General features: G+C 52.0%; 1 protein-coding gene across 2 annotated transcripts; it reads left to right on the top strand.

The window, feature by feature from the left end:
- Positions 1 to 4,018: 4,018 nt before the first annotated feature.
- RPS6KA1 (ribosomal protein S6 kinase A1) lies at positions 4,019 to 40,084 on the top strand. 2 transcript variants are annotated; one of them, XM_082833701.1, is made up of 22 exons: positions 4,019 to 4,169; positions 10,234 to 10,278; positions 18,510 to 18,626; positions 18,897 to 18,978; positions 20,865 to 20,945; positions 21,127 to 21,206; positions 22,581 to 22,687; positions 23,414 to 23,451; positions 23,799 to 23,941; positions 24,295 to 24,365; positions 24,680 to 24,768; positions 25,728 to 25,792; positions 26,048 to 26,150; positions 27,594 to 27,724; positions 29,066 to 29,191; positions 29,413 to 29,502; positions 29,882 to 30,040; positions 36,901 to 37,062; positions 37,303 to 37,379; positions 37,661 to 37,778; positions 38,686 to 38,823; positions 39,160 to 40,084. In XM_082833701.1, the coding sequence occupies exons 1-22, from the start codon at positions 4,107 to 4,109 to the stop codon at positions 39,280 to 39,282; spliced, it is 2,208 nt and encodes a 735-aa protein (XP_082689827.1). In that variant the 5' UTR covers positions 4,019 to 4,106; the 3' UTR covers positions 39,283 to 40,084. The 2 variants fall into 2 exon arrangements, with proteins under 2 accessions (XP_082689827.1, XP_082689826.1); XM_082833700.1 differs by lacking the exons at positions 4,019 to 4,169; positions 10,234 to 10,278 and adding an exon at positions 17,385 to 17,662.
- The last annotated feature ends 18,592 nt before the right edge of the window (positions 40,085 to 58,676 follow it).

Here is a 58,676-nt window from a genome sequence, read left to right as displayed (position 1 = left end):
TACTAGCTGTTGGACCATGGGCAATCGCATCACTCCTGAGCCTCAGTTTTCTCATCTGGAAAATGGGGACAATAATTTCTGTCTCATGGTGTTGTTGGGGTGACTGGATGAGCTCTTGCCTCTAAAACACTCACAGTGCCAGGCAGGTCACATAGTTCTCTCTCAGTCAGCTGTCATAGTTGATGATGATGATTACTATTTAAATGCTGAGCCAAGTTCTGGCATTTTGTAATCACTTGTTAAAGGGAACTACCATTATGATCGTTCCCCTTACGCTGTTCCACCTGCTGCCAGGAGACACGTGTGCCAAGACCCTCCTCTACTGAATGGGCAAGAAAGAATAATGACAGACTCTCTTCCTGTGGGGCAGGGCCCCTCCAGAACCTGTGCTCTTGAACATTATAGCAAGCACATGCCCAGGTTGCGGAAGAAGGACCTAAAACCCAGCGCTCAGCCTGTCAGCTCAGCCCCCTGCTTCAAGCCAGAATAACCTCTTCCACAAGGTACAGAATAAGAACCTCACTGTGTCCAGCAGAGCCCTTTCACACTTATGAGTCATTCACTTAACAAACACCGCAAGTGACTTCCCCGAACAGCCTGTTCTCACCCCATTATGAATAATAATAATAGCTATCATTCATCCACGACTCAGAGTGTAGCATTTCAGAGCAGGAGTCCTAGATGTACTGTACTGTAGCTAGATGATGTTGTACATATCACTTAGCCTCTTTGAGCATCTATGTGCCAGGTAGTGTGTCAGGTGCCAGGAAGACAAGAGCCTAGAAGACCCGATTACTGCCCTCTCACAGCTTCCTGTCTAATTGGAGAGCTAGATGTTAATCAGGTAATCACAAAAACAAATGTAAAAGTACACCTTGAGGAGCACTAAGGAGAAGTATCCATTGCTATGAGTGTATATAACAGGCAGGTAAGGGAAGATGTCCTGGAGGAAGTGATTGTGGAGATAAACTGGCTTGAGGAAGACAGACAGTTTCAAGAACAAGGAGCAAGGCCCTGGGGCAGCAGAACTGAAGGAAAGTCAGTGTGGCTGCAGCCTAGAGAGAAACAGAGAAAACTGTGAGCTGAGGCTGCAGCAGGATCAGCACATTGTAGGCTATGGATTGGTCTCCATAGCTCTCTGCTGAGTGACTGTGACATCCCTTCAACAATCATGGGCAAGCTGACCTGCCCAAGCTCCCAGGCAGGGCCCAGGTGTCCTCTGGGCACCCCCCTTTTCCAGCATAACCCAATACTCTTGGGAGAGAGGACACAGGAAGTGAAACATTCATAGGAAAGCACAGTCACTACTGGGTCCTTAAATTGAGATGATGCACTTGATATGGAATCCTTTCCTGTAAAAAGGGGAAGGAAGAGGCCAGGAGCCCCAGGAAGGGGGCAGATTGAAGGTAGAATCACTCCAGTTTTCCCCTCACCCATGCCCCTCCCACGCATCCACCTCATTTTCCTCGCCCAGCAGTCCTTTGCCCTCATTCTCTAGATCTCAATGTCTCTTCCCAAGTTTAACTTAAACCGGCTTGCAGCCAGATATTTGGCACCTGTGTGCAATCTGTTCCGAGCCCTGAGTAGGATGACTAGATTTAGCAAATCAACAGGACACCCAGTTAAATTTGAATTCAGATAAACAACAAGCATTTTTTCAATTTTGAGTCTAAACATTACAGCGCTAGCCCTGAGCAGCAGGGGTTGGGGCATCGGAAACTGGCTCCAGGCAACTGATACTAACACTGATGTCTATAACAGCTGCCAACTTTGGCCCAGGTTGCCTCCAGTTTAGCCCTCATTAAGGAGGTAATAGAGTGAGTGAACAAAAGAATGAACTCTAGGGACTTCCCTGGTGGTGCACTGGTTAAGAATCCACCTGCCAGTGCAGGGGACACAGGTTCGATCCCTGGCCTGGGAAGATCTCACATGCCATGGAGCAACCACGTGCCGTGGAGCAACTAAGCCCATGTGCCACAACTACTGAACCTGTGCTCTAGAGCCCGTGCACCACAACTACTGAAGCCCGTGCACTGCAACTACTGAGCCCTGCAAGTACTGAAGCCTGCACACCTAGAGCCCGTGCTCCACAAGAGAAGCCACCGCAATGAGAAGCCGGCACATCGCAATGAAGAGTAGCTCCCACTCGCCACAACTAGAGAAAGCCCGTGCGCAAAGCCCGTGCGCAGCAATGAAGACCCAACGCAGCCAAAAATAAAAAATAAAAGGAATGAACACTGGGCCTAGACTACCAGGGTTGTCTTTCAGCTCTGCCATTTTCCAGCTGTGTGACCTTGGAGGGACCCAGAAAATGAAACGCTTAACTTCTCTGTCCTTGGTTTCCTCATCTATACACTGGAGATAATAACAGCACCTAACTCATAAGGTTGTTGTGAGGATTAAATGAGTTTACAGGTAAAGTGCTTAGAATAGTGCCTGGTCCATAGTAAGTGCTATGTTAATGTTAGCTCTAATAATTTATCTAATCACACCAGACCGAATGTAAACTCCATGAGAACAGGGACTTTCTTTTGTTTATTGCTATATCCACAGGAATGAGGAGCAGGGCTGGTTTATAATGCATGCTCAAGAAGAGGGCCTGGCTTGTAATATATAGCCATAAATATTTATTGAATTAAATCTAGTCCTCAGGATCTACCTGAAAGATTGGAATTATATTAATGATTCCCCTTTCACAGATAAGGAAACAGGTTTAGAGGCATGAAATGAGTTTTCCAATGTTAAGGAGGTGGCAGAGCTAGGATTCAAATCCAGATTTGTTCGGTTCCAAAGTCTTTTCCACTCAAAACTCAATTCACTTTAACGGCTGAGGTGCTACCCTTGGAAAGTGATGGAATAACAGGAGCATCTGGATTTAGGAGAAATCCTCATGGACTTTGATTTTTTAAAGTCCTAAGCTGTTCCCCATCTGCTGTGTAACCTTGGGTAAGTCACCTCATCTTTTTGAGGCTGTTTTATGATGTGTAAACTAGGTGGTGGTGAGGATCCAAGGAGATCATATATTGGTGAAGCCTGACTGGAAGAAGGCTTCTGATGAACAATCCTGCTTTAGAACGGCTTTGCAAATGGACATTCTTCCCCACCCATGAAACCCGCAAGCCCATCTCTCCACTCCCCCACGTGTGAATAAATCTCATCACACCTGAACCCCGAACACCTCTTTAGACGGAGGCTGAATCTCTCCGGGGCAAATCTCTCTCCCTGGCCTCCCTGCACCCCAAGCACAGCCCAAGTGTCGGTCAATCCTGGAACGTGGTCCCTGCTCTCCTCAGAGGGGGCACAAGCCCAAATGAGCCCAGAGCTGGGCCTGCAGTTGGGAGAGATTCGGGGAGACGGCTTGAAAAGAGCAAAACATGCGTATTAAGACATCACTTTGGAGGCACTGTGGGTCCTGATGGTGGTGAAAGACTTGTACCCTACCTGGAGCCAGGGCGCAGGAGATTCCAGTGTCGCCTTCCGGGGCGGGGTTAGGGGGTCCTAGGGCCTTGTAATGGGGGGAATAGGGCCCAGGCTCCTTTCTAGCCTTTGCCGGGGTCAGGCCCAGGACATTCAGAGTGTGTGTGGGGGGGGGCAGGGGGAAACAGCCCCCGCTGGGGGGGGAGAAAGAACATCTGGGGAGCTATTCCAAACGAGGTGAGTGGGGGAGATGGGTAGCCCTGGCATGGTCCCCTCCGGGGACCAGGTTTGGGAGGGAGGAGCCAGGAGGGCCTCTTCTGGGCTGAGCAGAGCGCGGGCCCAGGGCTCGCGGTGAAGGCGGGGCCCGCACTCTCTTCGCGGCGGGGGCTGGGGGTCTGTGCTGGGAATGCCGCGCCGCGGGGGCCGGGGCGGGGCTTAATTGGCCCCGCCCTTCGCGCAGGTAGCCAATGGGCGCGGCGGCGCCGGGTGACGGAGGGAGCCGAAGTGCGAGTGCCGCGGCGGCGGCGGCGCGGACGGCCCAGCGAGAGCGAGAGGGTCTCGGCGGGCGCGAGGGGGTTAGGGGGCGCGGGGACGAGGGGACGCGGGAGCGCGGAGCCTGGGACCTCAGGACCTGGGAGGCGAGGCGGCCCGGACCGCCGGTGGAGCGCGGGCCGCCCAGCGGCGGCGCGATGCCGCTCGCCCAGCTCAAGGAGCCCTGGCCGCTCATGGAGCTGGTGCCGCTGGACCCGGAGGTGAGTGAGCTGGGCGGGGGACGGGCGCTGGCGGCCGGCGAGCCCGAGTCCCCACAGGGGCGGGGCGGCCCGCAGCGCCTCTGTAGCCTGGCGGGCGCCCGCGCGGACGCGAGTGCCCTCCGATCTCTTGCCCCCTCTCCGGCTCCACCCCCTTCTGCCCCGGGTGTGTGTGCGCGAGGGACAGTTCCGCCACAGCGCCGAGAAACCCCTTAGCCCGGAGAGGGTATGCCGTGGTGCGCTGAGATCTGACCCCCGCCTCACCCCACACACCTAGGACCTGCACCGGGAGCTGTCGGAGTTTCCTTCGTTAGGGCAGACGGCCAGGGCTGGGGTGTCAGATGTCTCGGATTCTACAAGAGACAAGGATCATGGGACCCCCCCTCACTTCTCCTTGATGTCTCCCAGCGCCCTACCCCAAGAGCTCCCGCTACTCGGCTGCTGACCCTAGAAGGATTGTCCCTCTTGACCCTAGCAGTTGTGGAATTTGGGGTGACACCGCCCGTCTGGGGCTGAAACTCTTGGTTTTCTTTGCCCCAGCCTAGGGTCAGAGGACACCTGTGTCACCTGCTCCAGGCTGGGGGGAAGAGAATGGGGAAAAGCCCTTAGACATTGTGAAAATTATTCCTGGAGATGAGGAGAACGTTGGTTCCTGCCCCCTCCCATAGGAAGGACTGGGCCCCTGGGGAGTTTGGCCTCTGCCTGCCTAGCCTCTCCCAGAAGCACCTCCTGCCCTCTGAGGATTCTATGGTGCTAGGCCCTAAGCTTGCAGAAGGCCAGCTCTTCCTGTGCCCTTTGACCCCCAGGGTCAAGGTCAAGCCCATCTGCCAGCAGATGGAGAAAAAAAACTTTTCCCTTAGCCTCATTCTGGGAAGGAGGTAGGTGATACTGCCTTTCCAGAGGGGATGTGGGGATATGCAGGGAGGGTATGGAAAGCTCAGTGAGCTTGGGAGCCAAGGTGATATTCTTCTGGCTTGGGCTCAGAGCCCCTGCTTAGATCCCCTCCTCTGCCCTCTCTTAACTGGGGCAACCACCAAGTGCCCTGCCTCTCAGGGTCACAGGTTGAGATCAGAGTGAGGATCCCTGGTCCCCAGAACCCAGAGTGTGCTGCTCCTTTAAAGGGATGGTCATGGCTGACACTGGCTATTGGAGGGTGGGCGCATGGCAGGATTAGGTAGCCAACCTGAAGGCGCAATTTGGAGTAAATTGCTTTGGGATCCCTGCCATGGGGTTTTTACGGGCCCTGCTCAGTTCAGAAGTTCTCTCGCTGACTCACCCTCTGAGGTGAGGAACACTGCCCTCTGCAGCCCCTATCCACCACAGCCCACCCCCCAAGGACTGGGGCACAGGGGGTTGGGGAGGTGTTCAGAGGTGGATTCCTTTGCCTTGGCATACCGTTGAGACCTAGGCCTCCCTAGAGGAAGGTGGACTGGGAGGGGCCAGGGAGAGACTTAATCTGAGGACTTACCATGGGTTATACCAGTAGGGAAGAAAGACACCCAGGAGCTCAATTCCCGGTCCAGGGCACTACTTCCTGTTTCTCTTTGGGGAATCCTGGGGCAGGGGCCAGGTTTAAACAGGAAACTCAACTCAGTTTTAGTACTGCTGTAGCTGAACTCTGAGAGGAAGAGACTGGCTTATTTCCTAGGATTAAGGGGGCTGTGATTTCTCTAGGAGCTTCACCTTGGAAACACTGTGTGACCCCCAATCAGTCTTTAGCCTCTCTGGGCCTCTGTTTCTCCAATGGCCAGGGCTGGGTTCTGGCCTCTGCTTTCTGGGCCTGAGAGGGTACAGAGTCCCGAGTACCACTGCCCATTTTCCTCCTCCCCACTCCATGGAGGTGCCAGGCGACTGGGTGTTATTGTTTGGGTAACAGGAGCCATGGGGCAGCCAGGGCGCGGGTTGGGCTGTTTTCACTGGAGAACAGGGCCTCGCTGTTCTTAGCCCAGGTGACATGTAAGTGATACAGCAGCCTGACCTGCAGGTATAGGCGCTGCTGCTGGCTCCTGGCCAGGAAGGAGGCAGGCAGAGGGGCTGGTGGGGGCATTTGGCAGAGGCCTGGGATCTGGACTGCCCTGCCCTCCCTATGACGCTGCGAAAATGGGCTGCTGGGAGGCGGGGCCTTGTCTGGGGTGTGGCCCAGGTGGAGTAAACCCATTGGAAGTGTGGTTGACGATTCTGCCTGGGCCTTCCCTGGCCTTACTGAAAGCAGTAACCTTGACCCCAGGCCCAGCCTCGCTGTGTACAGAGCTTCATTATGTGCCACCCACCCCACTTCACCACTGTTACCTTATTAAAATAAAACAACTCTCAAAACAACTTCTCAAGGTAGGGATTATTACCCCCATTTTCATATGGAACAGCTGAACTCAGAGAGGAGAACTGGCCTGTGAATTAATGTCAGAGTCAGAATTGGAACCCAGATCTCTTGTTGTCTCCAGCCTAGTTGGGGGAGGCTTAAGGACAGGGAAGAGCTGGGATCAAACTGGCCCAGGTGGAAGGTACTCCAAGAGAGACTCCGGATGTTGGCAGACTCTCCTGTCCAGCCTTTGCTGAGGACTGGTGGTACCAGCCGGCCCTGGCACCTGGCCCCCAGCTTCCAGCAGCGCACAGGGCTGCCAGTGCTGGGCTCTGAACCCAACTCCTGGGGCTGCTTCCTGCCTGTGGGGCACGTGCTGTCTTTGTCCATCTGCTGCCCGGCCTCTCCAGACGCTGCCCTGGCCCCTCTTCCCGAGACAGAGCTGGTTGGGTGGGAAGGAAGGATGCTTGGTGAAACCCATCTCTGACCTCTGGGGAGGGGGGACAGTGGTCTGGAGGCCCTCCGCAGCTGTCCCCATGAGTAGTGCTCTCTGAGGAAGAGGGAGGAGAGTGGGTCTCCATCCTCCAAGAGGCCAAAAGCCCTTTCCTATACCAGACTTTTTAGACAAGGTCTTCCATTCAGTATTTTGCAAGGTCAGTATCATTGTCCTCCTTCGTTCATTCATTCGTTCATTCAGCAAATATTTATTGAGCACTTATCATGTGACAAGTACTAACCCAAGCAGCAGGGTACAGCTGTGAACAAGATGGACCTGCCCTCGTAGTACAGATGAGGAAACCGAGGCTCAGAGAAGTAATGTGACAGGCACAAGGTCAGAATGAGAGGCTGGCAGAGCTAGCATTAGCGGCTGTATCTTTGTGGCTGCAAACCTGTGTTCTTTCCACCATCTGTGCAGCAGTCAGACCAGAGGGGCAAATGAGCCCTGTCTTCCCAGGACCCTGGCTCTAAGGGGGGAAGCTCACCTGTGGTCCTCTTTGCACTTACAGTTCTTTCTCCAGGGCTGCCCACTCCCCTCTAGAGACCTTGTGCAACAGCTCTTACAGGCATGGGGCTCCATGAGGATGGCATCCAAGCTAGAGACCCCAGGACTGGAGGCAACCAAATAGGGCCTGTGGAGCCCCCTGAATCCTCCAAGATACTGCTCTGTAAGCACACACCTCTGGGTACACCCACCACCTCCTCCCCTCCCTCATCAGGGATTCAGGCTTGCAGCCACGTGACTCTGGGTCATGGCCCGATGTCTTAGGGACCACAGGTAAGTCCCTCAACTCTCTGAACCTTGTCTGAAAACTGGGAGTAATAGAAGTTTCTCTGGGGAATTCCCTGGCGGTCCAGTGGTTAGGACTCTGCACTTCCACTGCCGGGCGCATGGGTTTGATCCCTGGTCGGGGAACTAAGATACCGCATGCCGCATGGCATGGCAAACAAACAAACAAACAAACAGAACTTGCTCTGGCCTCCTTGCTCTCTTTGCTGGGTTGAGCTTTCATTTGACAGGCTACATGCTGGACCCTGCTCTGGGTGCCAAGGAGATGATGCTGGACAAGTCATGGCTCCTTCCTGAGTTAATCTGCAGTTTGCTCGGTGCTTTGAGGCCCAGAGGAGGGAGGAAAGGGCTTGAGACTGTGTGGACAGAGGAGATGACATTAGAACTGAGTCCTGAAAGAAGACCAGGGGTTTGCCAAAGTGACCAGGCAGGAAAGGTTTTCTTGGTAGGAGGAGCCACCGTGCAGATGCATGGGGATGTGAAACAAGCTGGTCTGTTCAGGGTCTCAGGTTGTTCAGTTTAGCTCCGTAATAGGGCCTGATAGTAATAATGGGGACTGTTTGTGGACCAGTTACGTGCCAGGCATATGTACTTTACAGACACTATTTTGCTTGCTTCTTACAGCCACCCAATGAGGTACATTACTTTTATCCCCATTTCACAGATGAGGAAACTGAGACCTTGAGAAATGAAGTAACCTCAGGGTCATGCAGGTGGTAGAAGCCAGAATTTGAACCCACATGGTCAGGTTCCAGAACCCACATTAATCACCTGTGTTGGGCAGTTGGTGATGACGGCTTTGAACGCCATGCCAAGGAGCTGGGACTTTATCCTGCAGGCAGTGGGAAGCCATGGAACTGTTTGGGGCCTGGTACGTAGGAGGTTCTCAATAAGGAGTGAGTGAGTGACCAAGGGAGTCGATCACTCAAGTGTAACGATTACAGTTGAGTTTTAGGAAGGGTGAGGATTTGGAATGGGGGAGGCTGGTGTATAGGCCATTGTTACCATCTGGGGGAATTATGTCAAGAGTCTAGAATGCTGGGTGAAGTGGAACTCCATCTACAAATGCACCGTGCCTCCCCCTCCCCCCAGCCCTGGTCGACCTGGTCCTTCTCCCCAGGCTTCTGAGAGATGACAGGTATGTGTATGCGTGCGTGGTGGGGCCTGTAGAACACTGGCCCCTGGGGAGGATTAGGGGCATTAAAGGGGCTCAGGGGGCAGGATGTCCGGGGAGCAACAAGGGGAGGGCTGCTCCAGGGGCAGGGAGATTATGTAATGGGCAGAGCACAGCTATGCCTGCTGCGGCCGGGCAAAGCCGCAGCTGCCCTGTGGACCCGGCCCCTGGCTCCAAAGTCCTGGGTCTTCCTGGCCTCTGCACACTCTCGCTGTGCGGGAGGGGTGGGGACAGCTTCTTTCAGCTTCCCAAGGCCCAGATGGGGTAGGTTACTCACCTAATATCACACAGGAAAGGGACGGTGTACCCCAGGGTGAGTAGCACCCACCTGAGGGTGAGGTCTGGGGGCTGGAGGACTGCCCAGGGGCGGGCTCCAGTGCCTGCCTCTCTGCAGGTAGTTCCCCTAGCTGGGCAGTGGGCTGCTTTTCCTCAGTCCTCTTTTGGGCACCTCCTGGTGTCAGAGACCAGATTTTGAATCCCCACTTACCAGCGGTGTAACCTTATGCGCCATCACTAGGCCCCTCTGCGCCTCAGTTTCTTCCTTTGCCAAGTGGGACCAGGGCCTGCCTCCCAGGTCAGGAGGGTTTAATGGTGCCACAGGTGTGAGGCACTGAGTCCAGTGCCGGGCATGTGGCAGGGGCTCGGAAGAGAAAAGCTGTTAGCACCAAGCCCTAATCTCTGCCCTCCCAGGGCTCCCCGTTTTTTAGGAGGGGCAGGCCCGTGTGTAAATAGTCCCTGCGTTGTGATAAGTGGTAAAATGAAGGATCGCAGGACCGTAGTGGAGCAGCAGTGATTCTGCAAGGATAGGGAGGGGTCCCAGAGCTGGCAGGGCCAGGGTAGCCACCATCACTGGGCTGGACACTCTTCCAGACTTTGTTGCCTTCAGCCCTTGCATCAACCCTGGGAGGTGATGTAAATACCCTCCTGCTACAGATCAGGAAACTGAGGCCTCTTGAGTTGGTTAGTTGGCATGCACAGTTTGTCTGTGGCAGAGCTGGGAGTCCTTTCCTTCTCACTGGGAGAAGGTGACATTTGAGCTGAGCCTTCAAAGATGAGGTATTTGCCAGGCAGAGAGCCCGAGGGAGAGATGCCGGGAAATGGTCCGCCTGAGTTGTGAGGGGCTGTTGCAGGAGCCTTGATGCCTGTGGAGGTAGAGAGGACACAGCCAGAACTCCCACCCTCACCTCCATGGCCCCCTAGCTACTGGGAGCAGCCGAGGGTGGGGGTGCCCCATGGGGTCTATCTTTGCTTTGTGCCACTCTGGTAAGTTTTGACAGTGTTCCCTCATCTCCCTTCTCTTTTCCAGAATGGACAAGCCTCAGGGGAAGAAGCTGGACTTCAGCCGTCCAAGGTAAGGACCAGGGCTAGCACCAGAGCTAGGGACTGTCAGGGGTGGGGGGACCGTTTGCATGGAGTGGAAGAGGAGGGAGGCCTGTCCTCGTCCCCCCCGGGCGTGAGGCCCTTTGGCCCAGCTCAGCCTTCCTTCTCTGGTCCCACCTAATCCTCGAGGCAGCCCTGCGTGTCAGGATTACTTGCTCCAACCTTCCTATTTCTCAGGTGAGGGGACTGTGGCCCAGACAGGGTCAGAATCCAGGCTAGAACTCTGGTTACCCATCACCCAGACCAGGACACTTCCTCAGTTTATTTACTCGTGGCAGCTTGGCCGACTGTATTGAGAGGGTGAAGGGGTGCTGAGAGAGGCTCAGGTCTGCTGGGCCTGACGTGGGCCTGGAGTCATCTGGCACCTGGCGCTGGAGGGAACCTGGTGGCCTCATATCTAACCAGGGCCCAGTGCCTGGCATGTGGTGCACAGGCCATTTCTCAGGGACCCCACCTCCCAGTCCCAGGCTGGCGCCCTCTCCTCTGCTCTCTCTGCTTCCCCTGGGTTCCTCCCTTCAGCCCCTCAGCTCCTGTTGCTCGTTTTGTGTGTTGACAGAAGTGCCAGGGCTGGGTGACAGTTGTGTGACCTTGGGTGGGTCGTTTGTTTCCTCTGGGCCTGGGCTTTCTCATCTCCACGTTGAGCTCCTCCAATTCTCGAGGAGCTGCGAGGTCACAGAGCTGCTGGCTGTGGGGGGGCTTTGGAAGCCGCCAGGCAGGACAAAGTATGGGTTCTGGCAGTAGAGCCAACCTGAGTTCGAGTCCTGGCTCCACCATCACCATTTGACCAGAAGCTTCTCCAAAGTTTCCTCAGCTGTACCTTGGGAATAATAGTAACCTACTTCTCAGGAGTGACGTGAAGGACAGGTGAGGTAGCAACCGCCTGCCACACAGTGCCTTCAGCAGCAGCAGCGTGGACGCCCTGCTGTATTGCTCAGCGCCACTGCCTGTTAGTGGCCACACCCGCCTGGCCTGGGTCTGCCTGGGCACCAGACCATGAGCTCGACCTTTGAGATAGACCCAGAGCTGGTCCTGATGTTTGCCTTGACTCAGCCTCCTAGGATAAGGGAGCCGAGCTACCCGGGGTGGGGCAGGCTGACAGAAGCAGGCTCCCACCCCCTCCTGTTTTTGGTACTGTGGCAACCTTGGACCACCAAAAGCAGTCCACGTGGTGTGGACTGGGCCCCTTGGCTTATCTCAGCCTCATGTCTAGAGAATCTCTTCCCACAAAGGAGCTGCCCCTGGTTGCCTAGTAACAGAATGAAGGGGCTGTAGGTCTCCAGTGAAGACCCAGAATGTTCAGATCTTGGGGCTGTGGTTCTGGGAGTTGCAGAAGTGCTTGCAGCTTTGAGGGAGCTGGTGGTGAGTGCAGCTTCTCACCTCAGTGCTGGAGAGGCTGGTTGGGAAAGGGCAGGAACTTACCCAGGCGGGCGACCTACATTTGATCCCAAGCCTGGGACTCCTTCTTGCTCTAGAGCAGATCCTGGGCTGGGAAGGGAGATGTGGCTGGACACGATGGGTCAGGGAGGACCTCCAATGCCACGTTAAGGGAGAGAAAGCGCCATATCAGGAGCTTTGCATTTGGTTCTCATAACACCCCTGGAGGTTAACTCTCCCCATTTTACAGATGAGAAAATTGAGGCCCAAGGTCAAATAGCTGGTGGGCGATAGGGTCAGGTCTTGCTTGACCAGAGAGCCCACCCTCCTCCCAGCCCAGGAAACACACTGAGTGCTGAAGAGGAGGAGCATTGGGTCCCCGTGACCCCAAGTTCCATCATTCCTCGGCACCTGCTCATTCACCTTCTCCATTGCTCCAGAACCTCCTAGCATCCCCAGTGCCCACTTCTGGGCTCACCACACCAGGGAGCGCTCAGCCTGTGGTCAGGACTTCATCCCTTTGTTTAGTGGAACAAGCTGGCAGCAAGCTGGTTTATGTTTTGCAACAGCAGACTTTCAGTGCACCCTGCTGTAGCACTGGGGTCATTTGGGGACCCCAAAATGAATTCAACACCCACCCTCGGGGAGTTCCCAGTGTTGGGGGAACGGTGGTAACAGGAAAGCTGTGTGGAGGGCGCTGTGATGGGGAAGAACAGGCTGTGGGCACCTAAGACCTCCATTCTGCGCCAGGCCTCATAGTGGGCAGTGAAATATACCACCTTCCTACATGTCTCTTGGGGGCATGATGAGATGAGCGCATCCCGGGAAACCCAGCCAGTGGCATCTGAACTCAGGGCTGAGCGTGGACCAGAAGGACAGTCACTGCTGTGTGTGGCAGAAGAGGAAGAGTTGGGATGGACCGTGGGGCACCAGGTCACCTTCCCTGCAGAGCTGGCATTTGGCTGGGCCTCGAAAGGCAGGATTTGGGCAGCTGGAGAGAAAAGTGGGCCTTCCAGGTGGAGGAGAGGCCTGACTTGGAGGGGGACTTGGGAGGCAGGGGCTCTGAGTTCAGAATCCTGCCCCTCTTTCTTGTTTGCTGTGTAACCTTGGGCAAGTGATTTGCCCCTCTGAGGCTCAGATGTCTTTTCTGTAAAAGAATAGGGTCCACCCCACAGGGCCACCCAGAGGAGGGAATATGATGTGTACAAAGTGAAGAATCCAACAGGGTTTGAGGCATACTATTGGTGTTTAATGCTTGTTTATTTTATCCATTTCAGGCAGAAGGGGAGATTGGGGTTTTAGCAGCTATAGTGAGGACTGCAGTCTAGGGTGAGAGCTTCTGGAGTGCACCTGGTGCCCTCAGGCATGCTGGGGCTCCATTCACCCTCCCTCCCTTCCTGGGGGTGGACTGGGTGCCCCAGGCCCCCTCCCCCGGCTATCTCCGGAGCTGGACCCCTTTGAAGCTCCTGCAGGTCTATTTTGAGAGCTGAGCGTCTCCCCCCTCCCCTCCTCTCTTCCTGTTTATGAAACCCTGATCCCTCCCGGATCCCTCATGCTCCCCCTGGCTGGAGCTCAGGCAGGATGTGACTGTGGACTTCGGGGAGCCTTGGGAGCTTCAGGTGTTGAGGGGAACTTCCCTGGGACTAGCCAGGGCAGGCTAGCCCACCTTCCCAGCACCTGAGACCTGCTGGGCTCTGTCCCTTCAGCCTGCCCAGAGGAGACCCTGCGGCAGTAAGAGTGCCCGTGTAATCCAGGGAGTTCTGTTTACCACATCCCTTTGTTTCTGTGGCCCATTTTGCTTCTAGAAACAACCTTTTGGGGGTGGAACAATCTAGTTTTGACCTCTGTTTTATAGTAGAAGAAACTGAGGCTCAGACAGGGAAAGAGATTTGCCTGGGAACACTCAGCTAGTGAGTAGACGGTTCTTAACTTCCCACGCTGTACTCCTGGCCTCAAGCCTCTTTTCCACGCTGGTCTCTTCCTACACGGAGTGTCTAAATTTTTCCTCCTTTCTGCCTGGCCAACTTCTGTTCATCTTCAGGGTCCAGCTGGACTGCCCTGTCTTCCTGGACCTCACCCCAGGCAGGTAGTTAGAGCCTCTGGGCACCTACAGCACCTTGACTGCACTGTGTCCCAGGATAGTTGTGTTTTGTTATTGTGTATTTTGGGGACAGGTCTGCCTTAACATGTGCGCCTCCTAGTGTCTGGTTCCTGGCCTGAGGACAGAGCAGCGCGCCAGTAGCTGTGAGTGATTTCCAGAGGGGAGGCAGGCTGGCAGGGCTTGCAAGGAAGGTGATAATGAAATGCTTAGAGTGTAGGCTTTGGAAGTAAACAGGTTGATTTTGCCCTGAGCTCTCCCCCTTTCTGGCCATGTGGCCTTGGGCAAGTCACTTTCTATCTGAGTCTAGTTTTCTCCTTTCTGAAATGGGATCAGTACTTCCTTGGAGCTAGGACACAGGGCCTGGCAGAATCCACACCAACAAAAGTTGAGGGAAAGAATGACTTCATGCAATAAATGTTCAATTAATAGGCACAATTCTCATTGTCATTCCATGCCAGTCCTGGCCTCGGGCCCAAAGCCACCTCCCCTATCAAGGATGCCTGGGAAATGTAGATCCCTCCTCACCTGCCCAGAGGCATGCTGGGAGAGGCGTCTGGGGACATCTGTCCCACCAGAGGGGGCAGTCCTGGGAGGCCCTGCAGATGATGCCAGCTGGGGGAGGGGCTCTTGGTGTCCATTAGGGCCAGAGATTAGCAGGTGGGCTTGGGTTGCAGCTGCTGGAGGGAGGCCCAGTGTGGGGACCCTACGGGCCAGGGATCAGGTGGGGGGGATCTGGGCTTCTCTCCAGCTGCCTTGTGGGAGGAAGTAAATAAGAGGAAGTATCTCTAGGGGGAATGGGGCAGGGACCAGGGGGTGGGGTCTGGTGCTGTCCTCCCTACTCCTGCCACCAGCGGCCTCACAGGCCCTGCACATTCCCTTCAGTGAAGGCAGTTCCGAGACCGTTTCCTTCCTGTTGCCCCTTCCCGTACCCTGCTAGCCGTGGAGAGTCTTCCTTTGCTTCCGAGGGACGCAAGGGTTGGGGGGCCCCAGCCGGCACTGGACCAGAGAGCTTTGGGGCTCTCAGGACTGCCCCAGCCTCCAGACCCCAGACGCTCCAGAAGAAGCTGGAGTACAATGAGAGGCCTCGGTCTAAGGAAGCATCTTTCACAACACCCAGCAGGCCGTCATCAGGCAGTTATCGGAGGCCCTGTGGGGACTGGAAGGGGAAGTTCGGTGTACGTGGGAGCGTTTCCACATAGGGGATGTCTGTGGACATGGTTTCCGATCATCGGACTGTGTGCATTTGCGTGTGTCACTTTCTGTGGGTGTACTGGTGTCAGGGATGTGGTGAGGCCATGTGGCAAAGGGCTGGGCCTGGCCAACCCCTGCCCCATGGCCACCTGCTCCTCCTCTCAGGCCTCTGTGAGGTCCATGCTCGGGCCTTCTGCCCCCTTGCCCGTCCCAGGGCCCTGGGCTGGCAGGCTTCTTAGGGCAGGGTGGTGTCCGCTCTGTAGGCTGCCATTTTGGGCGGGCCCAGCCATGGGAAGGTCACTACGGGGGAAGGATTTCCCGTGCTCCGGACCGGGACAGTCAGAGATGGTGGCCTTGGTGCCCTCTGCCCCCCATTCTCTCCAGGGGATGTTTGCAGGTGTGGGGTACCCACTGTGTCACTGCCTCATCTCCTTGTAACTTCTGTCTGTGTTCTAGTCTCCTTTCCGTAGGATCAGAGGAGATGAGGGGTGTCTCTCTGGGCCCACCCTGGAGCCCTGGGTTTGGGGTCTGCATTGTCCCCTCCTTAGCAGGGGAGCCTAAGCCGTCTTCTGTCCCTCCTCCCTGCAGAGGGGGAAGTGAGAGGGAGGGGGTCAGGGACCCTGCCTGCTCGGCCAGGAAAGCTGAAAAAGCAGAAGTAAGGGGAGTAACTGGGCCCTCTGACCGCCAGCTTGGGCCCCACCATGCAGACCCCGGCAGATTTCCCCAGAGTTGAGAGAGACTCACTCCCCTGTCCCAGAAAGGTGAGCAGAGGGTTGGCCTGCCTCCAGCGGGGTCTGTCATGACTCTGGGCAAGGAATGGGTTTGGGGGTGGCTGTGTCCCCTGGGGTTTCCGGGTGACTGCCTGTGTCCCCAGGGAGTGTTCTCAGTCAGAGGCAGACAGACAGGTGGAGATTCAGACCTCAGGATGGGGTGGGTAGGGGTTGCTGTGTGGTCTTGGCCCTCCCCAGCCCCTCTCTGAGCTGGGCTTTCTGCCTGTCCCACCCACTGGGTTACACTCAGGGGCCTGATTAGCCTGCAGCTTTCGTGGCTGTTCAGGATCCCCTGAAGATGGGGCTGTGTCTCTGAGGGTCAGCATCTAGAATGGGAAGTCCCCAGACTGTCCTGGTGCTAAGGGAGGGGGCAGGATTGGAAAGGCAGGACGTGGCTCTGGCTGACCTACCTGCCCACGCTTTCCTGGTACTTGAGGTCTGCTGACCCCAGGCCAGGCAGTAACCAGGGGAAGAACTCGGGTTTGAGCTGGCTCTGCCACCTGTGCACATTGAGCCTGGGTGAGTCACTGTCCTGTGGGCCTCAGTTTCTTGTTCCTGAAGTGGGGGATGACAGCTTTGGGATATTTGGATCAGAGCCATCAGTTTGCACTCAGGAGACATCCATCTCGGTCTCCAGTGTCTTGATCCTGGGCCCCTCAGGCCATAGCATGGGAAGGAAACTCCAGAGAAATGGAATTCCTCAGAGATGAGTCTGCCACGAATACCAGACTGCTCTCCCAAGCGCTGGGAGTTTGCAGGTGATGTCCCATCGCTTTCCTGCCCCCAGGCAGACCAGCAGGAACCTGGAGGTCTTCCCTTAAGTCCAGAGTCTGACTCTCGGGGTGTCTTTGTGTCTTTCCTGCCTGTATGTGTGCCCTGGGTATCTGTCAGTCTCTTTGGGCCTCACTGATGCTGACTGCTGCCCACCTGCCTCTGTTGTTGAGCTCCTGTCTCTGTCTCCACTTCATGAGTGTCTGTCTTCACCTGTTGGGTACATGTCACGTACTGGGTGCCTGTTGGGTCGTGTCCCCTTCTGTCTCTGCCTGTTAAGTACATGTCCCCATCTGTCTCCACCTGTTGGGTGCAGGCCCCCATCTGCCTCTGCCTGTTGGATCCCCATCTGTCTCTGCCTGTTGGGTACATGTCCCCATCTATCTTTGCCTGTTGGATATGTGTCCCCATCTGCCTCTGTGTGTTAGGTATGAGTCTCTGTCCACTTCTGCCTATTAGGTATGAGTCCCTTCCTGCCTCCGCTTGTTGGGTACATGTCCCCATCTGTCTCTGCCTATTGGATGTGTGTTCTTCCTACGTCTGCCTGTTGGGCACGTGCCCCTATCCATCCCTGCCTGTTGAGCATGTGGACTCTCCTACCCATCTGTTGGATGCCCACCTTCATCTGTCTTCACCTGTAGGATGCCTGCCTCTGCCTGTTGGGTGTCCCTGTTTATTTGCCTCTACATGTTAGTTGCCTGTCTCTCCCTGTTGGGTACCTATCTACTCCTCAGTAGCTGGGTTGGCATGGGGCTTTCCCTTTGAAGGCCCACAGGGAGGATGGGGAGGAGGGCCCGAGGGCAGCCCTCAGGCAATGGGGAGGGGGAAGAGAGAGGAAGGGAGCGTGGTAAGGGAGCTGGGAAACCACAGGCCCTGAGTGATTGGCAGTCCTGGGCTGGGCCCAGCCCCCGCCTTCACCCTGCACATCCGCCTTGGGCCTGGCCACCTCCGCAGCAGCCCCGGACGCTGCCTGCTCCTGCCATGGTGCCTCTGCCCAGCCCAGGCGGATGGAGCGGGATCCCAAGCTGCCCCGTCTGCGGCTCTGGGCCCTGCTCCCCTGGCTGCCCAGGAAGCAGCGGCCCAGGATCAGCCAGACTTCTCTGCCTGCCCCTGGCCCTGGCCCTGGCCCTGGCCCCAGGCAGGATTCGGTGAGTGTGCCCAGATGTCTGGGCCTGGCCTGACTGTGGCCCTTGGAGCAGGTGCCTTGGAAGCCAGTTTAGCCTCAGCTGGCTGTGGCCTCTCCTTGCCCACGCCTGTCCCTGCTGGGTGATTGGACCCTGCCCAGAGTTGCTTCCTGGGGAAGTGAGCAGGCACTTCAGGGCTCCAGGGCCATATGGACAGATTGGAGGGAGGGCAGAGGGGTCCTAGAACAACTGGGACGTGGCAAGGGCTTTCTAGTAGACTTGTATGAAGGAAGTTTCAGAGGGTGGAGCATAGAGTCTCTGGCCTTAGCTCCTACCCACCCCAGACTGGCACTTACCCGGTTGGTGGGGGAGTCTGAGGTGACTCTTGGGTTCTTGTGTATCTCAGCCCTGTCCTTCTAGCCAGAGACAGCCCATCTTCCATCTTGACCAGGAACAAAAGCCCAGTTGTGCCTTCCCAATATGAGAACAAACCCTACTTCCTATTGTGGCAAAACCAAAACCTTTGCAGCAGGGGGAGGGGAGCCGCACAGGGAGGACCTGGGGCAGGTTCGTGGGCCTCAGCCAGAGCCTGGGCTTGCCTCCACCTGGCCGTGCCTGGGCATCCCTCTGGGCCTGAACAGGCTGGAGCAGCAGGAGGTACAGGAGCTCACCTGACCCGGCACCTTGGTAATTTTCCCCTCCCCGGCTTTTGCTGTTGATGAACTGGGAGGCCCTGTCAGGGTAGCTGGCTGGTTGGGCCTGTAGGACCCTGTCTGCTGAGATCCGGTGGGAGTAGACTTGGATGGGGGGACATGCCCTGTGCTGACCTGAATGGGGCCCACCGTGCTCACCAGCTCTGTTCCTCCATCAGGATGAAGACGTCCTCAAGGAGATCTCCATCACGCACCATGTCAAGGCTGGCTCTGAGAAGGCCGACCCATCCCACTTTGAGCTCCTCAAGGTTCTGGGCCAGGGGTCCTTTGGCAAAGTGAGTCCTGAGCCCACAGCTGGAAGGGCAGCGCTGGTCATATCAGAGGGCAGGTGGGAGGGTCACCTGGGAGCTTAAAAGATCAGAGGGCAAAGGTTGATGGGTCTAAGAGGAGGAGGAGAGAGGTCACCGTGGTACCCAGTGGGGACACAAGGTCAACTTGGTGCTTAGGGAAGTTGGAGGTCAGCCTGGGACCTGGAGCGTGTGGGAGCTGATGTGTTCGACCCCTGCCCAGCTCCTCCCCTGGTTTCCCCCCCGCTGCCTTCTCAGGTCTTCCTGGTGCGGAAGGTCACCCGGCCTGACAGTGGGCACCTGTATGCCATGAAGGTACTAAAGAAGGCGACACTGAAAGGTGAGTGGGGGGTACCTCCCCGTGCGGAGCCCAGGCTGGACACAGATGGAAGGAGACAGCCCAGCTCTCAAGGGCCTTGGGTCTGATGCAGGAGATAGCTCTGTCACCAGGAGTACCTGGTCTGAAGGTAGAGAAACAGGCCTATTCTCAGCCGCTCCTTATCCCCCACCTCAGCTGATAGCAAAGACAGGGTCCATTCAGAAGCACAGACTTCCGGGGATTAACCCCACCCCTTCCTGCTCCCCTTAAGCCAAGTGCTGACTGTGGCTGAAGGTGCCTGGAAGGAGGCAGGGGGTGAGTGCACTGTGTTTGCGGGGGGGCCTTGTGCTGTCAGCAGAGCTGCTTTGCAATGTTAGGAGAGTCAGCGGGAGACGTCTCGGGGTGGAGAAGGGCGTGAGAGGAGAGGAGGGAACCCGGGAAAGGAGGCAGCTGGGTGGGTAGGAGAGGGTGGGTCAAGGCAAGGCCGCAGAGATGGATGGGCTCAGAGAAGGGAGCTGAGCCCAGGTCTAGAATCCCTGGACCTGCAGAGGGCGTGAGGGTGGTTGGAAGTGGGCTTTGGGCCCGGTAGTGTCTCTTTGACCAGCCTGGGAACCAGTGTGGCCACTGACCAAGTGAAGCGGGGCCCATCTGGGCTGGGGGGCGGCGGATAATAGGAGGTATTGGCCTTGGGGTCATGGAGCCACAAAGGGCTGTCTGTGGGGTGATGCAGCTGTGGTGCCCCAAGGCCATCCTGGTAGGGATGGGAGTCCTTCCCTAGGAGGGATGGTGGGAGGAGGAGAATGCTGCAAAGGGCTCCCAGGCTGGGGCAGGAGAGGCTGAGCAGACTATGCAGCGCGGTGCAGTTGGTACTGTGACCAGGGAGCCCGGGAGAGCGTGGGTTGTAGCCTCAAAGGGTGTGGGCTCACATGGGAGTAGCCTTTTTTTTTTTTTAATTTATTTATTTTATTTATTTATTTTTCGCTGTGTTGGGTCTTTGTTGCTCGCGCGGGCTTTCTCTAGTTGCGGCGAGCGGGGGCTGCTCTTCATTGTGGTGCACGGGCTTCTCATTGCAGTGGCTTCTCTTGTTGCAGAGCACGGGCTCTAGGCGCGTGGGCTTCAGTAGTTGCGACGTGTGGACTCAGTAGTTGTGGCTTGAGGACTCTAGAGCACAGGCTCAGTAGTTGTGGTGCACGGGCTTAGTTGTTCCATGGCATGTGGGATCTTCCCGGACCAGGGCTTGAACCCGTGCCCCCTGCATTGGCAGGCGGATTCTTAACCACTGGAACGCCAGGGAAGTCCCGGGACTTTTACTCCTTAAAAAAAAAAAGGGGGGCTTCCCTGGTGGCGCAGTGGTTGAGAGTCCACCTGCCGATGCAGGGGACACGGGTTCGTGCCCCGGTCCGGGAGGATCCCACATGCCGCGGCGCGGCTGGGCCCGTGAGCCATGGCCGCTGAGCCTGCGCATTGGAGTCTGTGCTCCACAATGGGAGAGGCCACAACAGTGAGAGGCCCACGGACCGCAAAAAAAAAAAAAAAAAAAAGTGTTTGTGGGATGTCTGCTGAGACCCATGAGTCTGAATTTCAGGCCCAGAGAATCTGCCCTAGACTGGAATTAGGGACTTTTATGCCAGATGGAGAGGGGGCTGATGAAGGCATCCCAGGGGGAGCCACGGGGGCAGAGGCCAAGGGCACACAAGGAACAGGATGCTTAGACTGGCTGGATTGAATGGCCTCCTTGGGGCATGGCAAGAGACAGGGCTAGAGAGATGGGCAGGGCCAAGGGCCAGCCCTGGGCACTGCCGAGAGATGTGAGGAACAAGTAGAAAAGAGAGTCCTTCTTAGCCAGGGCTGGGCGTCGCTGTGTTGGGTGGCCAGACCCTTGGTAACCGCCTTCTTCCTCTGACCAGTGCGTGACCGCGTTCGGACCAAGATGGAGAGAGACATCCTGGCTGATGTAAACCATCCGTTTGTGGTGAAGCTGCACTATGGTGAGACCGCAGACCCTACTTGAGCTCCTACCCTACCTGCCAGCCTTTGCCCTTGCTGGTGGGCTGTTGCCTTCCCTGTATGTTGCCCTGTCTGCCACCCAGCAGGCTAAGGAAGCTGGGATCAGAGGGGCAGGGCCCAGGGCCCAGCTGGTTCCACCATGGCCTTTTCCCGTCTCCCCAGCCTTCCAGACTGAGGGCAAGCTCTACCTTATTCTGGACTTCCTGCGTGGCGGAGACCTCTTCACACGGCTCTCTAAAGAGGTGAGCTGACACCCCACTGCCAGGGCACCAGGATGGAGCTGGCACGGCAGTGAGACCTCAACCTGAGACTCCCCAGACCTGCCCAGCAGTCCCCGACCCACCCTGGGACAGAGCCCATTCCCTGGCAAAGCCTCTGAGAGTTTCCCCCAAGATGGTCTGAGGAGAATCAGGCTCTGGATCTGATGCTGCCCTGATTCCAGAAGCTAAGGGTGGCTCTCACCTCTTTCACCTCCATTCTTTCAGGGCTTCTCTGCGCAGGGCTATGAAGGATGCAGAGAAGCCCAAATCCACCTAGAAAGCTAGATGCTTTAACATTATGTCCCGTTAACCAAAAGGATTTTGAACTCACATAAAAGAATTTGAGGACTTCCCTGGTGGCGCAGTGGTTAAAAATCCGCCTGCCAATGCAGGGGACACGGGTTTGAGCGCTGGTCTGGGAAGATCCCACATGCCATGGAGCAACTAAGCCTGGGCGCCACAACTACTGAACCTGTGCTCTAGAGCCCGCGAGCCACAACTACTGAGCCCACATGCCACAACTATTGAAGCCCGTGCGCCTAGAGCCCGTGCTCTGTGACAAGAGAAGCCACCGCAATAAGCCCATGCAATGCAACGAAGAGTAGCCCCCGCTCGCCACATTTAGAGAAAGCCTGCATGCAGCAACAAAGACCCAACGCAGCCAAAAATAAATAAATAAATTTATTTGGGAAAAAAAAAAGAATTTGAGCCAAATATAAAAACGGGGCCATTAATACAACTTAAACTTTAGAAGAGAACCAAACTTTTTAAATTTTTAAAATGTTATTTTAACGTTTAAATAGATAATACATGATTGAAAAGAAAAATATTCATTGAGAAGTCTTCCTCCCACTCCAGCCCCCTCTACCACCCCCCCACAGATAAACATTTTATTGGTTTTTATCTAAGCTTCCCACATTTCTTTGGAAATACAAACCAATTCGTTGTGTGTTCTGAATCCTGATTCCTGCTTTCTTACATACAAAGTACTGTTCTGTAGGTACCGTTCTTTATCTTGCTCTTTTCACAACAGTGTATCTTGGAGATGGACCATATCAGAGCATGGAGGAATCCTCGTTCTAGTTTATGGCTGCACAGCACTCCGTTATGTGGGGGAGAGAGTTTATTCTAGTCCACTGCTTGACCCTTGGGTTGTTTCCAGCCTTTCGCTGTTTGCATTTCAGTGCTACCGTGAGTGACTTGGACGCTAGTCATTTTATTCTTCGGACCCCTTCATACAGAGAAGGGTGTATGGCACTGGAATCTCTACGAGGACTGGGAAGCTACTGACTGCCCAGTGACCCAGCTCCTGAGGAAGAAGTGATCCCAGCTGAAGCCCTCTCCCGCCTGTTGCAGGTTATGTTCACGGAGGAGGATGTGAAATTCTACCTGGCCGAGCTGGCTTTGGGCCTGGACCACCTGCACAGCCTGGGCATCATCTACAGAGACCTGAAGCCTGAGAAGTGAGTGAAGGCCCAGCCGCGCCCGGCCTCCCTAGGGTGTACAGAGGCAGGCCCTGGGGCCTCTTCTAGGACAGAACCAGCCTGCTGGGGTACGGAGCCAGCCTGATGGGCTGCCCCATGAATGGGTGGGTGGAGCAGAGTGGTGGAGGCAGCAGGCTCACCCGAGAGGCTGCCTGATCTCTAGTAATGCCATTACCAAGGGCCAGGTACCTCTGTGCCTGGGTGTTGCCTACTTTTTTTGCTAATCCAGTGTGACATCTGAGATGCCACCATTGAAGGTCATTCCTTGATATGGCCCTTTCTAGAATTTTCCTTAACATCTGAATATCCTCAAGTGGTAACTTGGGAGCCAGGGGCAGGTGCTGAGGTGGAATGAGATGTGGCTTTAGAGTCAGGCAGACCCGAATTCAAATCTTGTCTCTACCACCTACTAGCTCTGTAACCGGGGGAGTTATTTAACCTCCCTGAGCCTTAGCTTCCCCATTGTTAAAATGGGGCCATAAAAATACCTGCCTCACACAGTTGTTTCAAGAATTAGCAAGAAGGTAGGCAACACACCTACAGGGCACCACCGACACCCACTCCACCTGCCCATTCATCAGATGAGCGGCCCTGGGTGGATCACCTTCTCTGGGCTGGACCCGATCCCCGCAGGCCCCATGGTGTCCCCTGAACCCACCGAGGGCCCACAGCTGGGGCGCCCTGACTCCCATCTCTCCATTGCAGCATCCTTCTGGATGAGGAAGGCCACATCAAACTCACTGGTGAGTGGAGGGCACCTGACCTCTTCTGTTTCAGGGGAGGGCAGGATGGGCTCTTGACGGGCCTGGGCTGAGTGCCAGGGGATCCGCTTTTTCTGAGAGGCTGTGCCAGGCGCTTGGAAGCGGTCAAAAGCCCAGGCCCCAGACCTGGAAGGGCCTGGGTTTGAATCCCAGCTCCCCACTGTGTAACCTTGTACAGGTCACCTAACCTCCCTGGGCCTCAGCTTCCTCCTGAGTGTGATGGGGGTGATGCCCTCAGGCCTCTGGGCAGGAGGGATAGGTGTGCAGGGAATGGCAGCGAGGAAGGCAGGGGGTCCTGAAGATGTGTCTTCTTGCCCTCCTTGCCACAGACTTCGGCTTGAGCAAGGAGGCCATTGACCACGAGAAGAAGGCCTATTCCTTCTGTGGGACAGTGGAGTACATGGCCCCCGAGGTCGTCAACCGCCAGGGCCACACCCACAGTGCAGACTGGTGGTCCTATGGGGTGCTGATGGTGAGTGCCCAGGCCCTGGGCCTCAGTTTCCCCATCTGTGTAAGGGGGTGGTTGATGGTCTCTAAGGCTCTCCTCTTGTCGTCTCACAGCTAAGCTGGCCTCACCCTCCACCCAGCTGCAGTTTCCTTCCTTGGAAGGATTCCAGGCTCAGCCCCCAGCCCTGTGCTGGGCGTCTCCCCAGCTTTGGACCCCTAGCACTGTTCCTCGTGGTCTGACTGACAGAGTGGGGAGGGGCAGATGCAGTTCTTGATCCAGGCGGAACTCCTAGGCCTGGAGCTGAGTGGCTGGGGTGGGAGGAGGTGGGGGGCATGGGAGATGGGACCAGAGCCTGAACAGACCCTTGTCCTCTGCAGTTTGAGATGCTGACGGGCTCCCTGCCCTTCCAGGGGAAGGACCGGAAGGAGACCATGACCCTGATTCTGAAGTAAGCTTCAGCCCCTCTCTGACACCTCAGGGTCTCCTCCATGCCTGGCCCCAGTTTGGGGGCCAGAGTAACACCCTGCACCTGCCTCAGATTCCCCATTAATGAGACGCTCCTCTGGGTTGAGCATTGTGCTTTCTAGGGTTCCCTTTTCATCCACAGGGGCCTGTGGGAGGGGAATCCCTGAGTCATTGGGAGGGGAGTTTGAGGATGGCTTGTCTGGACTGAGCAGGAAACTAGACGTGGACAGAGGTGGGAGGTGAGACGGGGCCTCTGGGGCAGAGCTCAGCCCTGACGAGACCCGGGGGCCATTTCAGGGCAAAGCTAGGCATGCCCCAGTTTCTGAGCACGGAAGCCCAGAGCCTCCTGCGGTCCCTGTTCAAGCGGAATCCTGCCAACCGGCTCGGTAAGCAGCCCCAGCTCAGGGGAGGGGAGCGGGGTACAGCTGCGGCCTAGGCCACGGGGCCACATCTGGGGCTGAAAGGGGCCGTTGTCCTTTGTGTGGGGAGACAATGCCTCTGGCCACCCTGCTTTCTGGCTCCATGTGTGGCGTTTGGGGCAGTGGGGTGACCTGTGTGTAGGGGGAAGGCAGGAACTGAGTCATCTGTACTCCCCCTGGGGATGAGGACAGAGGCCCCGCACGCAAGGAGCACGAGCTCAGGCGTCAGAGGCTCAGGCCCCAGTCCCAGCCCCATGACGGGACCCCACTGCCTCGGTACACAGTGGTCCCTCCACAAATATTTGTTGATCGAGTGAGTACCATTTGTGAGCGAAGTGACCCAAGGCAGTTGACTTCTCCCCCCAGAGCCCTAGGTCCTCGTCTCCATGGAGGACAATGATCTCAAGCTCTGTTGATTAAGTGAAGTCAGCGAATGTGTCTGTAGCAGCTGCTCAGTATGTGTTGACTCCTTGGCTCCTGGGTTCACCTGGATCATGACCAGCTTTGTAAGGTCCCGTCCAGGTCCCTGGGCTTGAATGGAGTGAGAGCCTGTCTGGTGGCTGACGAGGGCAATGGGATAAGAGCAGCAGAGATGAGGCCTGAGCTGGGAGGGAGGTGGGGGCCCCCTGCAGATCTGGGAGCAGGTTCGGCCTGTCCTGACTTTGGCCTTGGGCGCGTTGCCTGGCCTCTCCTCTCTGGGCTTTCCTTCTCCCGTCAGTACATTGGAGCCTGTTCATAGAGGGGCTCCAGACAGTGGAAAGTGCTGAGTGGGCAGGAGGCCTCGGGGTGATGGCTGGATGGATTTGGGGTGGCGTGAGCCCAGCCACTGGTCCCAGGCCGCAGTGAGGCGAGGCTGCTCGGAGGACAGGGCGGGGGTCTGCGGGTTGGAGCGTCCCAAGGCAGACCTCTCGTCTGGGCTCTTTCAGGCTCCGGCCCTGATGGGGCAGAGGAAATCAAGCGGCATGTCTTCTACTCCACCATTGACTGGAATGTGAGTGTGTCTGTCCACCCCAGAGCCCCAGTCAGGGATTCAGCTGTGGTCGGAGGGGGCTTCTACTGCCTAGGGCCTCCCATAAGAAGCAGAGGTGACACCATGGCCTTGGAGGCATGGGCTCGCCTCCCAAGGGCAAGCGGTCATGCCCTGTCTGCATAGCCTGTGCTCTGTCCAGGCCATTGACTCCTGCACGGGGCCGCTGGCAGGCTGTGGAGGTGCCAAGGTGACCACTGTGCCCGCCCCGCCTTGCAGAAGCTGTACCGGCGCGAGATCAAGCCACCCTTCAAGCCGGCTGTGGCACAACCCGATGACACCTTCTACTTTGACACTGAGTTCACATCCCGCACGCCCAAGGGTGCGCCCTTTGTCCGGTTTGTCTTGGACTGGTACAGGAGGGAAGCAGGGAGTCAGGGGCCTCTTGGGGCACAGGGGTGTTCAGGGCTGCGGCAGGCCCAGGTGTGTGGGCAGACAGGTGGATGTCTCCATCTCATTCTGCCTGGTCGTCCCACTCCGGGATTCTGTGGGCCTCTTTGTGCCTGGGTGAGGTGGTGGGGGTGGCCTTCAGGCCACAATAGAGAAGTCGGGACTCCTGCCCCAGGCATCTTCAGCCCACTGGGAAGACCAGACGCATCAGGCTCACACTCACGTCAGGGCTGAAGTATCTGACCCGGCAAACACGTGAGGTGGAGACGGTCTGGCAACAGAGGTGACAGTGCCCACAGGTCAGGGGCAAGCGTGGGAATCGGCTTTGGCTACTCTGACCACTGGGCTTCAGTGACTCATCTGAAACGTGGGCTCAGCCATAGACCCTCTCAGTCTCTGGGGTTACTGCTAGAAGCCAAGTAGGGAGCTTCTGGGAGGGAACTTGGTAAATCCTAACATTTTGGCTAGATATTGGGGAAGAGTGTTCGTTCTGGAAGGTCTCCTGGAGGGGCAGGTTTAGCAGAGGGGGTGCTTTTCTCACTGTGGCTTGCACATCTCTGATGTCAGGGAGCTTAGCACTTCTCCAAGCAGTCTGTCCCATCTTTATTTGTTGATCTGACAAATACGTACCAAGTCCCTACTGTGTGCCAGCCATGGGAGCATTGATGGTGAACAGGACAGACCCAGGCCCTGCCTTCATATGGCTCAGGCTGTAGTGGGGGAAGAGACATGAGGACAGCTCTGGGCAGCACGACAAGTGCAGCTTAATGAGGCGAGGGCCTGGAGGAGCGGCATGAGGCCAGGTTTCTCAGAGGACAGTGTGTAAGCTGAGCCTCAAAGGACGGACGAGGAGTGGATTGTAGTTAGCAGGAACAGCATGTGCAGGGGCTCGGAGTCTTCCTTAAGGACCTGAGAAGCTTGGCGTGGCTGAGCTGTGGAATCGGGAGAGAGGAGGCTAAGCTCACAAGCACCTTATTGCCAGGCTGAGGAGCTGGGCTTTCCTGAGGGCAGAGGGGAGCATTTGAAGGGTACAGGCAGGGGGTAGACTTGTGGTTGGAACTATCCCTCTGGCTGCTGCGCAGAAGATGGACCTGAAGGGGCAGATCAGAGGCAGGGAGGCCTCCAGAAAGGGATAAAGTGCCTTGGCCTGGGCGGGTGGCGGAGGTGAGGGTCTTTCTGTTCCTTGTGTGTAAGGGCTGGGCTGGTCTAAACACACATGGGCAGATGGGCTGAGGCCGGGGATGAGGGGCCCTGCCCAGGCTGCCACAACGACCAGCTGCTGAGGCAGGCCTGGAAGCCCCTGTGGCCCACTTTGCTGGGCTGCCTCAGGTCAAGGGTACCTCCTCTGGCTCACATCCCTCTCCTGCCCCTGCAGACTCCCCAGGCATCCCCCCCAGCGCTGGTGCCCATCAGCTGTTCCGTGGCTTCAGCTTCGTGGCCACTGGCCTGATGGAGGACGACGGCAAGCCTCGGGCCACGCAGGCGCCCCTGCACTCGGTGGTACAGGTGAGGGGCAGGAGGCTGCTGCTCGGTTGTCCTTTTCCACCTAGAAGCCACAAGGCAGACGGCTGAGAACACAGGCTCTGGACTTGGATAGGTTTGGGTTCAAACCCTGACGCCACTGTGGAGCCCATTGGGCCTCCAGCCTCCTTGAGCCTCAGTTTCCCCATTTGTAAAACAGGGGTAACAGCACGGTTATGAGGTTCCTGACACAGCCAGGACATTGCAGGGCCTGGGTAAATGCCAGGGAGTGCCCAGGGTGGTGCTGCTGGGGAGTGGCTGGTCCTGACGGGGGTGGGTGGCGTGGCACTCGGGTCTCCTTCCACTTGTCCCCCATTTGCACACTTTCCCGGCTCTGTAGGAAATGTAGAGTCGAGAGGCAAGAAGGTGGACTTCGGGAACTTCCCTGGTGGTCCAGGGGTTGAGACTCCATGCTTCCACTGCAGGGGTTTGTGGGTTCAATCCCTGGTCGGGGAACTAGAATCCTGCGTGCTGCACCGTGTGGCCGCAAAACGACAGCGACAACAACAACAACAAACAAACAAAATTTAAAAAAATGTAGACTTTGGAGCTCCCTGCCTGGGTCAGAGCTTCCAAGGTCAGGGACTGTGGAGGGGGCATTCACCTTCCCAGTGCCTCAGTTTCCTCATCTGTAAATGGGGTTGATGATAAAACCTTTCTCCAAGGATTGTTTCGAGGATTATGTGAGTTGACGTGTGTAAAGTTAAGGTGACTATGTGATTTATTATCCACCTGGGATATCTTGGTCGCGGACAAACGTTAAACCAGACTGGATGTGAGGACAACAGACATGAACCAGGGCCGTCCACGGGCCGTGGGTCACCTGGTGAAAAGTGCTCGGAATAGTGCCTGCCACACTCTCAGCACCATAGCAGCATCTGATACTGTTAGTGTCTCAGAGCCTCGAGACACCCTTGAGGGTGGGCTGTGTCACCCAGAAAGGGGTGGCAGCTCACTGAAGGCCACGTAAGTGGCAGAGCTGGGACCTGGCCCAGGACTCCTTCATCCCTCTCAGCCCTGCCTGGGCTTCTCAGAGCTTCAAACCGCTCCATGTGTCTCGTGGCCTATTGCCTGCCCCCTCCAGCACCCACTAACCACAGACTGCAGCCAGGCACCCTGGAGAGAGTGAGTGTGCCCATCATATAGTGTAGAAAACAGGCCCAGACAGGGGCAGGTTCTTGCCTGAGGTCACACAGCCAACATTCTACCCCGGGCCTCCAGCCTCTTGCCCAGTGCCATCTCCACGGTGCCAAGGCCTCGGGTTCTGGGGGGATGACCTCTGCATCCTAGAGCTCGGGGTCAGTCCTACCTGTTGGTCTCCTGCAGCAACTACATGGAAAGAACCTGGTTTTTAGCGACGGCTATGTGGTAAAAGAGACGATCGGTGTGGGCTCCTACTCCGAGTGCAAGCGCTGTGTCCACAAGGCTACCACCATGGAGTATGCTGTCAAGGTAGGCCTCTCGACCTTGTCTCGGCCGAGGCCGCTCGGCGGGGTGGAGGTGGGGGGCCACGTAGCCCTGGCCCGTTGGTGGGGGAGAGTTGGTGCCTGAGGCTCTGTGGATGGGTGAAAGGTGTGCGGCTGAGACTCCACGCCCTGCAGCGTGGGCTCTGTGGCGGGAAGCGAGTCTGGGGTCGGTCCCTCGGACACCACCACACGCACCCCTCTCCTCAGGTCATCGACAAGAGCAAGCGAGATCCCTCGGAAGAGATTGAGATTCTTCTGCGGTACGGGCAGCACCCCAACATCATCACTCTGAAAGATGTAAGTGGGGGTCCTCGAGAGTGGGCTGGGGACGGGGCCCTCGACTCTAGGACCGTCTCGGGGCTGCCATTCCTTGGGCTTCTGATCCTCCTGTGCTTACGGATGGGGAGGCCCCTTAGTGCTGCTGATCTGGCTGCACCCAAGTGCCCTCCACTTCAGACCCAGGCAGTCTCTGAGAGCTTTCCTGCCCCTCAGGACAGAGCCAGCACCCTGTCCAGGGGCCCAGATAGGTGAAGGCCCTGCCAGGGTGACTGAAGCACAGAGCAGAACACACGCCCAAGCCTCATGTCATTCCTTCCTTCCTGTCCTGGTGAGCTGGTGGCCAAGGGGCCCAGGCCTGGCATCAAGGGGAGGGGCCTGATGGTGAGGTCTCTGGCAGGTGTACGATGATGGCAAACACGTGTACCTGGTGACAGAGCTGATGCGGGGAGGGGAGCTGCTGGATAAGATCCTACGGCAGAAATTCTTCTCAGAGCGTGAGGCCAGCTTCGTCCTGCATACCATCGGCAAGACCGTGGAGTATCTGCACTCCCAGGGGGTAAGTCTTGGGTCGGGGGCACCAAGTGGGCGTGGGGGGCGGCCAAGGGTCGTACCGTAAACGTGTATGAACCATGACTGGCCCAGGCAGTCTTCAACCAGCCAGACAGAGGGGAGACTTGGGATGAGTGAGGGGGCGAGTGGATGGACATAAGGAAGGGAGGGAGGGAGAGATGAGGCCAAATTGTGAAAATGAACATTTGTTCAGGACCTAGGCAGGCGTCAGGTTGACTTCTTTCCTTACATTATCTCAATTGATTTTCACAACAACCCTGTTAGGTAGGTGCTGTTATTGGCCTCACTTTACAGGTAAGAAGGCTGAGGCTCAGAGATGTGAGCTCACTGGCCCAGGGTCACACAGTCCAGGAAGAATGGAGCCAGAATGTCTGACTGAGGAATTTGGGTGGAGAGCTACAGATGGGGAGTGAGGCTTTAAGTTAGGAACGAGCAGGATCACTGTGGGAGCTGCAAGGCTTCAGGGTGGTGAATCCGGCCGTGGGTTCGGCTGTTAGGACAGAGGAAGTGGATGCAAGAGGAAATGCTGCTGGAAACACAGCAGGTGCTACAGAAGAGTGTGCGTCCGAACCGTAGGACTTGTCCTTATCATTGCACAAGGCAGAGCTAGAAAAGGTCCTTATAGGGTATCAAAGCTGAAAACAGAGTCAGCGTGAGTTTCTCTCTGGACGAGATGATGTTTTAGGGTGCTTCTGGTCAGGCAGTATGGGGGTTAAGGACGCAGGCTCTGGAATGAGACTGGCTGTGTCCAGTTCTGCGTGTTAGGTTGGGAAAACCTCCCACCTCTCTGAGCCATTTCCTCATCTGCAAACTCATGACAGTAAGAGCTGCCCCTTCACAGGTTGGATGAGGCATGAAGTGAGGTGCTGTGCCAGGGAAGCACCATGGTCCAGCGCAGGCCCCTGGAAAAGGCCACATAAACATTATGGGGAAATAGGACCAGATCATTGCTATGCCTTTTTTTTTTTTAACATTAACTTTTTATTATTTTTATTTATTTATTTATTTGTTTGTTTGTTTGTTTGTTTATTTTGCGGTACGCGGGCCTCTCACTGTTGTGGCCTCTCCCGTTGCGGAGCACAGGCTCCAGACGTGCAGGCTCAGTGGCCATGGCTCACGGGCCCAGCCGCTCTGCGGCATGTGGGATCTTCCTAGACTGGGGCACGAACCCATGTCCCCTGCATCGGCAGGCGGACTCTCAACCACTGCGCCACCAGGGAAGCCCAACATTAACTTTTTAGTATGAAAAATTTCAAACATATACAAATTGTACAAGAATAGAATAACGAACCCCCTGTAACCAGATTCAAGAATTGTCAAGATTTTTACCCCACTCCCTCCCTCTTTTCTTCCTTCCCTCTCCTTCTCCCTCCTTCTCCCTCTTTCAATTTCTTACTTTCTTTTTTGTTGTTGCTGGAGTATTTTCCCCCACTTTTTATTGAGGAAAAAGTTCAAACCTATATAAAAGTTAAAAGAATAGTACAAGGGATGTACACAGCACTATATTGAAAATGGATAACCAACAAGGACCTACTGTATAGCACAGGGAACTCTGCTCAATATAATGTAAAAACCTAAATGGGAAAAGAATTTGAAAAAGAATAGATACATGTATATGTATAACTGAATCACTTTGCTGAACACCCAAAGCTAACACACTGTTAATCAACTATACGCCAATATGAAATAAAAAGTTTTTAAAAAAAGAAGAGAATAGTACAAGGAAAAACATTTCCCTTTAAGAGTCACCAAATCTTTTTTGGGTTTTTTTTTTGGCCGAGCCACACAGCATGCGGGATCTTAGTTCCCTGGCCAGGGATTGAACCTGCGCCCCCTGCAGTGGAAGCGCGGAGTCTTAACCACTGGACTGCAAGGGAAGTCCCAAGATTCACCAAATCTTTTTTGATTTTTTTTTTGGCTGTGCCGCATGGCATGCGGGATCTCAGTTCCCCGACAAGGGATCGAAACTGGGCCCTTGCCAGTGAGAGCGTGGAGTCCTAATTACTGGACCGCCAGGGAATTCCCTATCCCACATTCTGAATGTGTCTGTTTGCTTCCTCATGGCATCATTTTAATTGTTTCTCTATTGCCTATATTTCCTGTAAACTGCAAGGTGCTCCAAAGTCTTAATTAGGTTTAGCTTCAACTTCTTTTTGGGATCAAGGAGTCAATAAACACTCCATGGGAGGCACAGTGTACCTCACAAAGCATCACGTCCCTGAGCCAACATCTCGTTGCCCCCGTTAGTCATCAGTCGTGTCGGTGGTCACAGTCTGGGGATGCGTGAATGGGTGGCGGGCAGTGGGTGGGCCTGAGGTGTATCATAAAGGTCCTCACCAACCCTTCATGCAATGGTTTCACCCTTTCGGGACCTTGGCCTGAATCAATCCTTTCATTAGGGTTTGTAAAAATAAAGTAAAAGTTTTGTGAAAAAGATCTTTACCTCCTAACCAGAGCTTCAGTTTGCTTACCACGTGTACTGTTAATGGTCACGTTTGAAGTGGTTTAGTTTTTTGAAAAGGCCAGTGCAAGCAGACTGATATGGAAACGTGTCAGGTCAGACAGTAACTGTGCTTCCTTTTCCTGTTTTGTTCTCACGTGAGTACTAGCTCATGTTACCCACAGAAGGCTTAGAAGACAGAGCTGAAGCAGTGCGTTTCCAGTGGGCCCCCTGAACTCAGAGCAGGGGAGGGCTTTGTAGAGTGGGAGCTGCCTCCAAAAGGAGTGAGCCCCTCCAGGAGGGGCGGTGAGCTCCAGGACAGACAGCTGCTCGGTGGGGTGTCATGGGAGAATATTGTTTCTTGCCCAGAGAAAATCTTTGGGATTTTGGAATCTATGGGCTTCTAAAGTTTCTGGCCCTTTCCAAATACCAGGGGTAGATGATGAGGAAATGGGAAGCTCTCCTGGAGGTATTTGGAGGGAGATTCTCGGGGCTGATTATACTTTGGCAGCATCTGTGGTCTAGAAGCTGGGAATCTCATAACAGCCGAGGAATGGGAAGGGGCTGACCAGGAGCAGGGTCCACTGGGACCTCCTGTTTGTTTTAACGTTACCTTCCTATTGAAATATCACATAAACAAATCATCATGTATAATTCAATAAATCTTCAAAAAGTGAATACACCCATGTAACTGAGCACCCAGATCAAGAACTGAAGGATTTCCAGTTCCCCCCAACCCCCTCGAGCCCCTTCCAGTCCCTGCACCCTCCCCAAGGATAACCATTCTAAGTGAACTTCTAATTTGTGTGTGTGTGTGTGTGGTACGCGGGCCTCTCACTGTCGTGGCCTCTCCCGTTGCGGAGCGCAGGCTCGGGACGCGCAGGCCCAGCCGCTCCGTGGCACGTGGGATCCTCCCAGACCGGGGCACGAACCCGTGTCCCCTGCATCGGCAGGCAGACCCTCAACCACTGCGCCAGCAGGGAAGCCCGTGAACTTCTAATTTTATATAAACGTACTCTTTCATATCTCACTTCTGTCACTCAGCACTCTCAGATTCATCTGCGATGTTGTGTGACTGCAGTTCACTCCTCGTTGCCGTGTGGTTTCTACTGTATGAATAGACCACAATTTAACTGTTCTTTCTACCGTTAATGGACATGGAGTTGTTACCAGTTTTTTGACTGTGACAAATAATGCTGCCGTGACATTCCTACCCTTGTCTTCCGTGAACACTTGCCCATTTTAACGCTGGGTGTAAACCTAACTGGAATTGCTGGGTCATAGTGCAGTGTATATTCATCATTAGTAGATGTTGCCAGTTTTTCAAAGTTGTTTTACCTACTGACACTCCTCCCAGAAGCGTGTGAGAGTTCTGGTACTCTCCAACACTTGGTATTTTCCATCTTTTTAATCACAGCCATCCTAGGAGATGAGGAATGGTATCTCATAGTGGTTTTAATTTGCATTTTCCTGATGACTGAGGAAGTTGAGCACCTCTTCGTGGGGTTATTGCCGTTTGGACAGCCTCTTTTATGGAATGTCTGTTCAAGTCTTTTGTCCGTTTGAAGAAATTGGGTTGTCTGCCTTTTTCATCTATTTGGCAAGAGTTCTTTGTTTAATACGTGGGCCCTTTCGGGTCTCTTGCTTCCCTCATATCGTTTCTGTAAGGGCCCCAGCATGCCGGGGACAGCTTGTCTGAGAACTCAGCAGGGCTTCACACTTTGGCTTCTCTGTTTAGCCAGATGATTCATGTAGAAGAACTTCACCCTTTTGTGTGTGTGTGGCTGGTCACAGGCGCCCTAATGCACATCCTCCGATGGTACTGGTGATGACAGAGGTGCCGCCGCTTCACATAGCGCTTTCCACAGGCCAGACAGGTTCTAAGCACTTTGCACATCAGCTCATTTAACTGTTCCAACGAACCTATGAAGAAAGTATTAGTATTATTCTGCCCGTTTTATAAGTGAGGGAGCTGAGGCTCTGGGAGCTTAAGTAAAGGCCTCATCGCTAAGCTGTCCCCAGAGTCTGTGCCCCTAACTTGTGTGTGATCGGATGCTGCTTTGGACAGCCTCTGCCCCTTCATTTTCCTCCCCTTCTTGTCTTCTGATTTTTAAGGGCTTCTTAACAAGCACTCACTGCATCTTAATGACCAGCATGATGGTGGGGCTCAGCCCCAGGGAGTGCTGGCGTTACTATGGCAGCAGCTGCCACTGTGCTAAATACTCCTGGTACATAACTCATATGCTCCTTCCCGTAACCCTGGGGGCCGAGCACTCTCATCAGCCCCATTTTACAGGTGAGAAAACCAAGGACTAAAGAGGTTAAGTGACACATCAAGACCACACAGCTACTGCTGGTAAAGCCAGGATTCACACTCTGGCCCATCTGCCTCCTGACTGAAATCACAACTCTGCCCGAGCCACAGCCTGTTGACTCAGTGGCTGCATTTGGCCTCCACAGGGCGGGTGTTTTCTTGTTTGGGATTTGGTTTGGTTTGGTAATTTGGCCGCTTTTGAAACCTGGGCCCGAGTTGCTGTATGGTGCCTGTCAGCTGGAGTGCGCAGCAGCTGCCCCTTGAGCCTGTTGGCCTGGCTCTACGGGGAATGTGCAAGGACCATCTCGTGAAGCCAACTAACCTGCGAGACTCAGCTGATCTAACCTGCAAGGTCTCTGTGTGTTTCAGAGGGGTGATTCATTCATTCATTGCACAGCGTTCACGTAGCACTTGCTCTGTGCGAGTCCCTGTGCTCGGTGCTGGGGGTGAGCCGGCGTTCCACAGAGAGATACGGCTACTTATGGCTGGAGGAACCCCCACTGGCCTGAGCTCAGGGCACTTGAGGGATGTGGTGGACAAAGGCTGGAACGGACAGCTGAGCCTTCCACACCAGGATGGGGACTTCAGGCTTTATCTTGCAAGTAGTAGGGAGCCATTGAAGGTCTTTGACGGTGCTCAAGGCGGTACCATGAGCTCATGGGAGGAGGAGAGGGAGGGTGAGAATGAGTTTAGTCTGGGATGTGATGGGATTGAGGGCCTATGGGACATTCAGTGGTTGCCGTCTGGTAAGCAGCCATATGAGCCTGGACTCAGGAAAGCTCTGGGTTAGTGTCAGAGATCTGAGAGTTGTCGATAATTAGGTAATAGTTAGAGGAATGACTATGAATAGAACCATGCCAAGGGAGAGGGGGTGGTTGAAAAGTAAGTGGAGTGGTTCAGCCCCCTCAGGTTACAGATGAGCAAATGGGGCCAGAGGAAAGTCATTTGCTTAAGGCCTCACTAGTTAAGTGTCATCCATCCATTCATTCAGCAGTTATTTATTGAATACCTACCTTGTGCTGGGAACTATTCAAATGCTGGGATGCAGCAGTGAGCAAAACACCCGTGGAGCTTACATTCCAGTGGGTGGGTTCAGAAGACAATTAAGTAAATATCCAATGGTGGTAAATGCTGTGGATAAAGATAAAGCAGGGTGAGGAGACTAAGGAGTACAGGTCCGTGATTGCTATTTTATATGGAATGGTCTAGGGAAGGCCTCACTGATAAGGTGACATTTGAGCTGAAACCTGAAAGAAATGAGAATGAGCCAGGCCGATGCTTAAGGGAAGAGTATTCCAGAAAGAGGGAACAGCAAGTGCGAAGGCTCTGAGGCAGGAGTGTGCTTGGCATGTTGAAGGAAGAGCAAAGAGGCTGGTGTGGCCAAAGCCAACTGAGCAAGGAGGAGAGTGCTAGAGGACCAGAGAGCGCAAGCAACGTGGGTAGGGGGCAGGGGAGAGATGAGGTGGGGCCATCAGGCCATCGTAAAGACGTTTCCTCTTGAGAGCAGAACCCTTGGAGAGGACACGATCTGGCTTACATTTAATAGGATCGCTCTGGCTGCTCTGTTTAGAACAGGCTGTAGGGGGTGAGGTCAGAAGCAGGAAGACCAGTGAGGAGGTTGCTGCCGTAACCCCGGGGGAGGGATGATAGTGGCTGGGATCAGCGTGCTGCCAGGAGAGGGGCTGAGAAGTGCTTGGGCTCTGGGTGTGTTTTAATGGTAGAGCCAGCAGAGTTTGCTAATGGATTGATTGAGGAATACGAGAAAAAAAGAGGAATTGAGAATGACTCTTAAGATTTCAATCCAAGCAATGGGAAGGATGGAGTTGCCATTAGGTAAGATTGTGTGATGGCGGATTTGAGGAGTTCCGTGTGGACAGTCAAGTTAGAGCTGCCTCACAGACGTTGACCTAGAAGTTTCAAGTCGGCAATACCAGCAGCACTAAGGCCCCTTTGTAGCCCCTTCCCCTCTCAGATTCTGGGTCCTTCTGCCCCCTCTCTGGGCCCGTCTTCTAACTCTCCCATCCCTGGCAGTGGACCTGGGCCACCGGCAGCCTGCCCACATGGAGAACTGACCCGGGCCCTCTTCCCCCAGGTTGTGCACAGGGACCTCAAGCCCAGCAACATCCTGTATGTGGACGAGTCTGGGAACCCTGAGTGCCTGCGCATCTGCGACTTTGGCTTTGCCAAGCAGCTGCGGGCTGAGAACGGGCTTCTCATGACACCTTGCTACACCGCCAACTTCGTGGCACCGGAGGTGGGTGGCCTGGCCTCCTCAGCTGCAAGAGTGAGGGGACCTGGCACGGGGAGCCTCGTGTCCCTTCCAGAGGCCCCACGCTGTCCAGAGCCCGTCTCTGCGGCCTTGGCCCGGGTACCAAGGGAGGATCAGCCCAGGCCTGGGACCCTTGTCCTACCCTTTGGGGAGGAGCAGGCAAGCATATGGGGCCACTCGTCATTGCCCCTCAGACAGACCCTCCCCTGCCTCCCTTCCTGCCAGGTACTGAAGCGCCAGGGCTATGACGAGGGCTGTGACATCTGGAGCCTGGGCATTCTGCTGTACACCATGCTGGCGGGGTGAGTACCCCACTGGCCTGCCTCCCTCAGCCCCCCACCCCTTCCTCCAGCCCTAGTGTAGCTGGGGTGGTGCTTGTCTGATGGGAGAGACTCAGCCCTGCCTCAGGAAGGCCTGAAGACAGGGACATGGCCCTGCCTTTGGGAGCTCCACCTGGAGGAGGAAGTCCCACCCTTGGGAGCACCCCATCTGAAGGGGGAGACACAGTCCCCCACCCCTCCCCACCCCTGGCCCCAGGATGGAGGCCAGAGGCTATATCCAGACTGGGTGGACTTTTCCCCAGATACACTCCATTTGCCAATGGACCCAGTGACACACCAGAGGAAATCCTGACCCGGATCGGCAGTGGGAAGTTCACCCTCAGCGGGGGAAATTGGAACACGGTTTCAGACACAGCCAAGGTCAGTCTGTAAGGCCTGGACCCTGCTCATTTGTTGGGGGGGAGGCAGGGTCCCATCCCAGGGCTTTTCAGCATTTCACGAACAGGTGACCTGCAGCCTCATTTCTCCAAGTGGAATGTCCCACAAATCTCTGTTGCCCTATTTCTCCAAGTGAAAGATTCCCAGGCAGACTGCCCCCCACACCTTGTTTGAAAACAACTTGGTGATCATTTACTGGCCCTCCCCGTGTTCTGGGCCCTGTAGGGGAACAGAGGGCTGCATCATCACAGCCCCTGCCGTGGGAAAACTTAGTGTGAGGTGAGAGACAGGCTTGCACACAAGGAACAGAGATGCCAGGTGCGGAGAGGCAGGTCCTCCTGGTCAGGGGTACAGGCAGTGGAGACACGAGCAGAGCCCCGGGCTACCGGGCAGAGAGGCCTTCTCAGAGGAGGGGACGTTTGAGCTTTCACTGTTAGCAATGGGTTCCAGTCATGGGAACCTCTGTGTCAGACAGAGGTTGAGCCCTTAATGAACAGTGCCACCTTGCATTAACCTTATGAGTCAGGTATTTTTGTTATCCCGTTTCTCAGAGGCGAAACTGGGGCTCAGAGAGTTAAAGTAACTTGCCCAGGAGATGCAGTTGATGAGCAGGGGAGTCAGGTTTTGAAGCTGCCCAACCCCAGCCTTAGGTTCTTCCCACCTTCCTGCATGGCTTCTAGAAGGTGAAAGAGAAAGGAAACGGCCGTCCAGGAAGAAGTCCTGAAGAAGGGCATGTGCTTGGGGAGGCCGTGGAGCGGTGTGGAGAGTGGATCGAAGGGGCCACTGCAAGGGTCCAGGCGGGAGATGGCAGGAGATGGCTGCCTTACAGACACAGCTGTGTGCGCCCCTGCTAGCCCTTCCCACCAGCCCCTTCCTGCTGTTCCCCCAGGACCTGGTATCCAAGATGCTGCATGTGGACCCGCACCAGCGCCTCACAGCTAAGCAGGTCCTGCAGCACCCGTGGATCACCCAGAAAGACAAGCTCCCCCAGAGCCAGCTATCCCACCAGGACCTGCAGACTGTGAAGGTACAGACACCCAGGCTGCCAGGTCAAGGTTCCATGGGCAGGGACTTGGGGTGGCAGAGCCAGGAGATGCCATGTGTGTCTCTTCCCAGGGAGCCCCATTCTGACATGCAGGGGTGTCTACAGTGCACTCGTGGCCCCCCTGGTCCTCTAGGGGGCCCAGCCCCTGAGCTCTGAAGCCTCCAGTCTGAGGGATGAGGCAGGACTGATGACCATGAAGAACCACCAAGGCGGGATTAACAGGGGCCTGTGGGGGCTGTGGAACACTGGGAGGGGCTGGCCTGGCCCTGGAGCACATGCGCCTCCCACCTGGGAACTGACTCCCACCTCCTCCCCCAGGGAGCCATGGCAGCTACATACTCTGCGCTCAACAGCTCCAAGCCCACCCCTCAGCTGAAGCCCATCGAGTCGTCTATCCTGGCCCAGCGTCGGGTGAGGAAGCTGCCATCGACCACCCTGTGAGGGACCAGAGCGTCCGGGCCGCAGGGCAGTGCTAGCTCGACGCAGGCAGCGTACTTCCCAGAGGGAGCGGGCCTGAGTCACAGGGCCAGAGGGAGCGGAGCCCCGAGGGAGCCCAGATCACCCCGGGGAGGGCGTGAGAAGTGCCTTCTCCTCCCCCAGGACGCACTCTTCTCGGTTCAGGCTCTGCTGGTTGAAATCGATTCACTGTACAAACTCTTGTCTTCTTTTAAGAAAGAAATGGCACCAACCACCATGGGTTTTTACAAGATCCATTTGCCTTTCTGGGAGCAGAAGTAGCCAGTGCAGCCCCAGGAGGGGCACTGAGTCGCACTAGGGCTGTCTGTAGCTGAGACTCCTTAGAGCAGCTTTGGGGTCCCCCTGGGGGGACCCCTACAACTGGCCATGTGTAGCCGTCTGCACCCACCTCCAAGGCGGCCCAGCGCCGCCTTCCAGAGCCCTTGGCTCTTCGGCAGAACTTGCTCTATCCCCATCGGCTCCTTTTCTCTTCTGTTCTGTTGGGGCTTCTGGAACCACTTTCTGCTAGAGGAGAGGACCAAGGCCCCGTGGCTCCCAGCTCCAGGCACCAGCATCCACATTGGCCGTACCACTGGGTCCTCTGCAGTCAGGTCGGGCAGCCCCTGAAGGAGCATCTGGAAAGCACTTTTTGGCTGACTTCTGTTGGAGTCTGCCACAGGACAGAGTCCACAGGAGGCCTGTGGGGCAGGCCAAGAGGGGCAGGGGCTTTTTTCATTCCTTCCTCAGCTGGTAACTCAGGGTTCATCTGTCCACGGCCTTTCTAATAAACTTAACAGTTGAGTTGAAGCTCGCTTGTCTCCGCTTGTCATCCCTGGATTTGCCCTCCCTCTGCTATTGGGTGTTGAGGACTTTGGCAGTGACAAGTAGTGGGCCAGGGCCAATTGGCCCAGCTGCTTGGAGCTCAGTTGGGGAGCATGTGGGAGTCCCGCTGGCTCTGCCCACACATTCCTGTCAGGGATTCCAATATGGTATTGATCGTAGTAATGGGATTACTAGCCACTAGTGACCAAGTGCCAGGGCCTTACACGTATTTCTCACTTAATCTTAACAACCCTGTGAGGAAGATGCTATTATATTATTATCCCTGTTTAATAGATGGGGAAACTGAGGCCCAGAGGGGGAATGACATTTCCTAATACAATTTTTTTCTGAGTACCTATGCTGGCCCTGTTCCAGATGCTGGTGAACCAAGTGGAAAACAAGGTCATTGTTTTCCTGGGTCTTACTTCCAGTGGGGAAGCAGACAAGTAAACAAAGGTCAGCTACTGATGAGACATGCAGAGTTAAATTGGGATGAGAGATGGGGTGATCAGGGAAGGCCTCTCAGGGGAGGTGACCCACAAGCTGAGATCTGAATGATGAGAAGGGCCCAGCCAGGACCAGGAAGCAGAGGGCAGAGTCAGGACAAAGGCTCCAAGGAGGAAACAGGCTGGCCAGGCTCAGGGACTGGAGAGAAGCTGACAGGGCTGTGGTGTCAGGGCCAGGGCCAGGCATGCTGGGCTATGTAGGCCAGAGTAAGGAGTTAGGATTTAATTCTAGATGAGATGCTAGCTCCTAAAAGAATTTAATTAAGCAGGAGAGTGACATGATTTGATTTATATTTTAAAAAGACGACTCTAACGTGTAGAGAAATGATGCGGGGAGAGGGCAGGCAAGAAGCAGGGCGGCCAGGTCAGTGGCTTCTGCAGTAGCTCACACGAGAGAGGAGGTCGCCTGGACTAGGGTGGTGGGAGTGGAGATGGGGAGGGAGTAGACAGGGTCCGGATATGCTTCAGAGGTAAAGTAGACCGCACTTGCTTGCTGTCAGTTTGGATGTAGAGGCTAAGAGAAAAAGGAGACGCACAGATATCTCGTAGGTTTTTGACTTGAGCAGTTGAGTACTGAAGGAGAAGTTGGGGGGAAGCAGGTTTGAGAACTCTGGGAGATGCCTTAAAATATCCAAATGGAGGTGTCAACCAAGAGTTGTAATTAGAAGTCGGAGTTCTGGAGAGAGGTCTGGATTGGAAGTATAAATTTGGGAGTCATTAGTTTGGAGAAAGTTTGTAGAGCCAGGAAGCTGGACTTTCATAGTGTGGTCCATGGACCGGCAGCATCCGCATCACCTGGGAGCTTGTTAGAAGTGCAGAATCTCAGGCCCATCCCCAGACCTGCTCAGTCAGAGTCTAATTTCAATGAGATCTGCATGTGATTTGTGTGCACGTTAGAGTTGAGAAGTGCTATTGTAGGGACTGAGCAGAGGAGGAGACTGATTGAGCCCTAGCACATGCTAGCATTTAGAGGTGACCTGGAGTGGGGAGAACCAGCAAAAGAAACTGTGAGATAACAGTCAGTGAGTGGGGACCTGCCAGTCTGGCAAGATTCAAAGCTTTATGAACCAGGGTCTTTTGCTTCTGGTATTTCTCAACCTCCTCACTTATAGATTAGAAAGTAAGGGCCCAAGAGGTTAAGTCCTGTTATGATGGAAGGAGATTGTGACACTAGCAGCTCAGCTTCTGAGCTGGCCTCAGCTTGCAGGTTCTGAGCTAGCAGCCTCCCCACAGGAGCAGGGAAGGCTGCACTGGAGCTCTGGTGAACACCACTGACACACATAGTACTGAGTCCCTGACCTGGGTGTGTTCCACTTCTCTGTGCAGTGAAACCAACATTTTCTGTCCCACCCACCACCCTAGGTTGTCCACCCTGGACCCCATCATCACAGCTGGAATCCTGAGCACCATCCCTGACCCCTTGCCCCACTTCCTACATCCAGTCTTCCTCCTGGTCCCATCAATATCGTTCCCTAAATATTTGTGGGATCCATCCCATCCTCTCCATTCTCCCTGTTTACTGCATTTTTTGTTCTTTGCCACAGGCTACTAATTCCCTTCAGTCTTTTTTTTTTTTTTAATTATTTAGTTTTGGCCGCGTTGGGTCTTTGTTGCTGCGCGCGGGCTTTCTCTAGTTGCGGTGAGCGGGGGCCACTCTTCGTTGCGGTGCGCGGGCTTCTCATTGCGGTGGCTTCTCTTGTTGCAGAGTACGGGCTCTAGGTGCGCAGGCTTCAGTAGTTGTGCGCGCAGGCTCAGTAGTTGTGGCGCATGGGCTTAGTTGCTCCGTGGCATGTGGGATCTTCCTGGACCAGGGATTGAACCCATGTCCCCTGCATTGGCAGGTGGATTCTTAACCACTGCGCCACCAGGGAAGTCCCCCATTCAGTCTTTTGTGTCCGCAGCATACTCCATTATAATCACAAATCTGACCCAGCATCTATCCTGGAGTGGCTCCTCTCTGCCCACAGAGAGAGCCCAGACATCCTAGCCTGACAGGCAGTGTCCTGTGTGATCTGGTCCCCGCTGAGCCCCAGCATCAGCTCTTATAACTTATCCCCATACTGCTCACAAGACCTGAACATGTTCCTGCCTCCACTGGATTCTGCCCGGCTAACTTCTACTCATCCTTTAGGAAAATTCAAATGACACCTCCAGGAAGCCAACAAGGACATCCCAGACAGGGTTTGGCAGTCGTCCTTTGGGATCCCCAGACGCTCTCACTCCATCTCTTATCACACAGCTTTGGAATTAGCTGATGATGTGTTTTCTCCCTACCCAGTCTGTGAACTCGAAGGTGTGGGCTGTGTTTTGTTCATTTCTGTATCCCAAGCACCTAGCACCAGGCCTGGCACACAGTATATTGGTCCTCAGCTAGTGTTTGTTGAATGGGTGAGCAAGAGAGAATGCAGGAACAGTGGACTTGGTAGTGCTGGAGGAAGTATAGAAACTTCACCCACAGAGTTGCAGGAGCCTGGAAAGGCATCTAGGGAGGAGGAAAGGAAGCTGATGCTCTGAGACACCAAGCAGTGTCTTGCCCCAGGCACCAGAGGGAAGATTCAAGAACTAGGAAATGGTGATGGGTAGAGTGGGAGTCCACAACTGCTTTCTCAGCAGCTAAACCCCAAAACTCAAATATTACTTCCCTTCTCTGAGGCCCAGTTTTCTCACTTGCTAAATGAGGATCTAAAATGAGGATCTGTGCTCATCTCACAGCATAACCTGAAGATCAAATGAGCAACTGAGTCTGAACATGTTTTGGAAGGTAAAAAGTGTGGCTTGTACAGTTAAGCTTGTTCTAACTTTCATAAGGTCGGGACGGCCCCCCAGGAACTCGGTGGACTCCAGAAACACAGTTCCAAGCCACCAACATCTCAACCAGGAACTATCCCGAGTGCTGACTCTTTGGGCAAAACCCACTAATAGAAATTACCTGGCTTGGGGAAACAAATTGTCAGTCCAGATGTCCCCAAGTTCCAGAGTCACTCTTCCCTTCAACACTTGAATAAGAATGCCTGAGCTCCCACCCTGTAGGATGCCCCTTCCCATGAAATATCCGCTCCAGTCTATTTTTTTTAATATATATATTTTTTAATTAATTTATTTTTGGCTACATTGGGTCTTCATTGCTGCGCCTGGGCTTTTTCTAGTTGTGGGGACCGGGGGTGGCTCTTCATTGAGGTGCACAGGCTTCTCACTGCGGTGGCTCCTCTTGTTGCAGAGCACGGGCTCTAGGCGTGCGGGCTTCAGTAGTTCTGGCACACGGGCTCAGTAGTTGTGGCTCGCGGGCTCTAGAGCACAGACTCAGTAACTGTGGCACACGGGCTTAGTTGCTCCGCGGCATGTGGCATCTTCCCGGACCAAGGCTCGAACCCATGTCCCCTGCATTGGCAGGCAGATTCTTAACCACTGTGCCACCAGGAAGTCCCCGTTCCAGTCTGTTAAACAAATACTATGTGGAGATGCTGGATGCCGGGTGTTTTCCAGGCTTTATTTCATTTGATCCTCATGTGAAGGAGATATGCTTTTTTTTTTTTGGCTCACCGCGTGGCTTGCAGGATCTTAATTCCCCGACCAGGGATCGAACCCATGCCCCCTTCAGTGGAAGAGCAGAGTCCTAACCACTGTATCACCAGGAATTCCCAGAGATATGATTAATTCCATTCCACACATGAGAAAGTTGAGGCTAAGAGGTTAAGTGATTTGCCCAAGGACACAGCTAAGTGGCAGAGCAGAACTCAAATCGAGGTTTGTGTGGTTCTGAAACTCACCCTTTTTTTTTTTAAGTTTATTTAATCTATTTATTTTGGCTGTGCCAGGTCTTAGTTGCAGAATGCGGGATCTTTAGTTGTGGCATGCAGACTCAGTTGCGGCATGCATGCAGGATATAGTTCCCTGACCAGGGATCAAACCTGGGCCCCCTGCATTGGGAGCACGGAGTGTTAACCACTGGACAGACTACCAGGGAAGTCCCTGAAACTCACTCTTAACAGGGTGTTGTCCCACCTCTCTGCTTCCAAGATGCCCAAGATCTACTTACATGTTCCACAGACCTGTCTGGTTATCACTTTTCCCCTCAGCCAGCCATGTGGTCATAAAGGTTCCTATAATATTGGGGTCTGGTCTCAATTAGAAGATGTAGTTGTTAGAAAATTACATTTACCAGCTGGCAAATAGCAGGAAACACCTTAGGGAATTTGAGGAGTTTCCTATGGACAGTCTCAGAAGGTAGTGAGTTCCCCATCACATGGGCTGCACATGCAGAGAACTAATGGGACCTGTCAAGGTCTTAGAGAATATTCCTGTTCCCAGTCGGGGACTCTTTAGATGATTTTACACACCCCGTCGGAGTCAGAGATGCCAATTCTCAGTTGTTGGCACAGGCATTGAAGTCCCTAGTTGTTTCCTGTTTTCACCCACTTACATTTTGTGTTTTTCATGATTATTTCTGAGACAGGCACCCTCAGAGAAAAATCTAGTTTCCCCCAAATGTTATGCATCCAAACATCTGGTACTTTGGTTAACACATGGCTTTAATCCTTGATTTGGCCATTCATTTAATGGCTATGATAGTAGGCATGATGGAGTTCCCACTTTTTACGGGGCACAATATATACATCACCCCTAATACTCAAAGCAATCTCATGAGGTAGGTATGATCATTTCCATCTTATAACAAGGAGACTGAAGCTAAGAGAGGAAGCTTGCCCACGGGTCTCCAGCAACACACGAGGTGGCTGAGCCAGGTTTTGAGCCCACGTCTAATTTGGCCCCAAAGCTCATACTAAGCCACCTTGCTGCATGGGCTAAATTTCACCTTACAGTGACTCATAAAATCTCACAGAAGGGTTCTAAAGGCCTAGACCCAGTCTCTGCCCATGACAGGAATCTCCCATAGATGGTTATCCGGTTTCTGCTCAAATACCGCCAACCACTACAGAGACCCCACCACATCACAAGGCAGTCCCCCGTACGGCTGGAAAGTTCCTCCACTTTGAACTGAGGTCTTCTGAGTAGCTTCCATTTCTTGGGGGGGGGGGGTTCCCGCTAACTCCAAGGACTCGAGGGAGAAATGACTCAGCAGTAGCAGGAGGGAAATCTAAATGACACTCCCACCCCCACCCCCAGTGAAGGCAGCTGCAGCCACAGGCAAAGGGTTGCCTTTAAGGCTGTGCTGTCAAGAGAGAAAGACGTGGAGGTGAGCAGGCGGGCTTTGTGGGCCATCCCCGTCCCTCGGGCTGTGCAGTGGACCCCACCAACTCGCTCCTGCCCAGCTCTCTGTGAAGGCAGGAGTGGTGGTGGGAACAGTGCTGGACCTGCAGTCAGGCGGACCTGCAATCACACCCCAGCCCCAGCGCTGACCTGCTGTGTGAACTTGGGAGAGTCATTTCACTGCCCTGAGGTTTCCCCAACTGTCAAATGGGGCTGCTGTGAGCATCAAAGGAGAGGGTATGTCTACAGAGCCATTTGGTTATAAGCAAATTGCAACCAGGACATAGGAAGAAGTCTAGAGCTGTGGTTAGGCACAGACTGTGGGGTCAGGGCTGTCCTGGTTTTGCTGTTTAACTTTTTTCTTGAAGTATAAGCATTTCTGGGTTAGAATCCAATTTGGACCCCTTGTCTGTGTGACCTTGGGCAAGTCACTTAAACTTTCTGCCTCAATTTCCCTATCTTAAAAATGGGAATTAACTGAAGAACCTAGGGGCAGGACAGGAATAAAGACGCAGATGTAGAGAATGGACTTGAGGACACGGGGAGGGGGAAGGGTAAGCTGAGACGAAGTGAGAGAGCGGCACGGACATATATACACTACCAAACGTAAAACAGATAGCTGGTGGGAAGCAGCCGCATAGCACAGCGAGATCAGCTCGGTGCTTTGTGACCACCTAGAGGGGTGGGATAGGGAGGGTGGGAGGGAGACGCAGGAGGGAGGAGATATGCGGATATATTTATATGTATATGTATAGCTGATTCACTTTGTTATAAAGCAGAAACTAACACACCATTGTAAAGTAATTATACTCCATTAAAGATGTTAAATAAATAAATAAATAAAATGGGGATTAATAGTAGTATCTACTCTTTGGTGAAGGTAAACTAGGCACTGTGTCAGAAGCACACGGCACAGGGCCTGACACATAGGAAATGCTTAACACGTGTTGGCTACTACCCACTCCCTCCTCCCCAAGCACAGACTCCACCCTCTCAGTTTATCTCTTTCTCTCTCCAGAGCAGAGATACTGGTCAACTCATCTAAGCATCTTTGTCCCACGAGGAGAAGGAGCCGTCTCGTAAGGACCATCTCTCTTTTCCTCTCCTACCTCAGAGCCTCTCTCTGAGTTATAACTCATGTTTATGACTCAGTCTGAAACTTCTTTTTATAAGTAATTTCCTCTGTTTCTCTTCCCTTCTTCCGCTCCATACCCACTCCCCGGGCTGTGGGCTGAATTGAGAAATAAAGCGGCAGATGACACATGTTTGAGCTGGGCCTGAGGCCTGCACCTGGGATGGGCCTGGAGTCACTCACCCATTGCAGAATCTTCTTACCAGAGGACTGGATTGGGGCAGTCATTCCTGCTGTTACTACAGAGCTTTATAGTTCCCAGACCCTTGGCATGAGCTTCAGAGAGCATCTGAATGGGTCTAAATTCTCACCTGGAGGAATGAGCAGAGGGTTAGAATCAGAAGGCATGAGAATGAAGTCAAATCTCAACATCAGCCATGACTAGCTGTGTGATCTTGGGCAAGTTACTTGGCCTCTCTGAATTTCATTTTCCTTATCTGTAAACCATCCTCAGAGGGTTATAAGAGTAGAGGCTCTGGCAGAGATTAAGTGCAGAACAAATTGTAGCTGTGTTGCAAAAATGCTTGATAGAACCTTCAGAGCTGAAAGAGACACTCCAGAACCAAGGATCTTAACTCAAGGTCCATGGGCTTCCCAGGAATGTGGAAATGATATGTAAAATGGTATACACATGTGTAGTTTTCTGCAGGGAGAGGGTTCGGGGTTTTCATCAGATTCTCAGAAGGGTTTGTGATCCCCTAAAATGTTAAGAAGCATGTGTCCAGGGTAGCAGATAATTAGACTTTTACTTTACAAGTACGTAGAAGAGCCTTCCTGTCCCAGCACTGCGCAGTAGTTCATTCAGTAGACATGTATGTTCCAGGCACTGAAGATGCAAAGATGAATGCTACTTGCCTTTCTGGAGCATTAGGCTTCAGAGCGGATAAGTGATTTAGCCAAGGTCACAGACTTCTGAGATTAGAAGAAAACCTACTGCTGGGATTGGAACCCCAAATCTCTGACTGCAAAGCTGGCCACTTTTGTCTCAGTAGAGGGGTTCCCCAGGTCTGTGGCTTGCCCAAGTTCCCTCTGGTTAACCAAGACCAGCAGGATCAACATTCCATAAGAAAGGCCCTGGGGTCACAATGAGGGAGCTGAGGTGCAGGCACACCTCCTAGGGGTGCTGATGAGCTGCCTGCAGGTGGCAAATCCTTGACTATGACCAGCCCTATTCTGAGCTGATTCATGGAGGGGGGTTCCCTTCCTAAACTCCAACACAGGCTGACAGACCATGAAGCAATTCCACATGTATATTTATATCAATGTTGAGGTTTCAGTGTTTCTTTTTGTTTGTTTTTTTGCGGTACGTGGGCCTCTCACCGCTGTGGCCTCTCCCGTTGTGGAGCACAAGCTCCGGACGCGCAGGCCCAGCAGCCATGGCTCACGGGCCCAGCTGCTCCGCGGCATGTGGGATCTTCCCGGACCGGGGCACGAACCCGTGTCCCCTGCATTGGCAGGCAGACTCTCAACCACTGCGCCACCAGGGAAGCCCCAATCTTGAGGTTTAATTCATAGAAAATAAAATGCATAGATTTTAAGTGTACAATTGGATGTTTTGACAAATGTGTACACCTGTGAAACCCATACCACTCTCAAGACACAGAATGTTTTTATTACCCAGAGAATTTCCCTGTGTCCCTTCTCAATCTCCCCCAAGGTCAGAGGCAACCACCTTTCTGATTTTTTGTCGCCATAAATTAGTGTTGCCTGTTCTAGAACTTGTATAAATGGAATCATACAGGGTGTGCTCTTCTGTATCTGACTTCCTTTGTTCAACATAATGTCTGTGAAGACTCGTGGATGTTGTTGCCTGTGTCCGGAGTTCATTCCCTTTTGTTGCTGAGTAGCATTCCGTGGAGTGAATGTGCCACAATTTGTTTAATCCATTCATCTGCTGTTGGACATTTTTTCCCATTTTGGCTCATATGAATATTCATGTAGGATCTTTGTGTGGACATATGTTTTTATTTCTCTTAGGTAAACATATAGAAGTGGCATTGCTGCATCCCCAGGTAGGTGTATGGGTTTTTTGGGGTTTTTTTTTGTGTTTTTGTTTTTTGCTGTACGCGGGCTTCTCACTGTTGTGGCCGCTCCCGTTGTGGAGCTCCGGATGCGCAGGCTCAGCGGCCATGGCTCACGGGCCCAGCCGCTCCGCGGCATGTGGGATCTTCCCGGACTGGGGCACGAACCCATGTCCCCTGCATCGGCAGGCGGACTCTCAACCACTGCGCCACCAGGGAAGCCCCCCAGGTATATGTTTAATTATATAACTAAGCTGTTTTCCAAAGTACATTTTACACCCTGACTAGCAATGTATGAAAGTTCCTGTTGCTTCATACCCTTGCCAATCTTTGGTATTATTAGTCTTTTTAACTTTAGTCATTCTAGTGGGTGTGAATTGGTTTCCCTTTGTGGTTTTAATTTACATTTCTCTAATGACTATTGATGCTGAATATCTTTTCATGTATTTACTGGTTATTCCTATATATCTTTTGTCTGTTCAAAACTTTTGCCCCATTTAAAAAATTGGGTTATTTATAGTATAGATTGTAAATAATTCTTTGCATATTCTGGATACAAGATCTTTGATCATATATATATACTGTGAATATTTTCTTGCAATCTGTGACTTGCCATTTCATTTGAAGAAGTTTTTCATTTTGATGAAATACAATTTATTTCTCAAATTTCAACTTAGTTTCACTTTTTTTCCTATTTCATATTTTTACCTATCGAATGGTCACAAAGATTTTCTTTTAAGGGAAATCTGTAATTTGAATCCATGATTATACTTAACAACCACTGAGCCTTTGTCACCAAGCACTATGCTAAATCATCAGTGTTACCTCCATGAGGTAAATTATTATCTCTACTTAAAAGATGAGGAAATCTGGGTGGTCCAGTGGTTAAGACTCTGCACTCCCAATGCAGGGGGCCCAGGTTCGATCCCTGGTCAGGGAACTAGATCCCGCATACTGCAGCTAAGACCCGGCGTGCCAAATTAATAAATAAATATTAAAAAAAAGAAAGATGAGGAAAACTAAGCAGTGAGAAGTTACTTACTCAATAACTTACTCAAGGACACACAGCTAGTAAGAGATAGAGTTGGGATTAAATTCAGGTCTATCTAACTTGGCACTCCCTGCTCCTAACCTTTGCTTCTTTACTGCCTCTCTCTATTTTTTTTTAAAATTTTGTTTTATTTTTGTCTGCCTTGGGTTTTCGTTGCTGCACACGGGTTTTCTCTAGTTGCGGTGAGCTGGGGCCACCCATGGTTGCAGTGCACCGGCTTCTTATTGCAGTGGCTTCTCCCGTTGTGGAGCATGGGCTCTAGGCTCATGGGCTTCAGTAGTTGCAGCACTCGGGCTCAGCAGTCGTGGTGCATGGGCCCAGCCGCTCGGCGGCATGTGGGATCCTCCCGGACCAGGGCTTCAACCCCTGTCCCCTGCATTGGCAGGCGGATTCTTAAGCACTGCACCACCAGGGAGGTCCCACGCCTCTATAATTTTAAACCCAAATGATGGTTAATCTGGGAATTTTAAAGGTCTAGGAAGTTTTTATTGTGATTGCATTGGATCTATAGCTTAATTTGAGGAGAATTAACACTTTAACAATTTTGAGTCTTCCAATTCAAGAATGCAGTATATCTTCACCTTTTTAGGTTTTCGTTAATTTCCCTCAGCAATGTTTTGTAGACTTCAGTGTCCAGGTCTTCCATATCTTTTGCTGACTTTATCCTTAAGAATTTGATATTTTAAAAAATAATATTGTTTCTTGCTTATTGCATTGGCTAGAATCTCTAGTACAATATTAAATTTAAAAACATCCTTGCCTTGTTCTCAAGGATGAGGAAAGCACTCAGTCCTTTATCATTAAGTGATGTTATCTGTGGGTTTTTCCTAGATGTCCTTTATCAGGATGAAGAAGTTCCCTTCTCTTCCTAGTTTGCTGAGAGTTTTTATCATAAATGAATGTTACATTTTGTCAAATGCTTTTCTGTACTTATTGAGATGATCATGTTTTATTTGTTTGTTTGTTTTCATTGTTGTTGTTTTCGTCTGTTAAGGTGGTGAGTTACATAGACCAAATTCAGATGTTAAACCAGCATTGCATTCCTGATATAGATGGCTATTCAGATTATCTATTTCTTCCTGAATGAACTTTGGTAGTTTGTGTCTTTCAAGGAATTTGTCCATTTCATCTAAATTGTTGACATCTAATTTACGGGTGTAAAGTTATTCAGAATATTCCCTTATTATCTTTTAATGTCTGTGGTGTCTATAATAATGTTTCCTCTCTCATTCCAGATATCAGTAATTGTGTCTTTTCTCTTTTTTATCCTGATCTGTCCGGTTAGGGTTTATCAATTCTATTGATACTCTCAAAGAATTAGCTTTCACCTTAATCAGTTTTTTGTATTGTTTTTCTGTCATCTATTTCATTGATTTCTACTCTTAAAATCTGCAAGGTTTATCCTGGCTCCTCCCATGGAAGCTGACTAAAATACCAACTCTGTCATGCCTCTTTCTCATGAGTTGCTAGTAGAGGTGCCTGATCTTTCTGGAGGGCAATGTGGCAATAACAAAAGGTTTAAAAGGTGTGTAAAATACACATACTTCTTGCTTCCGAAATACTACTTTGAGGAACTTATACAGTAGCATGCTGGAAAATGTTTAACAACTCATAGGGGCAGGGAGAGGGGTCCCCAGTTTGTAGCCTTTACTGATTTTGTGATGTAAACACTCCCATAATAGCCAGTTTCAAGCACTAACACAGACATGCAGTTGGGAAGAGATGGGCACAATTGGCTCTCATGAGCTGGGACAGATGGGCTCCGGGACACCACTAAATTTATGTCAAAGAGAGAATTGAAGATGAATATAAAAATTATGCACAAATGTACTCTCAGTGTTGTTTTATTCGTGGGAAATTAGTGAAACTTAAATATACACCAATGAGATAACAAGTGCATATATGGTACAGCTATATGGTGATATATGACATGAATAAAATCTTGTTTGGGAAAATTATTAAGAACATGGGGAAATATTCATGACATAATGTGTTTAAAAAAGCAAGTGTAAGTACAGTATAAGATAGATTTATTTTCTTAATGTTATATGAATAGAAAAAAAAAGATAAACAACAAAACATTAACAATGATTCTTTTTTGTGCTTTTTAAATACTTGACAAACTTCCTAAAATGAATATGATTTCAGAAAAAAAAAGTCACAAACTCATACATTGAAAAAGTATGTGCATGGACTTCACTGGCAGTCCAGTGGTTAAGACTTCACCTTCCAATGCAGGAGGTGCGGGTTCAATCCCTGGTGGGGGAGCTAGGATCCCACATGCCTCGTGGCCAAAAAACAAAAACATGAAACAGAAGCAATATTGCAACAAATTCAATAAAGACTTTAAAAAAATGGTCTACATCAAAATAAATGAATAAAAACAATCCGCCTGCCAATGCAAGAGACGAGGGTTAGAGCCCTGGTCTGGGAAGATCCCACATACCACGGAGCAACTAAGCCCATGCGCCACAACTACTGAGCCTGCACTCTAGAGCCCATGAGTCATAACTACTGAGCCCACATGCCACAACTGCTGAAGCTGGCGTGCCTAGAGCCCATGCTCCACAACAAAAGAAGGAAGCCACCACAATGAGAAGCCTGTGCACCTCAACGAAGAGTAGCCCCCACTCACTGCAACTAGAGAAAGCCCATGCACAACAACAAAGACCCAACACAGACAAAATTAAATAAATAAATTATTTAATTAATTTTTTTAAAAATGTGCATGCATGTGTGTTTTCAGAACCCAGTCCTTTCCTAAGCATATGTGCTGAGAATCAAACAGGTGGGGAGATTCAGAAGTAGCTGGCTGAACATCTTCTCAATGGTGAAAAACTGATACCATTTAAGATCAGGAACAAGACAATGTTGCCCACTGTCACCAGTATTATTCAACAGAGTTTTGGAAGTTTTAGCTACAGTAATCAAAGAAGAAAAAGAAAATAAAGGAATCCAAATTGGAAAAGAAGAAGTAAAACTGTCATTGTCTGTAGATGACATGATACTATACATAGAGAATCCTCAAGATGCTACCAGAAAACTACTAGAGCTAATCAATAAATTTGGCAGGGTAGCAGGATACAAAATTAATGCACAGAAATCTCTTGCATTCCTATACACTAAAGATGAAAAATCTGAAAGAGAAATTAAGGAAACACTCCCATTTACCATTGCAACAAAAAGAATAAAATACCTAGGAATAAACCTACCTAAGGAGACAAAAGACCTGTATGCAGAAAACTATAAGACACTGATGAAAGAAATCAAGGATGATACAAACAGATGGAGAGATATACCATGTTCTTGGATTGGAAGAATCAACATTGTGAAAATGACTATACTACCCAAAGCAATCTACAGATTCAATGCAATCCCTATCAAACTGCCAATGGCATCTTTCACAGAACTAGAACAAAAAATTGCACAATTTGTATGGAAACACAAAAGACCCCGAATAGCCAAAACAATCTTGAGAAAGAAAAACAGAGCTGGAGGAATCAGGCTCCCAGACTTCAGACTATACTACAAAGCTACAGTAATCAAGACAGTATGGTACTGGCACAAAAACAGAAATATAGATCAATGGAACAGGATAGAAAGCCCAGAGATAAACTCATGCACATATGGTCACCTTACCTTTGATAAAGGAGGCAAGAGTATACAGTGGAGAAAAGACAGCCTCTTCAATAAGTGGTGCTGGGAAAACTGGACAGCTACATGTAAAAGAATGAAATTAGGGGCTTCCCTGGTGGCGCAGTGGTTGAGAGTCCACCTGCAGATGCAGGGGACACGGATTCGTGCCCCAGTCAGGGAAGATCCCACATGCTGCAGAGTGGCTGGGCCCGTGAGCCATGGCCACTGAGCCTACGCGTCCGGAGCCTGTGCTCCGCAACGGGAAAGGCCACAACAGTGAGTGGCCCGCGTACCGCAAAAAAAAAAAAAAAAAAGGAATGAAATTAGAACACTCCCTAACACCATACACAAAAATAAACTCCAAATGGATTAAGGATCTAAATGTAAGGCCAGATGCTATAAAGCTCTTAGAGGAAAACATAGGTAGCACACTCTATGACATAAATCATAGCAAGATCCTTTTTGACCCACCTCCTAGAGAAAGGGAAATAAAAACAAAAGTAAACAAGTGGGACCTAATGAAACTTAAAAGATTTTGCACAGCAAAAGAAACCATAAAAAAGACGAAAAGACAACCCTCAGAATGGGAGAAAATATTTGCAAACGAAGCAACTGATAAAGGATTAATCTCAAAAATATACAAGCAGCTCATGCAGCTCAATATCAAAAAAACAAACAACCCAATCCAAAAATGGGAAGAAGACCTAAATAGACATTTCTCCAAAGAAGATATACAGATGGCCAACAAACACATGAAAAGATGCTCAACATCACTAATTATTAGGGAAATGCAAATCAAAACTACAATGAGGTATCACCTCACACCAGTTAGAATGCCCATCATGAAAAAATCTACAAACAATAAATGCTAGAGGGCTTCCCTGGTGGCGCAGTGGTTGAGAGTCCACCTGCAGATGCAGGGGACATGGGTTCGTGCCCCGGTCCGGGAAGATCCCACATGCTGCAGAGCGGCTAGGCCCGTGAGCCATGGCCGCTGAGCCTGCGCGTCCGGAGCCTGTGCTCCGCAACGGGAGAGGCCACAACAGTGAGAGGCCCGCATACCACAAAAAGAATAATAAATAAATAAATGCTGGAGAGGATGTGGAGAAAAGGGAACCCTCTTACACTGTTGGTGGGAATGTAAATTGATACAGCCACTATGGAGAACAGTATGGAGGTTCCTTAAAAAACTAAAAATACAACTATCATATGACCCAGCAATCCCACTACTGGGCATATACCCTGAGAAAACCATAATTCAAAAAGAGTCACGTACCACAATGTTCATAGCAGCACTATTTACAATAGCCAGGACATGGAAGCAACCTAAGTGTCCATCGACAGATGAATGGATAAAGAAGATGTGGCACATACATACAATGGAATATTACTCAGCCATAAAAAGAAACAAAACTGAGTTACTTGTAGTGAGGTGGATGGACCTAGAGTTGGTAATACAGAGCAAAGTAAGTCAGAAAGAGAAAAACAAATACTGTATGCTAACACATATGTGTGGAATCTAACAAAAAATGTTCTTATGAACCTAGGGGCAGGACAGGAATAAAAACGCAGATGTAGAGAATGGACTTGACACGGGGAGGGAGAAGGGTAAGCTGGGACAAAGTGAGAGAGTAATATTGACATATATACACTACCAAATGTAAAATAGATAGCTACTGGGAAGAAGCTGCATAGCACAGGGAGATCAGCTCAGTGCTCTGTGACCACCTAGAGGGGTGGGATAAGGAGGGTGGGAGGGAGACACAAGAGGGAGGGGATATGGGTATATATATATGCATAATATAGCTGGTTCACTTTGTTATACAGCAGAAAGTAACACAACATTGTAAAGCAATTATACTCCAATAAAGATGTTAAAAAAAAGTAGCTGCTGTACCCTTGACCATAGCCCTATAGAGCCACCTTTCCGCCATCTGGATATCAAAGGAGAGTCTTAACTAATCCTCAGAGCCTTGCAGGGACACTATGGCAAAAAGAAAATGATTTACTGATTCCCGACACAGAAAGCAAGGAAGCCTAAGTAGGGACAGGCAAGTGTTTTGATTGCCTAAAAGGCAAGATGTTTTAGAAAGATGAAATTTATTTATTACACTATACATTGCAGTGATGTTGGCATCTGCTTATTTGTCAGTCAACAAACATTTCCTGGACTTCCCTGGTGGCGCAGTGGTTAAGAATCCGCCTGCCAATGCAGGCGACATGGGTTCGATCCCTAGTCTGGGAAGATCCCACATGCCACAGAGCAACTAAGCCTGTGAGCCACAACTACTGAGCCTGTGCTCCGCAACTACTGAAGCCCACGTGCCTAGAGCCTGTGCTCTGCAACAAGAGAAGCCACTGCAATGAGAAGCCCGCGCACCGCAATGAAGAGTAGCCCCTGCTCACCACAACTAGAGAAAATCCCGCGCGCAGCAGCGAAGACCCAACGCAGCCAAATAAATTAATAATAAAATATTTTTTAAAAAAACACAACATTTCCTGGGCACCCACGCAGCATCTAATTTTTTGGAGGAAAAAAAAATGATGATTTTGGTTTGGTGTTTGTTAAAAGGCAATCACTGTTCCTTCCTCACATTCACCACACACTCAGCACTTAACCAGGGGCTTGAAATGCTTTCGCTCATTTAGTTATCAAAAACTACATCAAAGAGATATTGTTATTTCACGCATGAAAAACATGGAATGTCAGAGAACTTAAATCAAATGAAATATTGAAGAACTTAAATCCCTTAATCAATAGTTCATGTGTATTGAGTGCTTATCGGTGCCACCCACTGTACTAAGTGCTTTATAAGTATTATTGCCTTTATTCACTTACTTATGGAGAGAATGCTTTGATTATACTCATTTTACTTACAAGTATGAGGTTAAATTATTATTATTATTAGCCATGTGGCATATGGGATCTTAGTTCCCAGACCAGGGATTGAACCCACACTCCCTGCATTGGAAGCACGGAGTCTTAACCGCTGGACCGTCAAGGAGGTCCCAAGGTTAAATTATTTTTGAGGTTAAATTACCTACCCAAGGTCATCCTGTTAGAAAGTGGTAAAGCTGGTACCAGTACTGGACTTGGCATTAGTAGACCTTGTTCAGATTTTGTTTTTACAATGTGATTTTAGGCAAGCCACTGAACGGCTCAATTTAGTTTTTTGCTTAAGTTTTTTAACGAGGATTGTTTTAAAGTTGCAAAAGACGGGCTTCCCTGGTGGCGCAGTGGCTAAGAATCTGCCTGCCAATGCAGGGGACACAGGTTCGAGCCCTGGTCTGGGAAGATCCCACATGCCACGGAGCAACTAAGCCCATGCACCACAACTACTGAGCCTGCACTCTAGAGCCCTCAAGCCATAACTGTTGAGCCCTTGTGCCGCAACTACTGAAGGCCATGCGCCTAGAGTTCATGCCCCACAAAAAGAGAAGCCACCGCAATGAGAAGCCCGCACACTGCAACAGAAAGTAGCTCCCGCTCGCCGCAACTAGAGAAAGCCTGCGCACAGCAACAAAGACCCAACACAGCCAAAAATAAAATAAATAAATAAATTAAAAAAAAAAAAGTTGCAAAAGAATTTTGTATACCTTTAAGGCACTTTACACATGTATTATTATTTAATCAAAAACCATTATTGATCACCAGTTATGTGCACAGCCTATACCGGGAGGCATTGGGAGGATACATAAATGAATAATCCGTTGCTCTTTAGTGGTTTATAGAAAGGTGATCAGATATAAATGTAAATAAGGAACACAAGTCTAAGGAATCCCATTCTCACAACTAGACTGGGCTCTGGTATCAGATGGATCCAGGTTTGAAAACTTGGTTCCACCACCCACTAGCTGTATGGCTTTGGGCAAAATAGCCAGCCTTTCTGAACCTCGGTTTTTTTCTCTCTCATCTTCCGTATAATATACCTACTTTACACAAGAGTTTTGGAGGACTAAGTTGACTAAGTAAAGTGCCCAGCACCATGTCCGGCACAAAGCAGACATTTAATCAGTGGTAGTTATTTTATTTATTAAGTGCTGCGGGCAAGGTCCCTTTTGCCTGTGTCACTTCTGACTCTCTGTTTCCTCTTCTTCCTGGGCACGCAGCTAGACTACATTTACCATGTTCTGTGACAGAGTTCTAGACGATGGGATATGAGCGGACATTATCTGTCCACAAAATCCTCCCAAGAAGACTTCTTCATTTCTTTCTCCTTCCTGTGGTTTGACAAACATAGCCACTTTGGGCTTCATGCGGTGAAGATGGCAGAGCCATAAGATGGAAAGAGCCTGGCTTAATGAATCACTGCTTGGAGGAAGGTCACATATCAATCAGGGACACCTGTTCTGGACTTTACATTAGCCAGAAATAAACTTGTTTTGTGGCTTTGTTTCTTACAGCAGCAAGTGCTACCCTAAGAGATCAATGAAGGGTCTATTCTCATCTTTGGCAATCCACAGCCTCCAAGCTTTCCAGGATCTGTCTTTGTGGACCTGAGAAGCCCACACAGAGAGCCCAGCTAGGGTAGTATCACTCACTCCAGACCCCCTCATACTCTGCAACCCCACTAAGTAGACATAGTTATCAAATAATGGAAGAGCTGATGACTGAACTCTGTCTTCAGTGTGTTGGATAGTTTCCCTGACCTAGGACTGTGGGAGACATATGGTCTCAAACTAAAAAATTAAGTCTCTAATGATAACATTCTGGGGTGGCAGGTTTCCAGAGGAAAAAACTCTGAACGGGATAGCAGGGTGCCTCCCAAACCATATTCCCATGAAGTCTACCTACTACCCTGTAATTAAACTCTCTTGCTCACAAACATCACTATGCTGTCTTTCCAGGTTTCCATCAAGTTTCACCTCCTCCAGAAAGACTTTCTTGATCATCTGAGCCCAGTTGCTTTCTCTTGTCTCCTTTTATTTTTGTTGCTTGCAACACTCATTTGACTATTGCTTTTCCATCTTTCTTCTTACTCTTTCTTTACTCTTTTCTTAAC

This window comes from Leucopleurus acutus (genome assembly GCF_964270905.1).
Source record: "Leucopleurus acutus genome assembly, chromosome: 2".
Lineage (NCBI taxonomy): Eukaryota > Metazoa > Chordata > Mammalia > Artiodactyla > Delphinidae > Leucopleurus > Leucopleurus acutus.
Note: the sequence above shows the minus strand (reverse complement) of the source record. Positions and strands in the feature narration are given on the sequence as shown.

Excerpts from the sequence above, each read along its gene's own strand:
- RPS6KA1 (XM_082833700.1), top strand. The coding sequence starts at position 17,522 with ATGGAGCGGGATCCCAAGCTGCCCCGTCTGCGGCTCTGGGCCCTGCTC. Across the intron at positions 30,041-36,900 it reads AGTATCTGCACTCCCAGGGG|GTTGTGCACAGGGACCTCAA; the intron begins GTAAGTCTTGGG and ends CTCTTCCCCCAG. Across the intron at positions 37,380-37,660 it reads CTGTACACCATGCTGGCGGG|ATACACTCCATTTGCCAATG; the intron begins GTGAGTACCCCA and ends ACTTTTCCCCAG.